Source organism: Ixodes scapularis, unplaced genomic scaffold (assembly GCF_016920785.2).
Source record: "Ixodes scapularis isolate PalLabHiFi unplaced genomic scaffold, ASM1692078v2 PGA_scaffold9__187_contigs__length_104089568, whole genome shotgun sequence".
Lineage (NCBI taxonomy): Eukaryota > Metazoa > Arthropoda > Arachnida > Ixodida > Ixodidae > Ixodes > Ixodes scapularis.
In genome coordinates this window covers 57,534,747-57,596,022 of record NW_024609884.1, presented here as the reverse complement: position 1 = coordinate 57,596,022, position 61,276 = coordinate 57,534,747, and the positions used below count along the sequence as shown (strand labels likewise).

General features: G+C 45.3%; 2 protein-coding genes and 1 non-coding gene across 9 annotated transcripts; 1 reads left to right on the top strand and 2 right to left on the bottom strand.

The window, feature by feature from the left end:
* Positions 1 to 13,347: 13,347 nt before the first annotated feature.
* Positions 13,348 to 19,869, bottom strand: LOC8053483 (polycomb group RING finger protein 3). 7 transcript variants are annotated; one of them, XM_029990333.4, is made up of 9 exons: positions 19,705 to 19,869; positions 19,413 to 19,555; positions 18,389 to 18,494; positions 18,195 to 18,291; positions 18,056 to 18,111; positions 17,676 to 17,744; positions 17,368 to 17,597; positions 17,201 to 17,281; positions 13,348 to 15,098 (listed from the first exon to the last, which is right to left on the bottom strand). In XM_029990333.4, exons 2-9 carry the CDS (start codon positions 19,446 to 19,448, stop codon positions 15,054 to 15,056), a joined length of 720 nt encoding a protein of 239 aa, XP_029846193.1. In that variant the 5' UTR covers positions 19,449 to 19,555; positions 19,705 to 19,869; the 3' UTR covers positions 13,348 to 15,053. The 7 variants fall into 7 exon arrangements, with proteins under 7 accessions (XP_029846193.1, XP_042143137.1, XP_040078879.1 ...); XM_042287203.1 differs by having other exon boundaries at positions 19,615 to 19,846; XM_040222945.2 differs by having other exon boundaries at positions 17,368 to 17,744; positions 19,705 to 19,846.
* LOC8053482 (nucleolar protein 56) lies at positions 19,842 to 57,008 on the top strand. Its single transcript, XM_002434650.5, has 10 exons — positions 19,842 to 20,209; positions 20,906 to 21,110; positions 24,039 to 24,206; positions 35,728 to 35,926; positions 38,524 to 38,711; positions 45,115 to 45,266; positions 47,231 to 47,331; positions 47,390 to 47,538; positions 51,419 to 51,540; positions 56,598 to 57,008. Exons 1-10 carry the CDS (start codon positions 20,207 to 20,209, stop codon positions 56,964 to 56,966), a joined length of 1,656 nt encoding a protein of 551 aa, XP_002434695.2. The 5' UTR covers positions 19,842 to 20,206; the 3' UTR covers positions 56,967 to 57,008.
* Positions 45,837 to 45,920, bottom strand: Trnaf-aaa. Its single transcript has one exon. It is a non-coding gene; the product is annotated as a tRNA-Phe (tRNA).
* Positions 57,009 to 61,276: the final 4,268 nt, after the last annotated feature.

The window sequence follows — 61,276 nt, the reverse complement described above, 5'->3', positions numbered from 1 at the left end:
AAATCTCCTGGCAAAAAATAATAAAACATTTTTTTTTGGGGGGGGGGTGGTGTCAGTGTCTTTCAAAAGCAGAAGCGATTTTGAATATGATTAAACACAGTCGAGGGTGATTTCAGATAAGATCGACCAAAGGATGGCTAGTCGACATTTTCAAATCAACTGATGTTTTTATATGTTATTGTCTAGTGTCTGGTATGAACGAATCCAAACTTAGTTTTGACTAGAAAAAATACTTGGGGACAGGAAAAATCGTAAGGCATGAGGTGGTGGACAGTTGCATTAACGCGCACTGATGGAGGGGGCCCGTTTGAGAGTGAATAACTAAAGCGATAACATTAGGAGAACTCTAATACGTTTTAGGCGCAAACTATGGGTATAGCTTGCTTGTAATATAAAGTAATCATATTTATTTAAAATTTATTTATTTTTCTAAAAATTGACAAACATGCCTGCTCGAACGACAAATGGCAAACTTTGGAGGTCTGTATCTCATGAAATAATTTAATCATTATGATATAATTTGCAGATATTATTCTACTAATATATAGCTAATATTTAAAAAATAACTAAGGTATCTGTGTGATACAATAGTTAGGATATATTTAGTCAAACATGGAAAAAAAATCAAACAGAAAAATTCCGATGCGAATAAAAAAAAAACACCACCCTCGATTTTTTTAAAATTTAGGTAACCTGTTATACTCTATTTCGGCATTCATTTCCATTAAAAACATGTTGCATCATTTTATTGAGAAAGAAGATATAACTCCCCAAAGTAGGGTCCTTTTTCAAAGCCTACACTTAGCAGTGTTTTAAACAAGAACTGACTCTGAGTTCCAGTTTCATGAAACCAACACACATCTTTTATATATTTTTATTCAGATGAGGCCAATGATAACTAAAGAAATCGTTCACACACTTAAATTAAGGAGAAACTACTGTGTACAAAGAGGTATCATATTACGGACTAGTGATCCGAGAAAAGATCATGCAGCCATCGGCCACTAGGAACTTTGTTTACTTTATTCTCCTGCGACACTATATGCTATTCCCTCTTCCGCTCTACCTTCATCTCTCTCTCTCTCTCTCTCTCATATATATCCCTGATATATATCCAGAACAAAAACATGTTTAAGCATTCCCTTTCTGCGTGGTAGTGTTCTGTGGCTAGCAAAAATCATTTCCTCGCTAAGCTCACGATTATGGCAAAATAGTTGCCGGAAACCGCAGACGACACTCGTCGCTAGTTCTGGCAAAACGGCCGATACAATCTTTTTTTCGCATTTCCCCGCTCGCTGTCAAGGACAAGGGGGTTCGCTTCAACCAGCAAAACATGGCCGCCGACGCCTGTTTACTGAGCAGTCATGCCTGTCGCCATCTCACTCGCTGGCGTCACGGGCGATAATATCAGGCACAAAGCGGCACACCAACCGGCAGCATTATCCCCAAATACTCGAGCCTCGCGTAAATACATAGAGTGTAAACGCTGTCGCCATGTTATCGTAGTAAGACCGCCCCCCCCCCCCCTCCCCCAACGGGGGACTGCAGTACGCGACGGCGTACTAACACAACGGCGACGATATCGACATCGCGGGCTCCGAATTTTCCCATAGTTCTACTCCACGGGCATTTCTCGAAACGCTTGATATTGTGTACGCCCGCCTGGAAGGATTTCAGGCGCGTAGTTAAGATAAGGCGGTTCTCCGCGGCAAAAGAAAGCAATTTCACAAAAGCTTAAAAGCGGCGGCAACGCGTGTGCGGTGAACGCTTGTAGTTTTGGTGTAGACAGGTTGTGTGTGTTCTCGTTGTTGACACCAGCCGGCGATAAGGCACTGCAGGCGGTAGCTCAGTACAGCAAGGGCTAATCCGAGTGACCATCAACGTAACCCCACCGCCAACCCCTCGCGAACCGGTCGCCGACATGGCTCAGGCTGTGTCATGAACCACGTGGTAGAAGCTCGGGTGCTTTCATATCAGCGCGTGGAGGGACGACAGTGCGATTCCGGAAAGTCTTTTTCGAAGGCCGCTGACCACAATTTTTTGTCTGGAGACTTTCCCTCTTTCTTCCTTTGACGTGGATCAAGCTTTGCCGACAGCCTCAGTTGTGACCTCTCTTTTCAAATGTACGTTTGCAGTGAGTGAGCTCCTCAGCCTCGGACTTGTCACTTGTGCACCCAGTAGTTCTTTCACTTGGCAATTATATGCCATCAGTTGGGGTTTAATTTCTATTATTTATGTATACATTATGAAGACGTCCTGGAGCTCCGAACGAGTGTTTTGTGCAGATTACTTTTGCAAACACAAAAAGACTATACAAAAGCAGCGGAATTTTCGAAGTGTTGGCGAGTTGGACCTAAACTCGTTGAAGCAAATTCTTCCGCCTGACTGTTCCACCAAAGTGAGTGCGACGGACTACCTGTGCTACCATTGCTTCATGCACATCACTAAGGAGATCTCGATGCGAAGCTCAGAGCAGTGCCCTGACATATTTGTGCCAGCTGAAGAAGCAATTGAAGATCTAAATCGCAGCATACTACCTACAGATGTGTCGCCGCTGAGACAACCAAGCGTCGTAAGAAGTCGGGACGGGCCTGCCTATGTCAAGAGAAAGCAGACAGAACTGGAGCAGGTTGCTGTCAAGAATATACGCTCAAGGCTACGTATTGCGTACGACAGGGACGCACCATCGGGGTCGTCCGAACCAACATGCTCCACATGCACTGAGTGGGTGGACAACTTTCGGCAGGCCTCTGAAACCGCCACCTCTCTCCGGGAACGTTGTCAACTGCTTACACTCCTGCCGTCAACACTGACGAAGAATGAGGTTCAAAAGATGATTCCACAGGCCTCAATGTACCTCATCAGTAAATCCCGAAAACTCAAGGAAAAGCATGGCGTGTGGTATGAGCCGGATCCTTACACGAGGTGCAAGGTGAGCCCTGAGAACCTGTCTGCTGCCCTAGAGTACTTCACGAAAGACGAGCTACAATGTTCGCGCCAAAGTCCCAACCAGAAGGACGTCATCTCTGTCATGCTCAACGGAGAGAAAACGTTCGTGCCAAAGCGCTTCATGACACGCTCAATACGAGAGGCCTTCCGTATATACAAAGACAAGCATCCCGATTCCGGCGTTGGGCTAACGAAATTTTATTCGTTGCGCCCTAGATGGGTCCAATGTATTCCACACCAGGAAGTGTGCGTTTGTGTGCGCTGCGCCAATTATTATCTTTGTATTGCCGCTCTAGAGAACGTTACAGGCTCAACATTCAACACTGGTGAAATGAACTCGGCATTTCTGTGCGACCCAGCAACAGAACTGTGCCTTCAAGGAGACTGTGATCACTGCCCCAAAGGCCAGTTTCTTACACTCCAGGAACTTATATCCCGGAAGATGAAGAGATTGTGCTTGCAACATGGGAGTCCGGCGACCTTGTGAAAAAAACTTTGGAACCTGAGACTTTCCTAAAAGTCATCCAAGTGACGGTTGGAAGTTGGGTACTTCACAACCATATCCGGCAAACGCAAGGTAAAGCGATCTACGATGAAAAACAGTGCATGCAACGCGGGAGCATTGTCTTTCATTTTGACTTTGCTGAAAACTGGACCATCGTGCTTCCTGACGAAGTGCAAGCATATCACTGGAAAAAAAAAAAAAACAAGTTTCGATATTTACATGTGTAGTGACGACAAGAAAATCTACAAACAGCTTTGCCATCATCAGTGAGGACCTGTGTCACGACGCCGCTCACGCTTGCTTGGCTCTAGAAAAAGTGAAGGAGTGGGTTGAAGACAACGTTGCGGTATACTCGTACGTGACGTACGTAAGTGACGGCGCCGCCAGTCATTTCAAGAATCGCTACCAGCTTCACCAATTTGCAAAGGACGATTGCCCACAAGCCCAGTGGTTATTTTCTGCATCTGGACATGGGAAAAATGCATGTGACGGAGTTGGCGGACTCGTGAAGCACCAGGCCACGCTGAACAACCTGAGAGAACGTTCAGTAAGCGCAATTCAGACGGCCAGGACAATGGTGAGCGTTCTATCAAAGAAACTGAAAGGCGTGCATCTTGTATATCTGGACGAAAATGAGGTTGTTCGGTATCGTGAACAAAAAAAAGAAGAGTGGCTGACGGTGCGCGCCTTCCCTGGCATTCAGTCTTGGCACGCGTGGCGGCTCAGCAAGTCATCAACAGAAGGGACCTGTGACGTATATGTAGCACGGACAGTCGGATCTGCTTGGAAGCAACTTTATTAAATGGGTACAGCGAGGAAAACCTTAGCGTAAAGTGCCGAATTTGATTTCCCAAGGACTGCTCATTTTGAATGCAGGGACATCTTATTTATCACATTTTTCTTCACGGGGTATTTAACCTACTGTTTTTGTTGGTGGTTACTAATAATTTTTATCTGATCACTATAAAAAAGATCCCAAAATGTTATCCTCGAGCAGGATAAAATATATCGGCTTGCCACGATTCATTCATACACCGAGAGCATCGAAGCTGCTCCAGTTAGGCACTATGGCATCCGTCACCTGAAATTGTTTGTAATCGTAAATACACAGCCAACCTAAATATCTTACTATTATATCTTTGTTTTTGTGTGTGGAAGTAAAGTTATTTATTTTACTCTGGATGTAAAATATACCGGAAGGTACAACTTCACACTGCATCATCTTTTCTCAAATCATTAGTCTCTAATATGATACCACTTTGTACGCTTATGTAAAATGCTGTATATAGTTTCTCCTTCCTTTTACTGTGTGACCGATCGCTCTTTTTATCAATGACCTCATCTGAATAAATGTATATAAAAGATTTGTGCAAGTTTCATGAAACTGGAACTCAGAGTCACTTCTTGTATAGGACACTGCTAAGTGTAGGCTTTGAAAAAGGACCCTACTTTGGGGAGTTGTTTCTTCTTTCACAGTGCAATGATGCAACATGTTTTTAATAGAAATGAATGCCGAAATATAGTATAACAGGGTACCCAAATTTTAAAAAAATCGAAGGTGGTGTTTTTTTTTATTCGCATTGGAATTTTTCTTTGTTTGATTTTTTTCCCATGTTTGCCTAAATATATTGTAACTATTGTGTCACTCAGATACCTTATTTATTTTTTCAATAATAGCCATATATTAGTAAAATAATGTCTGCAAGTTATGTAATAATGATTAAATTATTTCATGAGATACAGATTTCCAAAGTTTGCCATTTGTCGTTCGAGCAGGCATGTTTGGCAATTTTTAGAAAACTAAATAAATTTTTAATAAATATTATTACTTCATATTACAAGCAAGTTGTACCCATAGTTTGCTTGTAAAACGTTTTTAAATTCTCCTAATTTTATTGTTTTAATTATTCACTTTCAAACTTGCCCCCTCCATCAGTGCGCGTTATTGCAACTGTCCACCTCTCCCTGCCTTACGATTTTTCTTGTCTCAAAATTTTTTTTCTGGTCAAAACTAAGTGTGGATTCGTTTATACCAGACACTAGACAATGCCATATAAAAACATCAGTTGATTTAAAAATGTCGACCAGCCACCCTTTGGTCGATCTTATCTGAAATCACCCTCGATTTGTTTTAAGCCGACTCCAAGCATCATGAATGTCACAAAAGGTAGGCTATTTCATGCCTGCATCACCTAGAAAGACTCCTTTGAAGTTGCATTAGAACCACGCCACTCCGAGGCAGCGAAGAGGGCAGGAAAAGGAGGAGGGAAAACATGACGTCACGAAAGGTTCCGCGCGCGTGCTCCTCGACTCGCAGAGCCAGCGTCGTGAATCGTCGACACTAAGATAGTGATTCATATTTCTGAAAGATGCCAGCTGAACCTAGGAAGGTACACAAAGAGAGAGAGAGAGAGAGAAATAAAAGACGGACAAATACAAAGCTGGACTAGCAACCATTTACTGAAGATCTCCCACACCCATTAGTTTCATATCTCGGGACAAATGGGTGTGCAAGAAGAGCTTTATCCTCAGTAAATGGTTGCTAATCCATCAGCTCCGAACTTTTTTCCAGAAAACATGCAGGCACCTCAGCGAATCAGAGGAGCTTACGCGAAGCGGCGACGAAACGAGGTAAGGTTTCCCAATTGGTAGTTGAGCGACAGATGCAATTAGAATCGCGCCGCGCCTGCTCATTTCATGACATTACGGCTCGACCAACCAATGACGTTCGGCGGCAGAAAGCGGCTGCATATTTTATCTGATTTTTTTTTTTCACGTGATGAGTGGCTCATTTCTGCAATAAAAAACAAACAAACAAAAACAAATTTTTGGGGGGGATACGCTTTAGAAGTGGAGCGATATCTGTGGGGCAACTCCGCGCATGAAAGTCACGCCTTTTGAATTAGTGAGGGGCTATATAATATGCGGACTAAATAGGATAATTGAAGCGTTAATTAGTGAACTTTAGGGAATTGTTTTCCATAGCCAAGGCTATACAGTTCCGTGTCACGTTACTGCAGTCATCCGCTGACGTTCGCATTCGAATGCAGATACGTTCGAATGCAAAAGCCAAATGCCGCGCGTTCCGCGTTCGACGAGTGCAGTGGAGGCAAAGGCAGCTTTCGGTTTCCCTAGGGAGCCTTCATGTGCGCTTTGCTAGGGTGATGCCACCCTTTGTAATACCACTCGCCGACAAACCAGCAGCCATTTTGTTCCTCGGCAATAATCCGTAGGGCTTATAACCCTCCCGGAAACAAGCACCTTATCTCAGAAGTTCGGAGCAGCGTTGTGGAACCCACGGAGGGATGATTAGCATTTTCCCCCTCGGATGGGATTACCGATGGACACAAAGGCCACTTTCCGGCGCACGGGGAAACAACGAGAGGAACAAAATGGCGTTGGAAGAGAGTGTGGGAAAGGGAAACAGGCAGTTGGCATCACTCTATGCGAAGCGCACATGAAGGCACTCTAGGTTTCCCCACTAATCCTTCCAATCAGAGCTCGGTCTTCTGACGTCCCTCTGGTCTCCTCCTCTCCATCAGAGTAGCCTCCCACAAAGCCCTCCTCTTTCCACTTTAGCTGTGCGAACACTGGAGGAGGTCAACAAGATCGTTTTCGCCGTCTCCCAACGCCACTCCGTTTCAAGATCCGGAACTCTCGAGCGTACTAATCGGTACCAATTTCATGAGTTGCAATGTAGTGAGCTCCAGACGATCAAGTGTATCTTTTCGGCAACAGGGCACGGCAAAGAATGCATGTGACGGGGTAGAGGGGCTTGTAAAACACCGAGCCACCCTGCAAAATTTGCGGGCGCCTGCCACTGACGCCATACGAGGTGCGAGTGGGTTTGTACGGGCACTGGAAGGGGGGGGGGGGGGGGGGGGGGGGAATGAAAAACGTCTCCTTGCTCTAGATTCCGGATGGCGAGCTTGAGCTTAAAGCATTTCGAGACCGAAAAAAAAAAAAAAAACTGGAGTGGAAGGACGCTAAGAGGGTGCCTAAAATCCAGTCGCTTCACATGTGGAAACTATGAAAAATCAGATGAGGAGAACTCATTGTACGTGGCACGCAGCGCGGACTTTGCGTGGAAGAAGCCCTGAGTCCCCTGAGAAATGTGGTTGCTTGTTACACCAAATCCGGCTGCGCCCGGATATATTAGAGACTCTTCTCGTCGAATTACCCAGAGACCGACCCAGGCGTACATCACAGTTTTCCAAATTCCTATGCCCTTTAATATAAGCAAGACCCCGCGAGACAAACGGTTTGAAGGCCTTCCTGCACCTGGTTTGATATATCGCGCTCCCAACCACGCTCTTTTCGTCTCGCACGAATGATGCGACCTGTGAGAACACGAAGTCTACTCTGGACTTAGAGCCGTGAGATTCGAGCTCCGAAAAAGCGGATTGAGCACGGGAAAAGCGACAGTGGCAGGCCAGGTCTGTGGTGGGGAAGCCTTCGCAAGAAGTGTTTGTGTGTGTGAGTGTGTGGCTGGCCTTATCGAGCTGCCCACTAGACTACCATGGAATCCACCGGTACCACCCACTTCGGGCAATGCAACGGAAGAGGCCGTAACTCCCGGACAGTGACAATTAGACCTCACGTAGCACGAGAACGTTCTGAGAACATTCCGGGTATGTTCAAAAGAACATAGGCAACATTCTTGGAATGTTGCAGATTTACGTAAGAACATTCTATCAACATTGTCAGAATGTGGCTCAGGCACTTATCGCTACATTCGGGGATGTTTTCTATGAGACATTCTTAGAACGTTCCGAGAACGGCATAAACATTACCAGGACATTCAATCAACATTCAAATATCCTAACAAGGTTCCAAAAACGTTCTCTGAACATCCAAAGAACTTCTGCAAATTTACGCCAGGGGCATCCTTTCAATTTCCTCGGAACGTGGCGTGGGTACATCGCTACATTCAGGGAACATTGTCTGAGGACTATTTACAAAGATTTCACAATTACGGCTTCCTTAGGCTACAGCCCCAATGAGCCGAAATACATATATGGATAAAGCTCCTCACAGGGCGATCTTTTTGAATCGAAACAGATTTTTGTTAGGCACCAGCACAAGCGAGCCGTTTTCCCAGCGCACCAGCCTGAGCGTACTAACGACAGTTTACTTCGAAGTTCTACCTACACATACCCGATTACTCACTTCGAGCTTCAGAACAGACACGCATGGCATCCCACATTCAACTGGGAAATGCCTTTTTCAAAGTTTTAAACCCCAAATACTTAAAATCTGGTCCATTCAAAACTGCCACTCTACATACGCAGTGAGTGCCAAGTTCATTACCAAGTTTTGAAAGCCACTGCTTTTCTCCTACACCTTATATCACATTCTTCGGTAGACTCATATAAGATAAAACTGATCCATTATGCTAAGTTTCCAGAAACTACACTTAATTGGCATATTTTTTGCACAAAGTGGCATATAGTGGATGGGTTTCGAACCACAGGTTGCGTGAGAGCTCCGCAAAGTTGGCTTCCCCTGCGAACATTCTAGGAATGTTCGCAAGCGAATGTTCCAAGAATGTTAATTGCGCATACGAATGTTCGAAAGCGACCATTCCGAGAACATTGTACATACGAATGTTCGAAAGCGGCCATTCCGAGAACATTGTACATACGAATGTTCGCCAACGAACGTTCCTAGGATGTTGAGTAGCTTACCTTGTAGGGAATGTTCGCATATGAACGTTCCTAGAACGCTCCAAATGGTGTTTTAGCGTTCCTTCACCATTCAGAACTGCCAGGGAATGTTAGCACAACATTGGGTGCTACTTTGGGACACTCCCTCCACACGCTAGCCCCTCAGTATTGCAATCTGGTTGGTAGTAATTCAGGATTTTAGGAGTTCAGCTTTCAATTGTCTAGTAATTGTTTTTCTTCTGTGTATTCGCTAGGTATTTTTGCATTTTGCCGCCCGCGCACCGACTGGGTAAAGCCGACCTTTATTGCCACGTTTCGGTACTTCTGAACCCCATTATATTACTTATCTTTCTATTTAAATCATCGTTTTAATTAAACTCCCCTTGTTTAAAAACTTGTGTTACGTCCTTTATTGGCAAGACCTCACCGCGGTATAGGCCGGTCGTCTGGTGAGCAGATCTTTTCTGTTTATAGTAAACCACAAACCTGTGCGCGTGTGACGGCTTACGGCATTCGGTGGCGGCGCTGGCTGATTCTCACAAAGAGCGTTCTAATTGCAAATAAACATCTGCAGATTTTTGCACTCTATGGGACCCTCATAGAATTTCATAAAAATATTCCCTAGATCGATAACTCTCTTGCCACCCTCGACCCAGTCACACATCATGACTTTTCTGATCGCGGATGAGACGTCGAAAGAGATCCTGTTGGAGCAAATGGAGCAGTGCCCGAGCGCACACTTGGCTGCTGCCTCCGACACTAGCGAGCTTTAGTAGACCGTCTTTCCCCCTCCGCAACCCGGAACTGTACAGCCAAGGCCACCGGCGCGCAGGCGCAGTGGCAGTTTTTTCGTAGCGGAGGGGGAAACACGGTCTACTAAAACTTCCCATTGAACCGCTTACGCTACCTAGATCCCCTCTAACTCAACCTTGATTTTCACTCATTCGCCATTGTTTTTCCGAGATATAACCTGTCATCGTTCCGCCCTAGACACGCCCGCTATCGGTCGGGGCAGAAGCTTCCGCAATGTCGCTCGTTCCAAGCGATGCCTAGAGAAATGAATCAGACTATTTTGTCAGCAAGCTTCCGAGCAGTGCCCAGAAATACGAATCAGATTATTTTGTCAGCCAGGTACAAATATTAAAGTACTAACTTGAAATGATAGCACAATGAACATCTAACCAACCAAGTATAACACCCTAATAAGGATCGTACGCGCATCAGCGTTGTTTTCATTGGCAATATCAGCCACATCAGCGATGAAAACAAGTTCACGTGTTATTTTTAGAGTGATTGATGGTGCCTAGGCATTAATATGACCAAATACGGATACTGTGGCATGCGTCGCTCGTGTCAAGGCAGAAACGCCCCAGCGGTAATTGATGCGACACATTTCTTTTTTATTTTAAAACAAAATAATGCAACATGTCTTTGCAGATTTGTAATTACCGGTCATCAAGGGCCATCGGGTAAAATTTAAAGAAAATTCAGAATGGTTATTCTTTTCAATTGCCGCACAAAAATCGCAAAATTTCGACTTTTTCGATTTTGACGAAATTTCCGGGTGCAATGCAGAAAACATTTTCAACAGTATAGCGCTAATTAATTTGTTAAAAGTTCACAAAGTATGAAACATTCGACAAAAAAAAAGTTTCAGCTTTAGAATATAAATTTAAAGCAACTTTAAAATTCGCCGAAAAATGCCTCATTATGCAAGATTTGCTCCAGAAGCCAAGTTTGACATTTTATTTCGCTTGCAATATATGTTCATATAATATAAATTTAACTAATTTTGGCAGAAAGGTATGTGTGCATTAAACGTAAAAAATGTGACGATGGCGAAAGATGCATCCTTTATTCCTACGGCCTTCAAAATTGCGTCATCGCACAGTTGGGAAAATCGTCTTTTCCAACTCCTCTCGAATGCGATTTGTTTCACGAATACAATGAAGTACCTTGCAAAAGTAAGGTCTGTCCCGTTGTGTGGACAGGTTTTGCTACCTCATATAAAAATTTCATTGAAAACAAAAAATTGGCATAACACCACCATGACCGTTTTTACCTGAACACACCCTGGTACGGATGCTCGAGGTGGCGATCTGGATGACCCATCTTCCAAATGACATCACGTCGTCTTAAAAAAAACATTGGTGCATTTTGGCCTTAGCAGCCCTCGCGACATAAAACCCTAATCAGTCAATCAACCAATATTAAACACAGCGCAGGCATTTTGACATACAGAGATACTCACCAGATGAATTTCTTCATTACTGACAGTCTCTCAACACCAGGAAGTTTTCGTAGATGGTTTCCGGCGTCTCGGAACGCTCTCTGGAACCCGCTACGATACCCGGAACTCTACAGGCAAGGCCATCGGCGCGCAGGCGCAGTGGCGGCTTGTAGACCGAGTTTCCCCCTCCGCAACGAAGAAGTCGCTACTGCGCCTGCGCGCTGGTGGCCGTGGCTGTAGAGTTCCGGGTATCGTAGCGAGTTGCGGAGCGCATTGCGGGACGGCGAAAACAATAGGGAATTGTAGTAGACCGTTTCCGCAGCCCGCTAAGCATCCGGATAGCGCTCCGTAATCCGCCACAAGACCTTGAACTATGCAGACAAGGCTGGCAGCGCGCATGCGCAGCTGCGCCGTTTTCTTCGGGGATACCGTAGCGGAGGAGAAAAACGATCTACTACAATTCCCTAATCTTCTCCCTTTTGTTACGGAGGGCTTAGCGGAGGGGAAAACGCGGTCTACGCAAACTTCCTACAAGGGAGTTTGCGTAGCAGGTTACGCGTGAGCAAATCATTTTTTTCCGACGTGCCCAACTGACTGACTAACACAAGTTAATTAGCTAACTTCTTAATAGTATTTTTTGTGCGCAACAGCGTCTTTTTTTTTTTCAATTTGTTTTTGCACGAGTTAGCTGAAACACCCTGTATATTAGACACGTAAAATACATATTTACGAGATGTAGTCCCTCCTGTAGATAATTTGATCAAGATGTTCCCCTTGCCTTAATGCAGTGGATATAGTACCTTAGTCAACGCTCTGTCATTTCCTACCTACGACACGCCTTGGAAAGATTGTGAACGAGAAGCCACAGCGTTGCCGAAGGTAGGAAGCTCCTCCCTGCCCTTCTCACCTTGTCAGTGAATATATACAGGCAGCTCTATACGGGCCTAAACAAATTCGCAGTATTAAGTCAATAAACAGAGTGCCATGAACTTATACCACAAAGGTGTATTTGGGGATGCATAGATCATATCCCCCCTCAAAAAAAAAAAAAAAGAAAAAAAAAGAAGAAAAAATTGTTTTTCTATGTGCGGGAGGAGAACAGAGGCAATCCGTCGGGTTGACGCTGCTGCTACTCCCATATGGCACCCAATAGTAGTACAAACACTTGAAAGCTTCCTAGAGATTAACACCCTAACCGCTCATTCACAGTGGAAGCGGATCCGCGTTCGCAAAGCGGTTGTGAACGTGGTTGTATAAAGATCCAGTACAATGTCACGCGCACTTGATGACATCAAGTGCGCGTGCAATTGTACCGGATCTTTATACAACCGCGTTCGCAACCGCTTTGCGAACGCGGATCCGCTCCCAGTGTGAATGAGCGGTAAAGCAGGTTTCGAGCGCGTGTGGTGCGAGATGCCAGAAGAAGCGTTAACCCGGCGGTTTGCTTGTTTTTCTCGCATAGAAAAACAAACAAGATTTTCTTTTCTTGCCTTCCCTCCCCCCCCCCCCCCCCCCTCTCTCTCTCTCTCTCTCCCCCCCCCCCCCCCCCCCCCGTAACCTACGCTTACAAAATTTGAGTGCGACCAATGCACCACTAAAACACCTTGGTGAAAAGTTTACCAATGGCTAGCTTGTTTACAATAGGGCTTTAGAAGACCCTGTAGACGACTCAAAACAAAATGAAAATAGGTCGTCTTGTTGTATAAACCAACCTTCACAAAGGACTTGCCAGCCACTACCACAGTAGCATTTGGCACATGCTTCCCTTGCCAGCGAAATTAGTTCACCTGCATGCTGCTAAGCTGCAATTTTTGGACATTGTCACTGTCTACAGACAATTCCACTCTTTACATGAGGTCAAAGCTACAGCTACAGCTACAGCTACTAGAGTGACTGAATGTTAGATGCCAGCAGCCCTTTCGTGCAATGATGTTCTATGTGGGATTTCCTCGTTAACTTATTTCCTTGGCATCCAATTACCAGAAGTACAGTTCTGCTTCTGTGATGCAATTAAAAGAAATGTCCATGTTTATTGTACAAGTACAAAAACTCACACAATCTACATAAAAATTTCGGTAAATGAAACACAACTATAGTGCAACAACTCCAAGCAAAACCTTTGGTGAGCCGTTACCAGCACCAACGGTAATTGCGATTTGGGAAATGATTGGCGACTGTTTAGTGGTGACACTCCAGATTAAAATGATAAATGATGTGGTTCTCACTTTGATTCAACAAAGAATATTGAGCAAGTCCCAAGGGGCAAATAAAATGGGTCCATCAATCTGAGCCAATACAACTGCACTTAACAATCCAAATACTAACAAGGTTCTACTCTGTCCAAACTTGAAATTAAAATAAAGCGAGCTATCACTGTAGACAAAAATTTACAATCAATGACAGCTCATCAAATTTCTTTGCCAAAAAAGAGGCAACTGGCAACAGTATGCAAACCCAGAACTTGTCCTGTGACACAACACTTCACTGCTTCACAAAGTGCTCCTTAAATCAGCTTCCTGCAATGAAGTAGAATTCAGAGCTTGTACTTTTTGAGATGTTGGTCAACATGCTTGTGAGACTTTGGAAAGGCACAGTTGCTACATCATGACCATGCAATATTCACAGATGCAGAATGAAAACTGAATGGCATTCCCCAGGGTGTGGGAGATGCACATGCCTGCTGTGTGAATCAGAGCAGGAGAGCTACTTTAAGAAGTTGCCACACCCTCCATCACTACACTCGGCTCAGGAGAATTCTGCGAGTACAATAGTACTGCAGTAAAGTGGCCTTTCAATTTAAAAGCTTGTGGTATACACAACAAAAATTTGCCTGAAGAATTTAAGCTTACAGTATATGCTGTGGCAACCATTCAATTAATAAAAATCATGTGACAGGTGTTAATGTCTTCATGACCAGGGAAGAAACTGCACGTAAGACATTTACAGGTAATGCAATCATGGCAGAAAACATACGCTTTCATTAGGAAAGAGACCCAAATTGGCATTTATACCAACTGCACCTGAAATAACAATTGAAGAATTGAATATAAATAAAAGGACAACAGTTATGCCCCACATCACAAATTCTGTGGCACTGGCAAGGGTGCAAGAGTAAGAGCACAGCTTGCATGAACATTTATGAAACAAAAGTGGTTTTAAAAGCCATGTGCCTCCGCTTACTTCCTGCCAGAAGAATGACCAGCGTAAACCATGAGATGGAGTAGGGAATCCTTCAAATCTACCACTGGAATGGAAATGCTATTAACACTCCAAAACCAATCCACAGCATTGCCCCAGCACAACAATGACTCGCATAATTTTTCAGTTGCCCCTTCCATTTATGGCCAAATTAAAGATTTCTGGAAGCCTGAGGAAACTGATGCCCTCCATCAACAGAGTTACAATTAATCAGCGATCAATTCCCCCAGAGAAGCCAGCACCCGAGCAAATTTTGTGGCTCGACCCTGTGACAGCAGCTACCCTTGGCAGGACCCTTTATGCACAATCATGATCATGGTCTATGTACATTGGAGTCGCTTAAATAAGTCCCGCACACAAGAAGCCGGAATGGGGAACTTTGGATGGTAAAACAAAACAGCCTGGCGAGAAAACCGCTCATGAGGCAAGAACAATACCGTCGTCGAGTTCTGTTTTACATCTTTGCACAGGTGGACAACTCAGAGCGACGCTGCAGCTCTCGTTGTCACAATTCCATCTTCGGCCTATAGTACAGCTTCAAGGGGGGATCCTGAAAGAAGCGTGTGAAACAATTAAGAAAAAAGTGGTTTAAAGTTACGCCTGCAGCAAAGGGTGTAGGTAGTCTCTTCTACTGCAAGAGACACGTCCATACTACCGATTTAAGATTCCTCTCATATTTCAATGTTGAGACAAACTATCTTAGGAAAATTTCACAGATAATTGTTGAATAAAGAAATGTTAACAATAACTATAAAGTGCTACAATGGCATTTTGTTCTCTTTTTAGCAAAGAAAAAAGCATCTACAGAATTAGGCTGCCTGAAATCACTCATGGAAGACTACTCCATATTATCTATGTCAAAGAGAGCTCAAATTATTTTCCCAGCCAACCTTGCAAATCTGAAAACTTCTCTAACAATTCTCTGGCAACTCCAGGTGTTCTGTGTCATTAGGCATTCACTACAAGACTGTACCTGACCATAGGATACACTGAAAAATGCATACTACATTTAAAAGGCCACTGCTGTAAAAGCATACTACCGTAAAATACCGAGCAAGCGCCCACTAAAAATTGGAAGATAATCCCGAAAAAATATGGGATGGGCGCATGTGAGGTCATCAATTTTACATATATATGTACTGTGCATATTTTTTCAGATGTTTTAAATTTTGGGGGTGGGCGCTGAGTGTGGAATGGGCGTATGCACGGTGTTCTACGGCAAGTAGATGTTTGATTTATCCCAACCTGGTAAAACTCCCTCTTATCAAAACTGGATTAAGCCAGATGTCACCTTAAACTCGAAAATCACAATTCCTTGAGCTTTTTTGCTGAAATTATTTAGAGATATGAGAAACAAGGAGTAGTACAAATATAGCATACATAAACATATTGATCAATAAAATGAGCACCTGCACCTAGCAAACTGATATTGCAATTAAAGAACCACAAAAAGAAAAAAATGTTTTTTTTTAAACAGTCTGGTTGGGACACGCGTGTCAAGAAATAAATTTTATGTAAAAATTATTTCTTTTTTTAGAGCAATCTGACGCCACAAGACGTGATTTGGTCGGTAGTCACCTCCTTTCCATTTGTTTTCTCTAATTTTGGGCGCGTGGAGGAGAGGTGGATCGGCTTGGCCATCACGATGAGGTGGGGAGCGTGCATGGCCATCTTGATGAGGTGGAAAGGGTGTATGACCATTCTATAACATCATGGACTTTGCGCACAGAATTTGAAATAAATCTCGTGCTGTCAATATTGCTCTAAAACATTCTTTTTTGCGTAAAATTCATTTTTTGACATGCGTGTCCCAACCAGACAGTTTAAAAAACAAATTTTTTTCTTTTCAGTGGCTTTTTAAAGGTATTTTAGTGGTCACTTGTACCTTGTAAAATTTTTGGCATAGCTTTCTTTGTGTAAAAAGTATGAACAATCTCCCTAAAAATTTAAATGATAGGCCCAAATGCTGACACTCATCCCGAGTTTTCCAATCAAGAGATTGCATCACATGTCAATAAAAGCAGACATGCAGGCAGCACCTTGCTGCAAACTTTTATCTTTTTCTCCTTGTTCACCAAATTGGATAAATGAAGAAAAAGTAAAAATGCTTGTTATATTACTTCTTGTACACCCATTTAATTAAGCAGCCCTGTTGTATTCTACCAATAAATCCCTTCACTATTTCGTATGACTCCAAAACTCCAATAATAACGTAAAAATATTTTGTTTCAAAATGTTTCCTGCTTTTTTTTCTTTTTTTTTTCTTTTTATGGCTGGTACAATGCCAAGAGTCAAATGAGACCACATTATAGTACTGATGAGAGTAAAAAAACAGTACAAAAGCAAAGTTAGTAGTTTCTGCCTTTTTTTACGCCTGGAGATCAACTCAACAGATGCAGCAATCAATCGGGTACTGTCAAAGCTTGTTACTTGTTACACACTGCAAAACTAATTGGGTGGCACACATTGGACCCAAGCACATGAAAGAAGCCAGCCATTTTCTTAGAGCTAGGAAAATGTGCCAAGAATCCATATATTTTTGGGATTAGCGTACCTTACTAATCTCTGCCAGGAGCAGTCACAGTTAATAATGCCGCATCATCTACAAGTCACGAAGCCCATTCTTCCACTGGTGTGAAACAATATGCTTACCTTAAACCTCCACCTCGTGACGTAGACAAACTTGAGTGTGTGGTCCTTCCCAAGGATTTCTTGATTACAGAGGATCTCAACCTGCAACGAGCCGAGGCGTTGTCCTCCAACTGCTTCCAAGAATACACTGTGCGACCAGGTGAAAACTCAAGAGTGGGGCGGCTCACCTCCTTGTATTTTTCGAGGTTGTTGAAGAGCTTCTTTGCTATGAACTTCTTGAGGTGCGTGATTGTGGCCTGGGCGGAGCACCGGATGAACTTACGTCGCATCTGTTTCAGCTGCACGCTGTCTGATGATTCCAGCAGGATGTTGACTTGCTCGTCCGACCGGTGACAGTCTGCCTCGTCTTCTTTGGAGGATGACGCTTTAGACCCAGCATCTTTTTCACTGAGCATACCTGAGGGCAAGAAAGGAGACTGAATGCCTGAGCCAATGCCGACGCAATCATGGTAGGTGGGGACAGTGTTCGACATACCAGGAGTGTGGACTTTTGGACAAGGCAGGCCTTTCCGCCTGTAAAAATCTCGTTCCCGCTTGATCTCGTCTGCACACCATATACAGTTCGTCAGTGCCAGGTATAAAAAACTATATATTATGCCTCAAGGTTCAAAATGGAAAAGCGGACATGCCAAAGTCACATTGGACAGCGCCGGTGCACTTTCAACATTCTCTGCTGCAGGTCGACATTGTAAACAGAGTAACTCGTTCCAATCAAAGTTCAACTAACTGGGTTACAATTGAGCTAGAAAATGTGCACGGCAAAAGGCTTGAATGAAATGGCATTGCTAACGAAGTCAGCGGCACTGTCAGCTGTCTAGATCACAGAATACATGTAGGGTCCAATTCTTTACTCACTGTACTGCAAGTTTGGCACCAGCTTGTAAACTATATCTTGCATAGTCCTATCGTAGCTGCAAAATAAAAATGTGAAACCAATGAGATTTCAACATACAGAGCAAAGGCAAAAAGTGAATACGAGCAGCGGAACTTGTACCTGATATATTGCAACGGGTAACTTTGGTGGATCACAATTTCACAGGTAGGGCAGGTGTTATTGTCTTCCAAGTGCTTGACCAGACAGCTCTTGCAAACTGAAAAAAAAAAAAACAATGTCGCATACCCAGTTGCGAGCACTTCCTCCAGAGCACGGGACAACGCTGCACAGACAATTCCCGGCCCAGTACTCACATGTATGCAGGCACTCGGTCACTGTGGTGGCGTCAATTAAATACCCCTTGCATATCTTGCAGATGATATGGTTATTCAGAGTTTTCAATCGAATCCGCCTTTCCATCTGTACCAGACGAAGAACAAATATCGAATATATTACAATATGAAATCTCAATCGATCAGGCAACAAACCAATCGTAGGGTTCCGGGGGAGCGAAGGAAACGCAATATAAATCAATTACATCGGCAAGCATTCCGAAAATCCCAACTAGAAAACGAAAATCTGTGACGCCTCGTTCATTGGTGAACGCTGCATTTTCGTGACAACTTTTCAACTTTGTGCCTCTAGAGATCTTCGTACGCTAAATCTACCACCTAAGGACGCAAGAAGTGGTACGTCCCCCGAACGCCGCCCTCGCTCCCTTCACTGAACCGCAAAAACTGCATCAGCAAACCGAAGAGGGAGAGCTTGACGCCAGCTGGTCTTGCCAGTGTGTCGTCGGCAAAGTGCGACTAGACCTCATGCCTTCTGCAAAAAGGAATCCTTCCGAGCTTAACCGAGCTACCGTTCGAACTGTGTCACGGCGTCTCGCAGCAGGACAACGCGAAAACATCGAGCAGTGCACGTGCGCGCGTGACGCTGTCCGACATCCATAGGTAGGGGTGCAGACAACCAACCGTGCTCAGTGCGGTGCAGATAGCGCTGCACATTCCTAAACGTCGCATCGATTTCGACCGCACGGCTACAGGATCGCAGGGATTCTGAGATTAACATTAAAAGTTAGGCGGTCCAGTCCTTTCGCCTACCCGGTTGGCCGAACATCTCCAATCTGTCGCGCAACACTTTCTCCGATGTTCGGCGTTGCTAGTAGGGGACGATGTCAAGTTACACCGTGCATAGCAGTAGAGCGAACGTCCAACATGAGTTGGACTATACGTAGCAGAGAACAGTCAGGACGGAATTTTATTTCGGTAGCGCTCCCCGACCAGTCAGCATCCACACCGCCGACATAATCAATGGATCAATGAGGTTTTCCTTTACCTGTCTTTGTAAAAACTCCTGGGGAATGAAAACCATCAAGTACCACTTTCTTCTCAGCTTCCAACAGGTCACATATCAGAAGCCGCGTGCGTTGAAGAGATCCCGCTGTGCCGGAGGATCCGCTTTGTACGCAGTATCGGCGACTGCGGGAGTGAAGGAAAAGCATGTCACAGGGAATCCGAATTGCACCGAGCACGCGTACCAGCTCCACAATAACAACAGCGACGTGCGCACATTTTCAGTCCCTCGTCAAATTGCACTCGTTTAGTCACAATTACAATAAATGCCGTACCTGTACGGCAAAATAGCGAAGCCGGGATCTCAGGAGCCTCCGTGGGTCCAAATACTTTCGGTGAGTCCGTGCTCTGCTGCTCCCTCTCTTTTTCCGTATCTTTCGTACCACCGCACCGCCGCCTCCACCGCTCCGCCGTTGCCTCGCGCTGCTAGCGCTGCCGCTGCGTAGTCAGTCATATTTTTTGTTGTTGTTCATGATAAAATATTTTTTTAATATTTTGATTACAAAAAATAATCATTCAACTCAGTATTTATTTATAAATAGTAAACTGCAAAATCCTGCGCCTAGTAGTTCAATTAAGATCTTGAATAATCCGTTTGTGCGGCGAGTTTACATCGCACCGCCATTTGTAATAATCCGGAACCACATGAAGCAAATGTATGTTGGCTGGCGGCGTGTTTCTGGCTTGTCTCCGGAATTTTGCTAGGCCTTGCTGCACGCGTGGTGACAACTTGGGCGGCATGATTTTTCTCCGTTGAGGACAACCGTCAACAAAACCATGGTGAATATCGATTTTGACTTATAGACTTGAAAGAAAGCTGTTTGTTGCGAGTGAACAATGTGTTCAAGCGCCACGGGCTCTTTTGTGGTGCCATCCAAGCCGAGAATATGAGCGCTAGAGCTAGCCGCTGAGTATGAATCTACGGATTGAAGTACCTGTGTGCGGACTTGAAATGTCTTACAACGATCTTTACGATGATTTATATACTCTCTCTGTACCTTGTGGAATTAAATCTAAGGCAGCAAAGTTCATAAAGAAAACTTGAGGCATCTCTTTTTCGCGCCGGTGTCAGCCTCTGGCGCACGTTCGCGCAGTGCACTTATCGTCAAGCGGTAAACCGGGTCCATGATATCTATCGTACGAGCGAAATAGAGTAAATTGGGAAGATCTAGAAGGTAGACCGCGCCATTGCTGCGTTGTATCTCCTTCTCTTTGTCGTCTCAGTGAATGGTCCAACTAGCCGAAGTTTGCGATAACTGCATTGTACCCGTAGCGCATGAGGTTCGAAGCTCCTCCAACATGCGATTTTCGATTCTCGATGGAGCCTCGAGTTACCTCGAGAACAGGTTATGTTGGCAGATCACGCTTGAAGATCTGCGTTGCGGATGGCCCGGCGAAACGGCGCATCTGGAGGCTTGACGATTCCGAGCACGTGTGACGGAGCCAACGTCCTTGGTTCTCCTTTCGTTTTTGCAGTCGCAGCTGTACGTGCTCTTCGAGCACGCGGCGGGCTACGCGCTCTTCCGCGTCAAGGAGTTCGAAGAGGTCAGCATGGCGCTGCCCCAGGTGGAGAAGAGCGTCTTGGATTTGAACAAGTTCAAGTCCCTGGTGCACCTGATCGCCTTCTTCCCCTTCAGGACCGCCGTAAATGCGCTGGAGAACATGAACTGTATCACCGAGGGTAGGGTCTCTGTACTGCACTTCATTGACACATCCCTTCCAATCCGGTTTAACTCGTGACCTGAAGTACAGTAAAATCACATGATGTGATTTCATTGTATTTGTTAGTCTGGCTGCAAAGTGGTGGCTAGGACTCTGACATGATTGTTAATGGGGATGCACTCACTTGATCGAATGACGTTTTAGCAAACGCCCATGTTTCACTGAATGGCACTCTAGCGAATAGTCGGCTGCCACAAAGTGGCGTTTATGGGTGGGCCAAGTGGGTTCACATTTTTTAATGAGCTGCTGCAGACTGTCGCCACGAAGCGGCGTAAGCGCACTGTAGGGGGGTAAGGGGTGGGTTAAAACGCGCCCCCGTTATTCGCTAAGACGTCGATTCACTTAAATGTCGCTGTTCACTAGAACGTCATTCGCTCATGTGATATGGACCCTTGTTAATGTCCAGGATTTAAACATAGATCCCAATACTGAGGGGGGGACAGACTGAAACAGCAAACAGGGACAAGCGTTATTGCTTATACATACCTTGTTCGCGACGTCATATGGCACCGTACCAGCCGCCATTGCTCCGTACCACGCTCCTTTGCCCGTACATTCTGCAGCATACATTTCGTATCATCAAATTTGTTCTTGCCAATCCTTGCCGAGAACAAAAAATTCGATGGTGCGAAATTATGCTGCAGAAGGTGCGGGCACAGGAGCATGGTATGGAGCAAGGGCGGCTGATGTGACTTTAATGCAAGCTATGTATTGCCAGTTGGTAGCAAGAGCCTGCTATGGTTTCAATAGTGATAAAGTCAGTAAGGTACCATGGCTGATTAATTTATGTTGGGGTAAACTGCTCAAATAATCGCATCACATTGTGTTGGATGTGTTGCTCGGCAAGCTGCCGTAGCTCTGCATGTAGAAATGGACTTGTAGCGCCGTTAGTAAACTGGTGATACGTCACTCTTTGCATGTGTGACCTTTTTGCAACCCACATTAACTTTGTGGATACTTTAGTTACACATGATGGCACGCTAGGAAAGGTACAGGTTTTGCATCATGCTGCTGATGGAATGGCAAAGGCACATATGCACTCTCGTGGTGTAGCTGCCATTTGTGGGATTGATATGCAACCTTTTCATTATGTATGGGCTTGGCTACAGACAAAAGAGAACAACACTGCAAACCTGAAACTTGCACGGGGAACAGAAAAGCATTCAAACAAAACTGCGTGGGCCTTTTTTCATGAGCTTCAGCAGCGTTGCCATCTCTACATCAATATGTGCCTGACGAGAGAAAGGGTGACTAACCGCATAGGGACACATGCCACCCCGTGTCAGTCTGGCACGCACTGTGCAGTGTCGACTAGTTGCCTAAAACATCTGAAAACTAACAACCACCACCAGGAAACGGTTCAGTGTACTAGTGCTGAGCAAACAAAGGTGGACTGTCAGTCTCAACAATTGTATGGAGTGTCGCTGATGAGGTGCATGAAAAACGGCCCTTCGGGTTGCGCCCTTACAAACTGCAGTGGTATGTTCTTCCAATAAAGGGTTGAAACGTGCTGCCACTGACTGCCAACAAAATACGTCCTGGAAGCATTATGATATACAAGTAGTCATGTCATTGATGTCAGCTCTGTTGGATGAACTTTTTTGACATCTGCAGTGTTGCATAGCAGTGCTGGCATGTATTGTAAACTGCCAGTGCAGTAGCTGCTGTTGCTTTTTTTTTTTTTTGTCTCAAATGATTATTTTGAAGGGATGAGGTGCAGTGCACCATGTTCTCATTGGCGAACATTGTTGCAACTCATGTAGACCGGTATGCGCTAATAAGGGCTGTGCAGTGAAATTTGGTTGGACAGGTAGCACACTCCCATTGCAGTATTTTTCCAACCCTGGTATATATTTTTGCATTAATTTAAGCATCCGGGTGGCCTGCCGAGCCATGACATGGTGCTACATGTCATTCACTGCCAAGATGACAGGGCGGTGGAAGATATAAGCTCCTTGGACCAGTCTTATGTCAATCTTTTGCCCATACCTGTAGGCAGGGAATGGGGTAGGTGATGGAAGGCGGGCGGTTGACTGGTCTGGCGAGTGCGTTGCTTGCACCGCCTTGTCAGCTCATACTGGTGAAGGGAGTAGTGTGTGCAATTTTTCTGTTGGTGGAAGCAGACCATGATGCCTCCTGTTCACAGCCTGGGGCCCTTACACCAGATCATGTTTCTGCTTTTAGAAAGACTGGCTTCTGTGCATGTGCCCACAGCAGTCTGGTTTGTTTAGGAAGAACGAGTTTCTGTTTGATGCGTGATTGAGTACTCTTCACATGGCACCAGAGAGAGATGTTTTAATACTGAAATGTTGTGAGGTTCATTGCTTTAGTTTTGTTTTACATGTATTGCTGATGCATGCATAGTTCTTGTTTAAGTGGCCGGTATTGACTGCTTCAATATAGGCTGCAGGAACCACTGGCTGTGCAGTGCTACATTTCTTGTTTGTGAAACATGCCTTGGGGTTCAGCTTTCTTGACAATGCCTGTCTTACAGAAAGGCTCTCGAGCTATGGAGCTACTAGGAAGTTTTGACAGAGATTTTACAATTTGATAACGATACACAGTACTACATCGTCATGCCTGGCATTATCAGGTGGTCCAAACCAAGGGGAGTATTGTTTTGTGCTATCGAGCAGCTACGGAATGTACCGATTGCACCTAGCCTTGCAGTTGAACAATCCTGAATTTCTTCCCAAACGAGCTCCCGCTTTTGCCAGTCATAGTCTCTTTCACGGCCGGCACCATGGTAATAAATTTATCCTGTGCTCATTTCTGGCATTCTGCTACTTTTGAAGTTTGACCTCCTCGTCAAATGTGTTTAAATGCTGCAGAGTTCTGGTGTTATTCATACTTGTCCTGATTTTCTTATATTTTTTTTTTCATCTAGGTGTTGTGCACAATGACCTGCAAGTGTTCCTTGAAACAAACATGCCCAAGGCAACTAAGAAATGTCGCATCATCCTGGGGCTTGCAGACTCCAAGTTGGCAATGACGGTTCAGGAATGTCTGGGCCTCTCTTGCCAGCACACCGGAGTGGTGCCCGAGATCATACGAGGTGAATGTCTGCTCTTTCACTTAAAAACCCCTGGTCCCGGTTCGGACACGCGTGTCAAAAAATAAATTTTATGCGAAAAAAAAATATAAATTAGAGTTAGAGTAATATTGATGGCGCAAGACGTGATTTAGTCGGCAGTCACCTTTCCACTTGTTTTCTCTCGGCATTTCGAGCGCATGGAGGAAAGGTGGAGCGGCTTCGCCTTCACGACCGAGATGGTAATTTTGGAATGACCAGTGACGTCATGGACTTACGCGCAGAATTTCAAATATATCTCCCGCCATGAATATTGCTCTAAATTTTTTTTTTTTTTTTTCGAGTAATATTATTTTGTTGACAGTCCCAACCAGACTATTTAAAAAAAAATCTTTTTTTTTCTCTTGGCGGGCCCTTTAAAGGGCCCATGAAACGATTTTTGGGTTGGGATAAATCATTTTAGATTGGGATTTTACTAATAGCACATCGTTCAGTGGACCAAAAGAAAAAAGGTAGAAAGTCAAAAGCCTGACTTTCAGTGCGAAAATTTGAAAACAGCGCGGACTATTTCGTACCTCCTCCCCTTCGCAACCTCTCTGCCTTTTCACTGTGATACATCCGCGGTCCCAAAAGCGCGTTATCGGGTCCAAACTGACGTCACACGCAACCGGACCTCACTTATTCCCTTCATCCCTAAGCTGACATTGTGGTGGAAGCTACGCGCTTGCCGGACCAATCAGCCGCCTCCCTTTCATCACCTGACTTCATTCTCTGCAGCCACATTTGCCACGCTCACGTGGCAAGTGTGGCTGGCCCAACGAGCACGTAGCTTCAACAGCACTGTCAGCTTCGGAATGAACGGAGTGGGAAAAGCAACTTTTGTCTGAATTTTGAGCGACGGGCTAATCTTCTAGGGGGAGAATGGATGTGTCCGGATTACACAAACGAGAGTGCGAGCAAGAGGGGACTCCCCCTTTTCATCTTCTTTAACTGTTTGGTGGAATGCGCGATTTATGAGTTGAGGAGGAAAGCGAAACAGGAAAAAGTTGGAAAAGCGTTTCATGACCCCTTTAAAGGGTAATTTCGCTCAAAAGTCTAACCATGAGAAATGCTCGAGTTCGCTTCAGTCAGGAAAGGTAGGACAAGAGCTAAAAATATGACGTCAAAGGAATGCCGCAATTCCTACTAAAACCTTTGTCAAAAATGCAATCACCAGCTTTGCACCGGGCCGCCAGGGGGTTAGCTGTCGCTGAAGCAGCACTGAAAATGTGACGTCGTGTTCATATTGCTATATCTGTTCTTTTCCTGTGCTTTTCGCTGCTTTTTTCTCTGACGATTGTTGTGCCTTTTTGAGTTTCCTGCTTTTCTGTTATGTTCTAGCATTCATTGTGAACCCCTAGCATAGTTTTAATATATTTTTGTAAGTCATCTTGTGCAATTTACAGTGATAGAAGTGCTGCACCATTTGCACCAAATTGTGCTGTGAAGAAAAGTTTATTACATCTTGCGCCAAAGTGCCATTTTACAGTGAAGCTGTGTATGGCTAGGTTCTGACAGATCTTCTCTGGGGTCAGACTGAGCATAGACCAATAGTTTTGTACAGTTAATGCTGCAGACGCCGGTGCCGCACGCGCGCGCCTTCCCCGTATAAAAGGTGCGAATTAAATAACCCAAATAAAGCGTTGACGAATGCTAGTGCAAGACGCCATCTGTTTTAGACTTTTGCTTTAGAACGGTTACTGCTGCAGACGCCGGTGCCGCCCGCGTGCACCTTCCCCACGTGCGGCGTGTCTTTCCCCCCTGACTTCACGTGGGTCACACCTGTGTTGTACGTTCCGAAGAGAAGAGGAGCAGCGGGAGTATGAGGAGCATCGGTGCGCCCAGAAGCGAGAATGGGCACACCGCCAATGTGAAACCGCAGTTGCCGCTGCTCTTAGCCCAACATAGCAAATCTCACTAGAGCGCCAGCTTCGCTGGACTTTCCTCTTCACGGAATGGAAGGGCTCTTGGTTTTTTTTTTTGCTAAGAATCGCGCCACACGTGTGCCAAAATGGGCAAAGCAAAAAAAAAAAAAAAAAAAATCATTTACTGGTTGACTTTTGTATATAGAGAAGTAGGAGAGGAAGATGGTACAAATGTGTTTTTCAGAGCATCTCTACTCGCCATTAGTTTGTTTTATCTTGGGTCAAAGTACAGTCGAAGGCTCTTATACATACAAGCCAAACACATGCTAAAAGCGCAACTCACGGTACACTCGCTGCACTTGATTTGTTTAGTTGTCGAAAGAGCACGCACAGGAAGATGGACCAATGCCATGATGCGCTTTGGCGCTGGTTGGTCCCATTACCTCTTAGCAGCAGCTGCGCTTTATATTAAGGGACATATGCCTAAATTTTAAAGTTTTGTAAAAAAAATTTTTTTCTTCAAATTTTAGGTTTTTAGTTTTAGGAACTACTAATTACAACCCTTATGCTACATTTGGTAACTATACACCAAATAAAAATATTTTCAACACATTGTGAGGCAGTAACATGAGTTCAATCTTTGAATTCATTTTTCTGAGTTCCGCTTTTTGCTGCAAATTTCGTACGAAGGAATCTTTCGTTCGAAGGTAAAAGTATTCTAATACCACAGTCAAGATGTTTCTTAACTGAAGTTTACTGGGGAATGGGCCATCTACTTTATTTGTTTTAATTGGAAGTCCTTTTAAGAAGAAACTGTTTTCTAAAATGACATAGGACAGATATGCATCTCATATTTTGAACTAATGACTCTCCTCAAATATTACATTTGAGTTGTAAAAACTAGATAGCCTGAGGTCCCACATCCCCCACTTTATATTCAAGTAGTCAAAATGGTGCTTAATAGCTTCATTTGCATATCATAGATTTCTTAACGAAGAGTGACCCATCTTATACAGGTATGTTAAATTGTCCTAGAGAGCTGAAAGTTTGCACAGTACACTTACATCTGATGTTAAATCTCCCCTGCAAATTTCATTCCGATCACTTGTGTAGTTCAGAAGTTAAATATCTAGCCAGTGTCCCCCCTTTAGGTGAAACAAAGTTTCACCTTAATTTTGACTTAGGTTCGTTGATGCAGAGGCGGATTGATTGCTGACATCATCTAATTGTCCAGACTATGCCGGCGACGTGAGGAGCTAAAATTTGCGAGAAAACATTGAGAAGTTGTAGGGTAGGATGGCGGCTACTGTGATAAGACAGAATGAGGGTCTTGTACTCCTGATAAAATCACTTGATTATGATGCCAGTCGCATGCCTCCGTGGAGCGCCTGGGTTAGTGCGCTAGGCTCGGTGATTATGCTGAGTACTATTCCAAGTCTACTTTTTTTGTCTTGGTGGTAGGTTGATCAGGGTATCTAGCGACCAGGAATAGACCCTTTCCAGAATTCAGTGCCATCTGGTGACTCAAATGGCAGTTTAACTTTTACCATACTAATGGCGGCAATGAGCTTGTGGTCTGCAGTATTCTGTCGGGCACCGTCACTTTTGCAAGTCAACGATAAACGAGAATGTGCGCTTCACTGTCGAGTTCTTTTTAAATCTCTTTCAGTGTCGCTGGCGAAAAAGATGCAACCTGTCAGAATGAAGCACCAACTCACATAGGCGCCTTGATAAAGTTCTATACTTCAAGAGGCTTTTAAGCTGAGTGTGTGCTTTAACAGATCGACTGGGCCGAAGTTAGAAATGAATGCTTACGCAGCTCTTGCATCTAACTCCTGATTTACGTCGCACTAACGTCTAGAATGTATAGGCCTCGAGTCATCTGCTTCAGGGTGGCCAGATGCGGCCGAGCGAATAAGCAAATAGTTGTCTCCAACCAAGCCCAAAAAATGCGGCGTGACCTTCGTGAAGAAGCCCAAAACAAGCGGAAGTTCAATAAATGTACACATTCTTGAAAATAGTTTATTAATAATAAAATGAGAAAGAGAACTGGCTCAAATACGAAGGCGAACTCGCTCAAATACGAAGTCAGCGTGCTATGCCACTATCCACCGGATAGTGGCATGGTACGCTGAGTAACATTGCCAGCTTGAGCTCCAGTTCTGGTATCGTTCTTGGAGGTGACGACTTGGTGAAGCCCATGGTAGACAAACGTGCGCTGGAAAGTGGCAGAGAGTTCCTGACGTGTTTTTTGTTGCCATGTGCTGAACGAGGTCGGCATGATGAGCGCGGATCTCGCACTTGCACGCTGCTTTTTTATCGTCTCTGGTGACTAGTCGCAGCCAGTCCTTAAGCGGTGTTTCCTTTTCCCACTCTTTACAATATATTTTGCTATACTTCGACCACTTCGAAGTCATTTTGCGCAAAATACAATGGCAACTAGACACGATGACCGGCAAGGCGCCAAAACATTTGTGAATGGATAGTAATTGTTTTGTACTTTGTGACGGACGATAGCTTGCGTCACCTAACCGCGGCGCCAAACTGCTGTTTTTCGTGTTTTTGATGACAAACGTTGTCAATGAGCATGACGAGCAATAAAATAACAGTATTTGTGGGAAAAATGTGAATAAGCCCAAAAAACGAGACAAGCGACTGGAAAAATCTACCAGCGACTCGGTGAAAAAAGAAGCCCAAATCCGCTTATAATAAGCGGAACTGGCCACCCTGATCTGTTTAGGAGCACCTTTAACTTCTTCCTTCATCAGTAAACAAAAGGCCACCATTAGTATAGCACATATGCCATTTTCCAGATGATGATAGTAATAGAAGTGGCCAGACTGAATTCCGGAAAGGGTCTATTGTCGGGGAAATTTTGATTACTGGGAAAAATCGGATATTGTCAAAAAGCGAGCCCAGTCAGAGAAAATGAGCCGGAAAAACTTTAGAGTGCCCTGAGCAAAGACTTGAAAACTTTGGGGCAGAAAAATGGGCAGTAAATTCTGCTTAGAGCGAAACGCGAGCTCCGCTCACTCAATGTAGAGTGTGCTATCCGATGCAAAGGGAACAGCCAACACATCCACTCCAAGCCATGCGTCTGATAGGATTGGATGAAGGGCGCGACACTAGGCTAGATCCAGTTAGAGCCACTAGATTTAGTAACAAATGGGAAAGCCGCAGATCCCATACCAATCCAAGCCAAAAGTATTTGAAAGTGTGCATCTGGCGGCCATGCTGCCATTTGGTTATTGATGTGTGGGGTTGAGCGTCGTGTTTTCATTGCGTTTCCGGAAGTGGCCTCTTCAATGATGATGTCGGCGGCATAAAAGTGCTAATTTAATACGAACTGGACGAACCCGAATATTTCGGAATAGGCAAGTTGGATGAAGCCCGTCAAAAATGATCCTCACAGTGTGCTCAATGTGCCACAAAACATTTCCTTTGAGCAACATGGGAAATTGGCTATTTCCGATCACGTGTCAAGCAAAAAGCGCCTTGCTGCTTTGAAGCCATTCCCAATCTGGACTTCTGTCATTTTTGGTGGCAGCAACGAACGTTTCGGTCGGATGTAGCGGAGACCGCACATGTACCCTTGAGGAGCCTGCAGCCACCACAACAAGTGTGAAGACGTTGATGAGCGGTTTTCTGTTGAAGAGCGCTGTGACAAAGGCGAAGATAATTGGGTGCTTAAACTCTGCAGCGATTCACGGATCCCTTCGTTCTACAGCAGCATTGGCCTCACACTTCTCTCTCATGTTTCCCGCTTGTGAAGTCACTGCAAAACTTCAGTTAGGGAAGGACAAGGTAGGATACACCATCTGCCATGGTATTGCGCCCTACTTTCGGAATAAGCTGCTATCAAGCCTCGCCAGTGTGCATTTCGCAGTTGCTTCGTTTGATGAGTCGCTCAGCAAAGTGACTCAGAAAACACAGATGGATGTGCTTGTCCGATATTGGGACGACACTACCAATGACACTGTGAAGACGCAGAACCTCACTTCATGACTCCTGGGCCGCACCTGTGCGGAGGACCTGGCATCAGCATTCAGGGAGGCCACAGAACAGATCAAGCAAGCGAAGACAAGTTTCTTTGGATGGTCCAAACGTAAACTTGGAAGTTTTTAAGGTCGCTTAAAGGCCGACTTACAACCTCAATGTTTTGCAAGGAAGATTATCCTCTTAGCGCTCCCCTCCCCTAAGCTGCGAGAGGAGCCAAAGTGTGGCAGGGTAAAAAGTGGAGAGGATATAGGGAAGTGGGCAAAAGTGGAAAGTGCGAAGTGTACGTCGGCCTTAAGGAAGAACTGAAGGAATCAGACGAGAGCCACAATATGCTGGACATTGGAAGTTGTGGGCTGCACGTAATGAATGGTGCATTCAAGGCAGGCCATCTTACAACTCGTTGGGATGTAGTAGCATTTATTAGCAGCTACAACCTCTTCAAATATTTGCCTGCTCGTCGTGCCGATTATGCCAACTTCACTGGGAGCACACTATTTCCTCAAGTTCTGTGCAGTAAGTGGGCTCGAAAACGACAAGGTCATCACCAGGGCATTACCAGTTCTTCCGAACTTGGCAAAGTTTGTAGAGTGCTCAGCAAAGGCAAACAAGCGGCCAACATGCTTCAGCTACAGTGCCGTTGTGAACACGGTCGGTGACCAGCTGTTGCCGGAAAAACTAGCCTTCATGCTGTCGATTGCTGAAGAACTGGAGCCATTTTTGGCAGAATTTCAGACCGACAAGCCACTGCCAACCTTTCTTTCATTGGCGCTGTATAACGTCCTACGGTCACTGCTTGCAAGAATTCTCAAGGAAATCCTGAATGCTGCAGGCATGCCCGCTAAACTGAAGGTTGACCTGGAAAAACCTGAGAACTGTATAGCTGTAGCCACCTTGGACATTGGGTTTGTGGCAAAGAATGAGCTCTGCAAGGCGCTCAGGCTACCACAGCTTACCTTGCTCAAATTCAAGAAAGACTGCGTTTCCTTCGGTAAGGTGTGCTTCCAAAATGTGATGGAGAGGTCACCATTGAAACATAGACTTGGGGTGCTAGCTGCTGGGATCCAGCATTTGCATTGTCTCCGGAGGCTGGCTGCAAACGACTGACCCTGGCACTTGGAAGTGCTTTCAGAAGACCAGTGGCTGAACGCTGTACAAGCAGAACGGGCCCATTTCTCCTGTGTACAGATCTGTTCATGGGCCTTGCACAGGAAAAACTGAACGATTTTGACAGGAAAGAACATAGGCTGGACATTCTGTGGCTAGATTTCTGCTTGCATGATCAGAAAGAGCTGTTGTCTTTCATCAAGATCATCCTATGCCTTTCTCATGGCAATGCCGCCATAGAAAGAGGCTTTTCAGCCAACATTGTTGAAAACTTGAAAGAAGAATCGCTCATAGCGCAGTGAGTGGTGCACAACGCTGTGTTGGCAGCACGCGGCATGGACAAGGTTGAAATTACTGACAACACGGTTCGCAATTCCGACAGTGTCTTTCGAGAGAAATTGCAGAAAAAGGAGGAAGAAAGTCGGGGGAGCCAGATGTTCAGTAAACCAAAAAAAGTGGCCAATCTTATGAAAGAACTAGAAGCAGCGAAGGCTGCTCAGTGAATCACTAATGGAGGCCAGTCTCTTACAAGAAAAAATGACTCCCTGAAGAAGTAAGATGTCTGTGCTTGGACAACCCTTGTGCAGTGGCCTACACTCTTAAGCAGCAAGAGCAGATTGTGTTTGCATAAACTTTGTGGAATATTAGACCCTCTAGTTAGATACCCTAATTTGTGCTGATTAAAATTGTGCTCTAGAAATAAAAAATGCCTTGTGTTGTAATAGTCTTGTATATTTAACAGTCTCTACAGTGGTCAGAAAATTTCGCCTTAAATTTTCAGTGAAAACCTGGAAAAGTAGGGGAATTCCAAAATAATAATTTTCTAGACACCCTCTACATCTTGTTTTTAAAACTCTGCGTCCAGAAAAAAAAAAGTGGGTCTATATTTGAATAAATGGTAGTCAAGGGTTGTTTCTCGTGCAGCTGTCGATTGCAAGAAAAGCAAACTTTGACTTCACTCTGGTTCCAACACCTCTTTAGGTCTCCTAAGGTCTCGTAGTAATTAAGACATGTTTTTTCTGTCAGCGTTTTGCTTTGACCTTCAGTTAATATCCCCAAAAGTTTTCCTCATTGTGCTTTTTTGTAGATTGCCCCATTGCTCCTTCTTTGTGGGCCCTAGTTGGGCAGTTTGAAGTGTCTTTCATATTGTTTGGGTCGAAGTGTGTTTTGAAGCTGCATTCACCAGAGTGGCCAGTACTCTCTAAAGCCTTTGGAGATTTTGGGACATCTCGTGCCTATACTTCGTTTCACCTTAGGTCCGAGCGCCGCCGATGTTATGAACCAAAAGGCCAATGAAACAGTGCAAAAAGCGCAACGTCATAGCGTGCTTGCTGTGCTTGATAGGGCAAGCCGGCGGAGGAGAACGCACTAAGAGACGGCGAAGACCCGCTGGTCCTATCAACTGCAGAGAGTAACCATGACGTTGCGCTCCTTTCGCTATTTGATTCGCCCTTCGGCTCATATCATCGGCCGCACGGATCTAAGCTGAAACAAAGTATGGCTATGGCCTCGAGATCGACCTAGAGGTGGCGCTACGGTCGCGCTATCATCATCATCAAAGCGGGGATAGGAGAACGGCCGCCCCATAGGCTCTCCACGTTCGCGCGCGAGACGGCGTAGATTCTTGCGTTTATTTTGTCGCATACTATCGGTGGGAAAACCGATAGTATGCGGAAAAGGATGCGGTACTGTTCGGTGCTTCAGTGAAGATCGAATCGCGTTGCCAGCGTGCGGCCTAAATTTATATAATCGCTTCTGTGGGTGCGTCGTCTGCTCTAGGCAGACATTGGAAAGCATGGATCTCCACGACTGATGCCTGTCTCTGGCTGAACTAGAATATTTATGTTGAATAGTTGCTTCTTTTAAAATGGGCGTATCGGTTCATCAACGTGGGAATTAAAAAAAAAAATAAATTCCAACCCAGATAACATAATACTGGTACTGTGGGCTGTGAAATCGCAGCTTCTAAGCTGTTTTTTAACTTCTAGCTTTTCCAGTAATATAATTATTTAGAATGAAGATAAGTTAGCGCTGTATTGGAAATTACCATGCTATTGAGTTCCTCTGCCCTTTTACTGTGCCATAGTGTGGGTAAGTTTTTTGGAGTCTGTACAAATCTACTGCGTTGCGATGAGGAGGGTGTGTCTCTTCCAGTTAAGATCTGGGGGGCTATGTTCGACAAATGTTTCGTTTCTCCTAAAAAGAAACGGAAGTGACAGAAGTGACGATTTTGCATCTGATTGGTTAGGGGCTCAAATGATGAAAGTTCCCTCTTTCGTCATTTGAGCTTTTAACCAATCGGACGTGATATCGTCACTTCTGTCACTTCCGTTTCTTTTTAGGAGAAACGAAATATTTGTTAGACATAGCCCCCCCCCCCCCCCCCCCCCCCCCCCCCTCTGCAAACTGCACGGTTGGCAGGACAACTGAAACAAGTGAAACAAACTGTTCTAATATATCTGCCGTGACTGTAAAAAACGAGTGTAACCGAGCAACGTAGCAATGTTCCTGTTAAATGTTTTTCTCAGTAGTGTGGGTTCACCTGCTTCAATTTTCTTGTGAGGGCCGCGGATGTCAAGAGGCTAATAGTATAGATTTGTGGCTAAATAATCTTGCACTCAAACACAGTACACTCTGCAACCCCAACAAACGACACGCACCACGACACAGACAGCATCGGCAGCAGTGATACTCACTACTGATGAAGGCTAGCGACCTTCACGAGATTTTCCGATCACCCCCTGCCCTCACCTAACGTATATTGGTACTGGGCAGTTCATCGATTAACTTTCAGATTATTCAAGTAATGCTTTAATTGCAATTTTTCTTTTGTCGGTTAATTGGAATCTTGTGCTGGAGAAAGTCAACAGGGAGTAAAAAAATGCTTGCTTTAATATTTTTGACGTCTTCATTTCTTTTGTGACACTGGCTTGCACGGTAAACCACTTCAGCGTGCTTGTCATTTCACCGAGGGTGATTATACCGTTTAAATAATAACTTAAAACGACTTCACTTTAAAAGGCTTCCCGTGTTCATATTTCTGTAAGAATCACAACGTGAAGTTTAGAATGGGAATGCAATATGCCATTTATGACATAGTAAAACCAGTAAAAAAACGTGGTTTTAACACCTTTCACGCAATATTACAGGCGAAAAATCAACATACGGATTTATTGATTGGTTCGTCTATCAAAAGATAGCGATCAGTCGGTTTAATTTTCTAGTCAAACCACAGAACCACTCAACATTTAATGTTTCATGGAAGCCACGGTTTGTGCGAGATAACAAAAATTCGTGGGACCAGCGATTGTATACAAACCAACGCACTAAGATTATGGAAGCTTCCGACTTAATAATAAATCGCTTTGCTGAATTTCTACGCATGGCAAACGATACAACACAACCTTTAGTAAGAAGAAACGGCAACAAAAACATAAAACATTTAATAAGGAATGTCAAGCTCAGCCTGAAACGGGCTTGCGTCGTCGAGATCCATGCTCTAAGCGTGCGCCCGTAGCAGACGACGCACGGCGGTATCCCCGCTTTCGCGCGTTTCCAATTACGGCCTCACGGTGGCGACACGGTTCGATCTCGAGGCGAATAGCGGAAATGTAGAGTGCACATTCTCAAAGTTGTGAGTCGTCAACGGAAAGGAGTGAGCCTTGGAATGTATGCATGCATATATTACAATAATAAAGTGCAAAGAACATTGTGTAAGTTGAACCATTTCTTGTTTTGCTTATTCGTTTCTATTCGCAATTTTTTTCATCTATAAAAGCCATTTTTAGCGTCCGCACGAGACAATTCGCCAAAATGCACAGGTATCTTGGAAATGAACACCGAAAAACATCCGCAGGTTTTTTACATAAATAAACACAGGAAAGTATGCGGCCTACGAACGAAGGAACAAACGACAGTATGCGGCCTACAAAGGAAAGTAGCTTCTTAGGCATACATTTGCTTTTTAATATTGAGATCAGGAGAGTGAAATCTGCCCAATTGGGCTCCTCTTTTCATTTATGTGATCACTTTCCTCATAGCTGCTCCAGTTGAATATCCATGCTGCATGACATGCATTAAAAACGCCCGTCTTGTGCACACAATTTTTTCTACTTATTAAGATACGGCAGCCTGACTAGCCAGGGTAATTCCTCATGAACTACAGTGTGAATATCTAGTCAAATCAAAATCACCTACCGTAAAATGTTGGGGAGCGTCCACCCCACTTATTGAAAACTGGGTTAATCATAGACACAGGCGCTTGTTCGGTCAAATCAGGCGCTTAACATATAATTAGCAGAATTCCCAAATTTTTTTCCTAAAAATAAAATATGTTAGTATCATTAAAATTCACCTTTTGCTTCATAAAAAGAAAAAGTATTTATCTTGTAAGAAACAAGATTTACATGCACTATGCACCCTCAGAAACCTTTCTGTAAAACTGCAAGGGAGGAAAACTGTGTTCACCAACTCTCGGAACTTGCCTGTGTGCTCACCCTTTCACTGGCATCTAATTTGCTTTCTTTTTTTCTTTGCAGGCTTGCGGTTGCATTTCTACAAGCTGGTAGGCGGTCTGACAGACCAGTCGTCATCCAAGGCTCAGCTGGGCCTGGGTCACAGCTACTCCCGCTCCAAGGTGAAGTTCAATGTGAACCGGATCGACAACATGATCATTCAGAGCATTGCCCTGCTCGACCAGCTTGACAAGGACATCAACACGTTCGCCATGAGAATCAGGTGGGCATGCAACCAGAGTTCCCGCTAGTCATTTAGGACCTCCAAAATCCTCAAACCCCCCCCCCCCCCCTTTTTTTTTTCTTCTTTATTTGCAGAAACTTGATTTACAAAAGCCCATCTTTCGGGAGCAAATATTTTTAACTTATAATTTGAGTCTCTCGCGTGAAAGCCAGTAGGCGACAATTGGTTGGTCATACGAGGCTTCTTCCACTCTTTTTCTTGGAAATGTGTTGTGACGACGGGACGGCAAAAAAATTCAGTATATGCGGTAATTCGATAAAAGCGATAAAGCCAAACAAACGGCGCCAGCAGCCTTGAGGGTGGATGGGAACACTGCGGAACACTCTGACCATATATATAATTTAACAAACCTCGGTTATGAACAAGTGGCAGCGTTACCGAGTAAACAAAGAATTAAGTGGAGTTTGCCGATAATTTCATCCGGGCATCAGTTCTCCTCGAACTGCTCCAGGCATCGCAAGAACACTGTCACCACCACTGCAATAAAGCAGCAATGGGATATTTCGTGTGTCTGCAGTCGTCGGTGTTTCCCAAGGTGCCTTTCTGAAGTCGTTTCGTGTTTACCCTGGCAGCACGCAAGGTCCATGATCGCAGCATCTGTGGCAGGAGCAGCAACGGGATTGTTACTGCTCCTCCCACAGAATCAAAGTTCTCCTCGGTGCCTCGCCAACTTGTTTTCACACACTCCTGTAGACCTTGTTGCAGCCCTGGGAATCGTGCACCAGCTCGGCAAGCATGCTCGCAAAAGAAAATCCAACGTGCGCAAAGCAGTTGGCTATCTTTCATCTTCGAGACGTGGGCACGCTTTCTCTTGCATGAGAAACGTCTCGAACCCGTCCAGTATGCCTTGCTTGTTGTGCAAAATGGTGGACAGTGTCGAACAGCCAATGCCGAAATGTAGAATTCTTTGGTGATTTTGGACTTAGGCTGGCCACTTTTCTAAACCTCGCAGATCTTGGCGACTTTCGGTAAACACTCAATTAGTAATCCGTACCACGTTCAAGAATTCCCTCTCTTCAGTTCAAAAATTCCCTATTTGAGGTACTTTTTCTCTGCAAAATTTTCAAATATCCCTGCACATTTTCCTACATATTTTTACCTACATTTTTGCAGCAGCTGATTTGTGTGGTCATGCAGGCCACTTTGCGCACATTCTACCAGAAAAACCGCGTGAAATTGCATGTTAAAGAAAACGTTACTGTTCCGTTTTTATTTTTGTTAGCTAAATGGTATACGGCCAGCAAGTGTTCTGAAACGCGTCTTTGGCACATCGAAACTCAAGGGGGGTGTGCCAATCAAAGGACAACATAGATAACTCGTAGGGAGCGCACAATGACGAGTCATTTGTTGTGGTCAGGGGGAAACAAAGGTATGTAAATGCGTTTGGCGGGTTAACAAACGTAGGACGTGTCAAGGAGCAGACAAACCTGCAAGCCGTATAACCCTTAGACGCGGCCATTTTGCTTTGCTTGGAGTCATTCAGATACCTGTCGTTCCTACACTGCTCTTTCTCACTTTATCTTAAAACTTTTGGACCACAAGACTTTTTTTTCTTTTTCTATCTAGTTCTTTGCAGTTGTTCCCGAATTCCCTCGTTAATTCTTGAAATTCCCTGCAATACTGTTAAAATTCCCATTTTCCTTTTCATCAAAATTTTGACCGAAAATTTCCTGCATGGAACATTACTGCTCCCAATCTCCCATGCGACGCACTTGTGCGCGTAATGCGCCGCAGGCATCGGGGGCTCCCTAAGGGATGACCTCCGGGCTCCCTGGACTCAATTTCGACAGGAGTCTGGCAGCGTCGGGCGCAGGTGCCGTGAGTAGCGTCGGAATGTTGATGCTCTGTCCGCTGCTCCCTGCCCGCGGCGCTCTGCCAGCTCTGTACACTTTGCCCTCTGTCACCCGTTTACTTCGTTTTCCCAGATTGCCATTTGCCTCGGTGGAGAAGAGGGAGGGAACGGAAGGGTCTCTGTGTGCCTCCGTGTAGGCTTGCGTGCTTACAACACTGCTGCCTTTGTAACGAGCGTGATCGGCCGCCAGTACACTTGAAATAATTTGGTTAAAAATGCGTGCATTTCGGTCGGGACCACGTTGAACTTCAATAAAAGAAATAAAAAAAAAAACTAAAAAAAACGCTTTATATTGAGGGATTACTGTAATTGCTGACCGCATCCTTGTATGCATCAGACTGTACAGTTGCTAAAGATAATTAAGTGTATTAGTGTGATTTATTTTTTCTTAATGCAGGAAGCTTTTGATTATCAGATTCATTTTTTAACACTGGCAAGGTTACTGAAACCAAAACACTTAGCAATCACGCGGAACATATTTCAGCCCTGCCTCTGCTTGTGGCGTGGTGGATAGGTTGGCAATGTAGAAAGTATAAGATTGGAGATAACAACCCATTATTTCCTCTGGTGATATAATGGTGTGTCTTTAAACTTCAACCTAATCCTTCCCCCTCATACACTCTGAATGACTCCCTGGAATGGTTTTGTTTGAAGCTCTTGCATTATCTTAGTCTGGCCACCTTTGGCACTTAGCTTAGAGTTGATAGGGTTTGCTCTTTTCCAGGGAGTGGTACTCTTACCACTTTCCAGAACTGGTGAAGATTGTGCCAGACAACTACACTTACTCAAAGGCGGCGATGCAGATCAAGAACAGAAAGGAGCTCTCCGAGGACAGCCTAGAGGCGCTGGAAGAAGTGGTAATGGACAGTGCCAAAGCGCAGGCCATCATTGACGCTGCCAGATCGTCCATGGGTATGTGGCGGCTGTTTAGTACTGGTGGTTTGGGGGGCCGAGGCGGGATAAAATGCTCGCTTAGGGAAGTACTCGTGCCATTCTGATGGACTGAACTTATCCGCAAGAAACGTCTGCTGGTTTCTTCAAGATAACTTGCTAGTATGTGTCAGTGCAACAACTATGGCAGTGGGGAACGGGGGGTTAGAGGCTGTTGAGCTCTACAGGTAACTGAACATCATATACTCCATCTCAAGTTGAGTGCAGCATTATTTGAGGCACAGGTGTGATAGTGGAGCTCTTCAAAATACTTGTTGTCTGAGCACTTGTCCAGGAGTGCAGTATTATTTAAGGTACAAGTGTGATAATGTAGCTCTTTAGCATACTTTTTGTCTGAACATTTGTGCCAGGATAGCATTTTCTAAAGTCACACGCTCGTGTCTGCCTTCTACACTGGTGCGCAGAAAATTTGAGATGTAGCACTTGGTTCCCTTCGACTTTGTGTCCCACAGTGATGTTTGATTTTTGGTATGTGCATTCTTGATGGCAGACTTTCTATATAGCATGACTGAAATGGCCTAGAATGTTATGTACTAGTACCGTATTTACTCGCATAATTCGCACAGTTTTTTTTTTTTTTTTAAATTTCAGGAATCAACTGGGGTTTGCAAATTACACAGCGATTTTGCAAACGTTCCCCGAATCTTCTATTTGTAAAGTTTGTAGGGTGTAATACGGTGAAACCCTAGTTACAAGGCCCCTGTTTATGCGATGTCTCCCATTTCGTGACAGTTTTGTCTGGGCCCAGCAAGCTCCCCAAGAAACAATGTAGCAAAACTTTTCGTTTCACAGCGTGCGATAATAAGCATCCTGCATCATACGATGAGCCTGCTGCATCGCATTGCCGGGAAAAACAGACGAAACACAAAACTGGACTGCGTCGGCGATAGTTTTAGTTGTTTTCGCCCGTTCGCCTCCTTTCAATCGCACATTTCCACACGTCCCACTTTGCTGTTGCGCTTTATTCTCTTTGACAACATGCTGCAAGGTGGTGTTGGCTGTAATTGGAACATGCTTTTAAAAGCTGAAAAAGGCAGCATATTCTCCGCTTATGATTTCCATGTGCTCTGCAGTTCACGTGCTCTCGAATAACGGACGTGCCGTGCCCACATGGACACACGTGAAGAGGAGTCTGTCCGTATTACGTGCTGAGAAACACCACAAATAACAGCAGTGATGCAGAGAGGGAAGAGACACCATCACGATTGCCGCAGTGCCGGAAGTGTTTAGAACTCGTAGCGACTTTTTGGGGGCGAAGCTCCTTAGGGTCTAGCCTTGTCTGTTCTTCTGTCTGGCGTCCGTGCTCACATAAAAAGAAAAAATGTTTGCGCAATCGACAGGATTCAAACCTGTGCGGGGAGACCCCAATGGATTTCTAGTCCATCGCCTTAACCACTCGGCCACGACTGCGGGACGAGTAGGGGGCTCTGAGATGTGGTAGTAACCCAAGAGCTGGGGTTTCTGTCATGGATGAAACGTTGCATGTAGCCGCTCAACGTCTATACAGGAGAGGGCGCTGCGGTCAAATGCGTATATAATCGCGTTAAATTTTGCATACATTGGCTCAACGTTTATAGACGAGAGGGCGCTGCGGTCAAATGCTCAAATGCGTATAGTATAACCACGATCCATACCATATTCTCTTTCTGACATGGGCCGTTGACTTAAGGACTAGGGTACTTAAATATGTTTTTTAATTTATTGAGATACCTTGCTGAAAGTTGGCATGTATATATATCATTGGATGGTGATTTCAAATCTGCAGTTGAATTGCAGGTATCTCTTTTAGAACAAAAGATATGGCAACATATAAAATTCCAATAAGGTAATTTCTTACGGGTCATTATGGTAATTTCTTGGCCATCCTCTTCTTGACCTTTTCACTTTCAGAGTGAGCCTTGTTGGCCTTGCGAAGCCTTTGCCTGTCCCTCTCAAGACTCCTGCGAATCAGGCTGCTACCTGTGCTGTAGCCAAGCAGTGCTGCTACAGCCTTGCTCGTCTTTGCCATTCCCTGGTTGAAGCGTGACACGGCTTCAGCGACAGCCCTCTCCACTGACAGCAGAGAGTTATGTGTGTTCTTAGGGTTCTGGCCCCAGATCACAGAGTGTAGGAACTCTATGGCATTCGGCGTCATGCCATCACTGCAGCGCTTCAGGAGTGCCCGGTCGCCCAGCCTCTCAAAGACTGGCTTCAGAGCAGTGCGAATGAAGCCTGGCAGTGGGTTCTTGTGTGGTGGTGGCTCCTCGTGGTTGGCCAGTGCCCGGTTGTAGGAGCACCAGGAACTGTCCCCCTTGGGGCAGTGGCTGTGGTCCGGGGCTTCATCTGTCGAGGTCATGTGCAAAAAAATTGCTTGCACTGCCTTTTCAATCTCTGGCACATCATGCTTGTGGCTTCTCAAGGCGTACCCATTGCAGTTATTTTTTTTTATCTTGTCCTGGGTCAGCTATTCCTTTCCTCCGAGCGACTCTCCCTGTGCCTTCTTCACCAGGGTACGAGGAGCTGCTCCCATTCGCTTGAGTACGTGGTTCAGGCAGTCTTTTTTCTCAATGTCGAGGTATCGATAGACGCTGTCTTGTGTCAGGGCATGGAAGGTGCGGCTGTCACCATCGGAAAGGATGGTAGTGTAGCGCAGTCCATTCCTTGCCAGGGACCGCCTGAACAGAATGAGGGCTGCCTCGGCTTCCATTCGTCCTGCGTTGCAGTCAATGTTTTTCATACACTTGTGGTTGATCACCCAGTCCCCATAGCGGTCGTCGTATGGGTCAGGTGCAACCTGGCAGCCACGGCAGTACCTTGAGAGGACAACGTGGTCAAGCACCAGGCCAGTGTAAAGCTCGAGGATGCACCCCACTGCGATGTTGGAGTTGTGTCCGCATGTCTTCCATGTGCCGTCAAAAATTATATCCACGTTTCCGGGAGGATTGAGGAAACTCTCTTAGACGTCCTTCACCACCTCAACACTCGCTGCTTCTGTGGCTGTTGCTGCTGCCTGGCAAGCCTGCACCATGGTGTCCATGTGTCCCCTGAACGTCTGATGATGAAGCCCTCGGTGGGAGAGGTTTAAGGTTGCACAGAAGTCTGCAAGCGCAGTCGCCCCCTTTCCTATGCTCTGTATTCCCTTCATTGCCCTCAAGTTGATCTCGAAGGGCATAATCTTGGCTTCCACGGCGGCTCGTGGAGAAGAAAATTGACTCTCGGTGAAATCGCAGCTCGAACACGTGAGGACCAACTTCACTGCCAGGCCGTCTGCCTCTCTTCGCACTTCGAAAGTCCTATGGTAGCCATTCCGCACTTGCCGCATGCCGTGGATGCGAAGAGTTCTTGTAGCACTTTCATGTCCACGATGACATACTCTGTGCCGCGGTCGGTGTCGTCGCTCTCCATGCAGACATCGAGGAGCTCAAACTTCCGTGAAGTCGCCGACTGATCTGCCAACGAAGCCTTTCTGTCGTCCGCACGTTGTTCGCGCTCCACGCACTCTTCCTCCGTGTAGAACACAGTGTCGATTCAATCTCTAGACGAACTTGGTCCCGCCACGTCCACGAGCGGAAAAGCAGCTTGAGGCATCTGCGAAGTTGTCGAACACAAACTTGATCCAGTCGAGTCCACGAGTGGCAAAGTGGCTTGAGGCATCGGCGAAGTTGTCGAACACAAACTTGATCCAGTCGCGTCCACCAGCTGTAGAGCGGCATCGGCGAAGTCGACGGTGTCATTTTCTTCGATGCGGAGGTCTTCTTGTTCCAGGCACGCCTCGTTTTTGTGTTTAGTCTCTGCGTGCTGGCCTTCAAATGGGCGTCCCCAGCCATTGGAACTCGAAACGCGCAGGACGAAACAAAGAATGACGACGACACAGGAGGGCAAATATATACGAAAAGGGAAAGCTAAACAAAGTGGAGGTATCAAAATATTTACATGAACAATGCGAAGAAGACAGGGAACATACAAAAACACTAGGAAGCGCAAGAAAAACACTGAAAATATTGATATAGAAAGTGGAGAAATGCGAATGGCAGCGTGTGTCTCGAATGGCGAAGCGAGCAAAAGCAGACGACGCGGGAGCCCACGGAGCGACCGGGACGACGCGCTGGGGAAGCCAGGAGAAGAGGTGCGCATTTCGGCCAATGAGAGAGCTGCGCCTCTGAGAAGTGCGCGCTTTGCCCAATCAGCGTCTTTCCTAGTGCTGGTGATGGCCTTTTGTACGGCATCGATCACGTCGCGGCCTTGAGGGGTACACCGCTTTGGAGCGCGGGAAAAATAAGCGCGGGAAACCAGCTTTCGAACAAGACCAAGATGGCTGCGATCGGTTGAGCCGTTGCGGTGCTCCGACGGCTTAAAGTTTGTTCGAATTTTCAGAGTTTAGGCTTGAAGTCAGGTCTGTCAACGCTTACAAATTGTCATTAGTTTCATATTTAGAGACTGAATTGAGCATTTATATTTCGTGAGGACATACTCTGGACTATATAGACCTCAAAATCGTGAACTTTGAAAAAAGGCATTTTTCGTGATTTTGTTTTAATATTTTAACCTCCTCGTCCCTTCTTAAGCGGTGGAGATGCGTTGTTACGGCTTCTAGCGGATCCAAGCTGATCCACTAGAAGAATCACTGGCTCTGCATTTCACCGACCATAAAGCAGTAATAATGAAGTCGAAATGTTACCCGGAACTCGGCACTACCTATGAGCAATAAAAAAAAAAAATCGGCACCATCAGCACTAGTTATGAACAATAAAATCAGTATCATCAGCACCACCAGAGCTTCGCCCCAATCAACATCATTCACCACGTGGAGATGTGGTCAATTTTTGGACCACAGCAGCCTTTGATGTAGTGCTGCCCGATGAAGCCGTCAGAAAGGCTTGTGGACGGGAGCAAGAAGGGGTGTGCAAAATATGCTAGGAACTTTTTTTTTTTCTTACGAAATGTGTAAGAAAAGGGTAACTTTTCAGTTACCCTTTTTTCAAAAACAAATTTTCCGCGAAAAAAAAAGAAAAAAAGATAGCAGTATTTCCGCCACAGGACGTAATTTCGTCGGAGTCACAACACCTCCACATTTGAAACTCCCACTGTTTCGCCCCGGAGGAGGAAAAGTATGCCCTGCCCCTTGCTCTTGGAGTTGCTCTTGGATTGACTTGGCTGCAGACTTGAATGACGCAGAGTCTTGACTTTCGATGCGTCTTGTGTACCTACCACAGCCTTTTGTAGCTTCTGTGTTCTGTGCGAACTGTGCACAAGGTGGACCCTGAATTGAAGCGTCAGCTTCTTGGCTGCTGCGAGCAACTGGGTCTTCGGCCATACAAAGATACGCCACGGAGGGCGGCTGCCAGCAATGAAGACGGCGCACTGCTTGAGTTTTCCAAGCCTCTGGCATGCTTGGACGACACCCGCTGGAGAGCGCTCTCGCGATCACTAATCTGGCAGCACTTTACTGAGCATTGGTGCCGCTTTACAGGAGCTGACATCTCCAAAAAGTCAACATTTGCACAAAAAAAAAAAAAAATTAAAAGCACGTTAAGAAAGCAAAGAAAACGCGCTACGAAAGCAGAGAACACCCCAGGAAAACTAAAGTAACAAACTGCGCTATGAAAGCCGAAACTCCACGTCGCTTCCTATCTTTAACACCTTCGACATCTGCTAAAAGGTCTCACTCAAGCACCTGAGTCAGCAGGAAACACTGATCACTTAGGTGAAAAGACTAGTCGAGGTAGGCGAGACAGGCGGGAGCAGAGACAGCGTTGGCCATGGAAAGAATGTCGAAGCTTTTGTTTGTTATGGTATGAATTCAAATGGTCAGTGCCCGTCTTGTAAACCTATTGTAAGGATTAATTATAACTCTCATTACATAAGTTATTCTTTAAACATAAAAATATGCCGCTCAAAAGGAAATTGCAGCATATCGCAAAAATTTAACAACCAGGATCTAAGCTGTCAATCAATCCCTTGGCCAATGAGAAGAGTTGCTATTGCACGTCACTCCGTGACGCATAATAGCCACTCCGTGACGTATAATACCAACTTTGTGGCGTGCGATCTAAAGCAGACGGAATAGCCGCAAACTGAAATCAATCTCGCGCATAAATGTTGCTCTAAAAAAATTTTTTTTTCTCTCTGGAAAGTTTGTTTTCTGGCATGCGTTGCCCAATTAGGCTGTTTAAAAAAACACTTCTTGTTCCTTTGCACACCCTTAAAGAGTATTTAACAGTGTGCAAATTATGCGAGTAAATATGGTATTTGGCTGTGGTGACAGTACGCCAAGCAGACTTGCTGTCTTGCAAAGATATTGGATTGCAGTGTAAGCATAGCTTAACCTGACTGAAGAAAACCTATTTTCCTAAGCCACTTTGTTTTCTCCCTTTGTGATGGCTAGGGATGGACATTTCACCGATTGACCTGATTAACATTGAAATGTTTGCCTCACGAGTGATTTCTCTGGCCGACTACCGCAAGGAGCTCATGGAGTACCTCAAGACCAAGATGCACGATATTGCGCCCAACTTGGCAACCCTCATTGGCGAGACGGTAAGCAGCAACATCCGAGCGGCCTTATGGCGTCAAGTCCATGGGCAGTACCTTGACCTTTTTCTTAAATCCCGAAAGGTTGCACGACTGCTGCATTGTCTTGGGTGTTCCCGAGTAGTGCTTCCCTCTCACCCTGTCGGAGCTGACAACATGCTTGCTGGGTTTTCTTGCTTGTTTTCGACCACCTTCCTGCGGTGCAATCGCAGTAGTTCTTTTTTTTTTTTTTTTCCCAAGGAACTGCTTGCACCCTATTACCAGCACTTGCATTCAACAACTGTGCTATTGTTCGTGCAGGATGAACCAGCAGTAATACTGCAGTTGAATGATGATATCAGGAACACCAGTATGCATTCTTTTTAGAGTGAAGCTCGGTCTCTCATGTTAGAGAGTGCTCTTCAGTATTCTGTTTGTCAGTAAAACCCAGTCTTTTCATGCTTGAAGCTCTGGTGGGGTGGCTGTCTCCTTGCAATTTAATTGCACTTTTTTTAGGGGCGAGGCTCCTTGGGTCTAGCCTCGTCTGTCCGTCCGTCCGGCCGGCGTCTGTGCTCACATAGAAAGAAAAAATGTTTGCGCAGTCGACAGGATTCAAACCTGTGCGGGGAGACCCCAATGGATTTTTAGTCCATCGCCTTAACCACTCGGCCACTCGGCCACGACTGCGGGACTAGTAGGGGGCTCTGAGATGTGGTAGTAACCCAAGAGCTGGGGTTTCTGTCATGGATGAAACATTGCATGTAGCCGCTCAATGTCTATACAGGAGAGGGCGCTGCGGTTAAGTGCTTATATAATCGCATGCATTGGCTCAACGTTTATAGACAAGAGGGCGCTGCGGTCAAATGCTCAAATGCGTATATAACCACGTTCCATACCACACATTCTCTTTCTGACATGGACCGTTGACTTAAGCAGTGGAGATGCGTTCCCACGGCTTCTAGCGGATCTAAGCTGATTCGCTAGATCAGAGGTCTCAAACTCGCGGGCCGCATGCAGCCCGCAGGCAACCAGCTACGAGTCCCAGTTCATATGTCTCGAACGCTCGAAGTGGCTCCATAGTGATCACATCTCGCAGATTCATTTTCGCGCGAAAGGTATAACTATGCTCCTTTAACATATTCACGAAATTTATACTTGTCGGTGTTCATTTGCCCTTTGTTTCGCTTTATCTTTTTCTTCCCAACTTTTTTTTTTTTTAATTTACAACAATTTCGCTGCTAGGCTGCAAGCACATACTTTTTGTTGAAGGATGCATCTTGGCTGCGCAAACTCTCGATCAGCAGGAGCACTTATCGAAGATGAAGCTACGAGCAAGGGATTCTCGCCTTTTAAAGTAAATGTAGCTGTTAAAAGACAAGTATGGGTGTTGTATCGTGAGGAAAATAGAAGCTGCCAAATTAACTGGTTGTGTTTAGAGACATGTTGAGCTTGGTTAATTCCTTGGTTAATTTGAAGAACTGGAACGACAGTGTACCTGCTCTCTTGTTCTATTCAAATGCGAGCACGTTGGCGGGGAGGTGTTATTTTAATTATCGTTATCGCATCAAGTCAAGGCCCAGAGCAGTCATATAAACAAATCAGATCTAAAAATGTCCCCGTGAAAACTGAGTTTACAAAAAACATAGAGCACAAAGTCTCTTCTCCTTCAAATCGTTAGACTCTCCCCCCCCCCCTCCCTTTCCGACTAACGTTGGCCCTCGGTCTTCCCGGTGTGGGATATCTGGCCCCCACGCTGTAATGAGTTTGAGACCACTGCGCTAGATGAACCACTGGCTCTGCATTTCACCGACCATAAAGCAGTAATAATGAAGTCTAAACGCAACCCGGAACTCTGCAATACCTATGAGCAATAAAAAAAAATATCAGCACTACCTATGAACAATAAAATCAGTATCATCAGCACCACCAGAGCTTTGCCCCAATCAACATCATTCACCTCGTGGAAATGCAATCATTTTTTTGCGGTGCAGGTGGGTGCCAGGCTTATTTCACACGCAGGGAGCCTGACTAACCTTGCCAAGTACCCGGCATCAACTGTCCAGATCCTGGGGGCTGAGAAGGCACTCTTTCGGTAACCGCTTCTCATCTTTGTTGAAAAGTGTCTGGTACAATGGATATTTTTTCGGCAGTGCTCTGAAGACAAGAGGGAACACTCCCAAGTATGGCCTGATCTTCCACTCAACATATATCGGCCGGGCAGGGACCAAGAACAAAGGCCGAATTTCCCGTTATTTGGCTAACAAGTGCTCCTTAGCTTCCAGGATCGACTGTTTTAGCGGTATGTGTCACTAAAAGTGTCCAAAAATTCCTTTTTTTTTTCTTCAATTTCTTGCGCTGTGTGTTGCATGCTAACCTTCTGTTTTAGTCTCGCCATTTATCGTCATTTATGGGTTTCTGTTTGATGGGTCGTAATCTCGGCTGAGGTGCCGTCAGTATGACAAAGACTGGTTGAGGAATGGATGCCATACAACTGGTATTTGAGCCCATGGGTGGCATAAATTATTTTCCTGGCACTCTTTGCTGATAAGGTTATCTCCCTAATTTATTTGGTTTTGGAAGTAGATTTGAGAGAATATTAATTTCATGGCAAGTCTTGGCTGCTCCAAATGCCAGTTTTGCTGCTCCAAAACATTGTTTTGGTTGCTCCAAGGCCACATTTGCTTTTGGTTGCTCCAAGGCCACATTTGCTTTTGGTTGCTCCAAGGCCACATTTGCTGCTCCAAAACAGTTTTGGCTGCTCCGAAAGGTGCTCCAAAATGGCTTTGGCCAATCACATCTCGGATGTCTGTATAACATTCATCTGTCGTAGCTTGCATGTTCTCATCATCAGATTTAGCATTCTCACTAGTCTTCTGCCCTGTGTTAATATAGGATGCACTTTTATTTATGCCTGCCGAGTTCTCTGGGTCACAATTATTTTGTAATGTCATAATTAGCAACATATGGCATTTAAAAATAAGGTATATGTTCTCAACCACTTTACATTTGTTTTCTAGTTTTGTTTTATCTTTTATTTTTGTATTTAAATGCATAATTAGGCTTATTTATTTAAAATTTTCTCATTTATGTAATCTTGTCTATTTTCCGGCACCTTCGAGACCGGGACAGATCCCTAATCCGGCCCCTTAGCCAAAGTGTTTGGAGATGCCTAATCTAGAGTTTAATTGGTACACTACATCGACCCTTCAATGGTTATAGTTTGCACGCTTACATCAATCCTGCTAACCTTTGTCTACTAGCACCAATGGAAACAGAACACTCATTTGACTAAGTTTATGGCACAGCTGCACAGCAGTCGAAGGGAAATTTGACTATAGTCTGTGACTGGTTAAGGGTAAAAAGGAAGCTCCTCCCACCTCTATCCACTTTAGCAGAGCGAACGCGGAAGAGGAGGTGGTCTCCTCTCCAGCATTCCCTGTGTTAAAGTGGAAAGAGGTGGGAGGAACTTTAATTTTCTCTTAAAGGTCAAGTCTGCTGAATTCCGAAGATTTCGGGATAATGACTTCGCATTAAAAAGCCCTAGTAAAAGACACTACGTGATTTGCTTCGCGAAAAATAGGATATATTTTTAAACCTAATTTTAAACTCGAGCAGAAACCGAAACTTCAGCTCCGTCCGGCAACATTGGCCTCGGGCTGCCAGAAACATGGCTATCACGTGGTGCCAGATGTCATGTGACCCTCCACGCAGTGACGGGCACGATTGGGATGGGCATGTTCCAGGCACAAGTGTCGTGTGCACCGCACTCTTTACCACGTTTTGGTGTCTACGACATTCGAGCACATCTGCACAACTGCGGCAAAAGTCTGCGCACATAGTGTCCGTAGTGTGGACGAAGTTCTGAGAAACAGCAATCACAAACGGTGAGACGAAGACAGCAGTTGTGATGTGGGAGACGGCGGGGCGGCTGGATGACTCCCAAGAAGCGCGCTGCGCAGGCATATTACGCCATCATGTGGACACCGCTGAGCGCCAACAGGAAATGTTGCTTACATCACCCGTTACGCTTGCCTGAAGAAGTAAAAACAAGCTAAAGTGGGCAATGGTGTTGACGTTCAGCTCAATGTTGGCTATACCCACTCCGTAGCCTTGACTGTGCTGTTGGTTGTGCCTCAATTCGCCTGCTCGAGTCAGCCGATTTCGGCAACTTGGCGAGTTGCAAAGTTTGCTGGACCGTTTAAGAAACATTTAGACAGAACTATGTTATAATATTTGACGTGTGGTCTTCCTCGGTGATACGTAAGGAGACTGCATTGTTCTTTCAAAAGCAAAAATAAAGCGGAGTTGCCCTTTAACCTGTCACCAACTATATAGTACAGTATAATGGGCATCACGCAACTGATTGCATGAATGCATGCTGGCATCACAAATAGGGAAGTGCACCTAATTCCTCTAAAATTACGTATGTCCTGCTTCAAAAAGTGATTTTTTCTGATACAAAGGTGCTTAACAACGAGATTTTTTTCTGCTCCAAAAATGGCTCCAACTCTTAAAGGGACAATGAAGGCAATTTCGGATATCTTTTTGGCGATTGAACTGGGTTCCAGGGTTGTCTCTGGCAACGTTGCCCAAATTTCAACCGAAACCGGCGCTTGTGTACCACGCATATCAATGAAACAGTCGCGGTAATAATCGTACCGGGATCGACTGGGGCGACGCCCCGAGAGTTGTGGGAAAAGCCAGGAGAAGCGGAGCTCACGTGACCGATGCGCGGCCAAGAAGCGCGACGTCACAAGAGACGCGTCAGCGATTGGTCGAAACGAGAGACGTGCCCTCGGTCACATTTTGGTACGCAATTTTAGGAATACTGTTCCAATTTCTGCTTGAATAACCATGAAAAGTATAAATCAGACCACAAATGATTACTAAACCGTAAATAAAACAGCATAATTGTTTTTCTCTTTGCTGCACTGGATGCGAACCTGGCAACTGCTCGTTGCCAGTTTCGCATCCAGCGCAGCAAAGAGAAAAACAATTATGCTGTTTTATTTACGGTTTAGTAATCATTTGTGGTCCGATTTATACTATGGGCAAACAAAATAAAATTAAAAAAAAAAAACACTCGGGAGACGTTTGGTTTTGGTGTCAGGTGTCGGTGTCGTGTTTACTTTGGGAACACTGTACTCGAAGGATTCTGCAAAATGGTAGTCATGCCAAATTTGTGCGAGGTAGATGGCTGTTTTAACGGTCGACTGAAGACCAGTGACGATGAAAAGAGGGCGTCCGACTTTGGTGAAAACCAAAAATGGTGCTGTTTATTTTCTCCTTCCTAAGGAGCGTCCCCCGCGGGAGAACCGGTTCCAGAACGGCTTTGTCGCCGACGATTTCCCCTCGGCATCTCCCTCGCTGCGTCAGTGTTACTTCTTTGTCTGGTCCTCGTCTTTTCGCGCTGTTTTTAATTCCGAAGTATGTACCAACTCGCCGAAGCCTCAACTTTAGCGCGTCCTTGTCCTTCGGCAACGCGCCGCTCTCGTCTCGCCCGCGCGAATTTTGCTAACTGCTTCGGAGCCTGTGGCCGCTCGTTACCGGCTGGGCGGTCTCCGTCGGGTGGTGGCGTAGGCCACCACACACATATTCCCGTTCCGTTGGTGTTCGGTCACTGAACGGAAGCCCCGAACTTGCTCGCTAGAGCGGCATTGTTGTCCATGTTGACAGATTCGACGAAACGACCGCGCTGCTATAAGCCACCGCGGTAACCAGAGTCTCGATCTCCTAAATACTACCGATACCGACTATTCACACCGGACGTCACTCCCTATGTCACCTCCGTTTTCGGAGGCCCAGAAATGAGAATGGAGATTGTTCAGTTTCAATCTCTTTACTTTTGTAGGCACAGAAATACGCGTCAGAAATGTCTGCAAAAAAATTGGGCAGCATCCTAGGTTCCCAAGAAGCCTATAAACACCATTTAAAAATATTAAATAAAATTGTCTTCATTGTCCCTTTAACTGGCTGAACCACCACTGCTTGCAATAACTGCATGTCTGCGACATTGCTTGCCGTATCATGCGAGTTAGTTGCAGATGCCGGCATGTTAAAGATAATCCCCCCCTCCCAAATCAATATCTTCTCCCATTTATCTCTGCACTCTGTGTGGACGTTTCTTCGAGATTTTAGGTACGGGGCAATAGATTGATGAATATTGGTTAATGTTGCAGACCTGCCGACTACCATTTTTGGCCAGAGACTGAAGGAACAAGTTGAAGATCGACTGAAGTTCTACGAGACTGGGGACATTCCACGCAAGAATGTGGATGTCATGACGGACGCTCTAGCTGAGGTAAGGACGGCTGGGAATATTCAGGTTACAGTTGACTCGCAATAATTTTAAACCCACGGAGACAACGAAAAAGCTTCAAACTTTTGGTCCGCAAGCAGATCATAGACCACGGCATGTTTGTAGACCAATATATTCGATGGACAAAACATCTCATAATAAGGCCTGGGTGATGCCCCAAACTAAACTTCGTTGGCTGTAGGCACTGCGCTGTCACGCTCGCCTCCATAATTCGCATTGGGGCGGTGCCACGACGCACGCGCCCTCAACCATGCTCGCTTGGCTTGGTCACCTGGCAGTTTAGTCGCATACTGCGCTCATTCCCCCTTCTCAACCGTGCACACAGATAAAATGATAATGGGTGCATGGGTGGTTCTCATTTGAATCCGTTTGCATTTCTACGTTCTCGTTTTCACCTTCTCATTTCAACCCAGCGCAAAACAACTTTCGCTTTTTTCCCTTTCTCACTTAAACCATTCTCAAAACACACTCTCGGGTTTTGACCATTCTCAAAACTACTTTTCTCACTTTAACCTGTCCTTTTTCGAACTTTCTCAAAACATACTTTCTGGTTTCAACCATTCTCAAAGATACTTTTTCTCATTTTAACCTTTCTCCATTTCAAACTTACAACAAACATATTTTCTGGTTTTGACCATTCTCAAAACGACTTTTCTCATTTTAACCATGTACATGATCAGGCTAGGGGAAAACAATAATTTCAGCATACACTCACGGGAAACCCAAATAAAGGAACCAATGACATGATGAAGTCCAGGTGGGTGGTGCACGAAAGCACCCAATGTCAAAAGCCCCGTGTCAAATACCTCGCGGCAAACACCCTGTCCTTTTTGTCCGGCTTTCAGAAGCCCCAGTTTCAGAAGCTCATGACGCGAATCCCCCGTGTCAGTTAGCGGGCCCTCAACGTGGTGGCGGAGCATTCTGCTTTTAACCAAGAGACAGTGTGCACGCCAGCCTGTGTAACGAAATCATTAGGTACCCGGTACTCAAGTAATGAGTAACTGATTAAAGCTTCAGTTCTTCAGGCGTGCACTAAACACATTCACGTCTTGCGGCGCTAGAAGAGAAAATATGTAGAAAATATCATTCACTCGCAAAACATTTAAAGTTACAGCTATTATCAATATGTATTGAACCGAAGCTTTCGTCAACTCTGAAGCATGCGCGGATTGACAGTTCCGACAAAGTGGGTTCTGTCAAAACTGTTAAACTGCAGCTCATGGCACCATATTTATCGCAGCTCCAAACACCAGTTCCATTCTTATGTCGTTCAAAAAAAATATATATTTGTACCCATCTAGGTAGATAAATTTTATAAACCTGCATCTGAGTTTGTTTGTCGCAGGTGATGCAGATTTATGATTTTGACCACTTGGACGTCATTCTAAATTTTTCGGCAATTGAAGTTAACCGTATTTAATTTTTTTATTTCAATTACAAGACCCTTAGTAGGCACTCAACAGATTACTAAGACAGGGAACAATGCTGGTTGAAGCGTGAATAGGGGGGGCTACGGGGCAGTGAGGACGGAGTTTTTGGCACGCGGGAAATACGGGACGGGGTAATTGAATGCGGGGTTTTCGAAACGTGGGGCTAATGAAGCGGGGCTTTTGCGACGGATTCTGCACGCGGGCCAATCGTGCTACACCCGTCCAGGCATCTGAAGCTTTATTGCCCCTTGAAATGCAATTTGGAGAATGACATCTAGAGTTCATGCCAATCCACGGCATGACGGACGGGTTCCGGAAAAAAAGGCCCCAGGTGGAAAGTAGGAAAAAATGTCCCCAAAGTGTTCTCTGTCACTGGGTTTTCACTGCCCGAAGGCCATTCTCATGGCCTTCGGGCGGTCCTGCCATTGTTCGGTCACAAATGACCTGACCCACCTAGAGGTAGAAAGGGAGACTGGAAGTCGCACAAAGCAACCGATATAATCCATTGTGGAGTATTTTGGAAACCAAATTGATGAATTTGCCAAAACCCAATTTTTTTTTTAATTGTGAAATAAACATTTATAATACTTCTAGCCAAAACCAAACAAAATGATCGAGTTTTTTTTCTCATAGAAACGAAAGTTTGTCATCAATGTTATCATAGGTATTGAAAGTGCTCATTTGGGGATATAATGCAGATGGTAAAATTTCGTTCCCACTAATACTCTTTCTAAGTAAAATGTGAAAATGCGGCAATGTCGTGTTCGCGCTAACAGTGTCGCGATGTGTACCTTGGGTAATCTTATATTTCCTTATTTGTTGGGGCCGTTTTTTTTTTCCCATGAACATATGACCGAACCGCCCGAAGGCCATGAGGATCAGGGACACCCAGAGATAGAGAATCCTTTGGGGACATTTTTTCCTACTTCCCGCCTGGGGCCTTTTTTTCCGGGGACATTTTTTCCTACACCCATGACGGACGACACATAGGCAAATACACAATGATCATAGATCTGTAGGACCACTCCAGCATCGGTTGTAAATAATTCGGTATCCGCACAGGGCATGCCAGATGAGCATAATTTGCATCCGATGATTCACGACTGAAATAAAGAAAAAAAGCTGTGCCTGGTAAGAAAGCCCTCAAGCCAAGCAACATCTGCACCTGTACATTTCGAGAAAACCAACGCGTTATGGAGTGCACACCCCCAGCATTGGAGCAATGAACAGCCCTCGGCGTAGACGTGCTCATCTCAAAGACTATGTATATAAAATTCGCATTCTCCACGTAACCACCGAACTTGAATTAATCCAACATCATCAGTGATGTGATTGGCCCAAGCCGTTTTGGAGCAGCCAATACGGTGTTTTGGAGCAGCAAAAATCGCCTTTGGAGCAGGTAAAACAGTGTTTTGGAGCAGCCAAAACAGTGTTTCGGAGCAGCAAAAGTGGCTTTTGGAGCAGATATTCTTGGAAAAATAAACACATTTGTTTTAAGTGCTGGACGAACGAAGGACACTTCGCTCGCCGCAATAGACAAATATGGTCAAGTTCGGCCACCTGGGAGTCTTTCAACATGTAACTGAAATGCCAATGACATGACACATTTCGCAATGCTTCAGTTAAATTATACATATATATGTGCCTTTATAGATAAATTAGAACGAAACTGCACATATTAAAATTTATTTGAAAATGACCAGCTTATTAGTAGATATCACAGCATTAGGTTCACTACAGTAGCTATATAATATAATAAATGGAAGCTGTCTCCGACTGATGAAACACGTAACTACTGCACTGCAATGCAAAATTGTATACAAGACAAAGGTGCATTAAGACTACCGGGCGCTTTTCTTTTTGCTTTTTGCTTTTCAAAACTTTCTACAAGGCTGCTGCAAGCCTCGCTTTGCCTTTGGCTAGTAATGAATTACCACTTTCAATGTCTTCAAAGAAACATCCCACAAGTGAACAGTGCTGTGGCCGTTGCCGAGCAATTCCGAAAAACCGCTTGCCACCGTTTTACTGGTTCCCGACGTGCCAGATTTTCGTCAAAAGTAAGCAAACGTAAAAAAATGGGTTGCAAGCGTCCCGACTGGTGCCTCTGTCGTGCAGTCATGTTCGCATGCACATGAGGGCAACTTCGGCAGCTTGCATTTGCACATACTTCGTCGCGCGAGCGTAGATGGCTGTTCGATCGAAACATACACCATGCCACTCCGCCCCGTCGCCAACTGGTTCCCAAAATTGTATGCAAAATGTAATTGTCCAGCATACGACAAAAAAACAGTCCAGCGGCAAGTGCTTGACCGGCCAGCAGGCGAGGTACAAGCTAAACACACAGAAAAAAAAACAAAAAAAACCTGATCGAGTCAGGTCAAAACAAGACATTGCGAGTCAGGGTCAAATATGTGCTTGGAGCGCCTTGTACGACGACTGAAGCACTGAAGCGTCAACACACGCCCACGTCTATCGTTGAAATAGTTTTTAAAAAGACGCGAGACGAGACAAAGGAACGACGAGAGCGTGAAACGAGAGGTGGCGAGAAAAACTATGCAAGACCGGATGGACGATTGATACAGGGTACTTTCTGCTGGGCGGCCGCTTGCGCTACCTAGCTCATGCATGCTCAGTTACGGTACTCAGTTTAGTTTCGGTTTTGAAAGACGACCAAAATTGGTCTTTTGGCGCAGGCTTGGCGCAGATTACCCATATTTTGGCAAAATGTAGCAGGATGTAACAGGGTTCGCCTCTTGACGCAGTTTGGCGCAACAATCACATCACTGCATCATGTTTCGGAACTTACAAGCAATAACACACGACGAGCACAATGATCCATCCGCTCCACAAGACGGACATCAACAGTGCCAGAGGAGAAATTCAGTAGCGAAACACCTCTAGCACTTTTGAAACCACGTCACCATGTGCCCAGGTAGCTACGTCAACAGGCTCGGGGCGGCATGCAAGCATAAGGAAAATTGTTTCATGGGCTATGCACGATATGTGGCCACTTTGCAGCATCCTGTGTACCACCTTCGCTTCATCTTCACCCTTCATCCTCAACTGTTCCTCCTTTCTGTACCTCATTGCCCTTTGTTCTGAGCGCGTTGTTCAAATACGGTGTTCAAATGAGAACAGGTTCCAACGAGAAAGGCTCGAAACGCGAAGGGTGTTTTGCGAATGGGTTCTAACGAGAAGGGTTCAGATCAGAATGGGTTCAAATGAGAGGGGTATAAATGAGAAAGGGTTGAAATGTGAAAGGTGAAAACGCGAAGGGCGTTTCGCAAATGGGTTCAAACGAGAAGGGTTCAAATCGGAATGGGTTGTTTCGAGATACACCCGTGTGCATGGTGTGCTTGCCCGACTCTTCTAGCATGCAAAAAATATCCTTTGAATTAACCAGTCTTTGAGGTTATACTTAGAATGATTGTGCACTTTTTTCCCATAGACCTGTATGTGCGATTGCTGGGGCCACATCCCTGCTTAAAACTAACCAAAAGTTTGAATAAAAGAACCTTGAATTACCGAGTCGACTATATTCCTCTTTTATCAGGGCTGTTCCCCCACTTGGTTAGAGGTGAAACTCACTGGCATTTATCTTCTGTCCAGGTTACTGCAGAGGCAGCCACTCTGAAGAAGAAGAAAAAGAAAGATAAGAAGCTGAAGCTGAAGAAGGAGCTGGAGGACAGCGCCACTGTAGACACTCCCGCGAAAGAGAAGAAAGGGAAGGTCAAGCGGGAGTTAGAGCAAAGTCTCGATGCGGACGCTACCCTGGACGATGAGGATGCCAATGCCCCTCCCAAGAAGAAGAAGAAAAAGAAGAAACATGCCGAGGAAGACAATTTGCCCGCGTTGAAAAAGCTGAATGGTGGTGCTGCAGTGTTGGAAAAGCTGAATGGTGATGCTGCAGAGGGCGAGGTTGATGAGGTTGCAGACGCGCCCAAGAAGAAGAAGAAAAAGAAGTCGAAGGGGGAGTGAGTGCCGCGGTGGTTGCTCAAAAAGTAAACAGGTTTTATCAGCTTTTGTTTCTTTATTTTGCAGTACTACGACTTTGGAAAGTCGCATGCCCATATTTGTAGACCCAAACATACTGTGCAATATAGAACAGCAGACCCCATAAACATGCAGCTTTTAAACTATACATCGTTATGACAAAATGGATTTTGTACCCTGCTTAAAGGGACACTGACAGGGTATTTGCGCTTGCCAAGGTTTTTATTTGTACATGACATATGAGAGCCGAACCACCCGGAATACAATTTGACTTGAAATTCGTTTTCTTTCCTCCCGAAAACTGCCGATCGAGAACTGGCCAGTTTGAGTTGTGCTCACCCTCTTCCCTGGGGTTACGTGCTGTTTTCTATGGTTTAGAGACTATACACCAACTCATGTTTACAAACAAACCGGAGCGCCCCTAGCGGACGCCACCGGCGCCGCGCATGCGCGATGGGGGTGTGGGCAAAAAGCTCGCCGTCGCCCATAAACAAACCATTGAAATGCGATGTCGTCGGCGTCGGTGCGAGTCCCCCTGCCCTTTTTCGCGTTCGAATTGTTGGTTGTACGTCTTCCTGGCGATGTCGGACTATCTTGAGCGGCGTCAGCGAAATTACCGAGGCTCGTTACACCGCAAAACTTCGCGTGAATAATGTGACATGTGGCGATTCATTCCGCGTGGACGCCGCAGATTGTACGCTAAAGCGTGATTCGCATGATGATATTTCGCTCGGAATTTTCAGTCGCGACGCCGCTCGGGCTGCAAAAGCGTGAACCGCAGCTGAGATGGTCGACGACGATACTGAAAATCACAAGCAGAATCGGACCAACTGAATTAGGCATAACAAGTCGGTGTTGGTCACTGGTAACAATGACCAACATCTCCTTGTATCTACTGTTTACATCGAGCCTGCTTACCAACCTTCAAATTTAAGTCTTTTGAGGCCTTCACTCACTTCTTATCACAAGTACCGGGCCAGCATTTGGTCTACGGACCGGCGTCGTCTAAGAGAGCAGACTACAAGCAGAAACGTTTGAAAGAGCAGACGACAATTCGAACAATCAGGCGGCCGTTTGAACTTGAAGACGCACTGAACGTAGTCCACAGGGGGTCCGCACAACTTGACGGTTTTCTGGCGTTCATGTTGGAACAAAACAAATAAAACTGATGAACACAAGTATCCGTGAATTCAACCCAAAGTGCTTCCCGCCCAAGCAATCGTTGTCCGACGGCGTCTGCTTTTCCCTTTTCACGGCACACATCCAGATTCTCGGACAAACCGAGCACGTGAAAACTGACCTTCAAACCTTTCTCGACACTTTTGGTACGGCCCCAGTCGCGGCGTTTTGACGAGAAGGCAGGTTTTTGTCTGGTTCCTTTCAAAACAACGCAGGAATACACGTCTGGCGTGGGGACTTCTGCCCACAGCCCCAGACCGGAAGTGCGACCGACGCGCCACCACCGCGCCGTGACGTCACAGAGTTGAGTTGGTGTATACTCCATTTCACCTAATGTTGTACCGCAGCGAAGGCTAGAAGTGCGAGCTCATAGTGTTGGCAGCTGCCCTTGGTGCACGAGAGCTTGTGCCGCCAAGGTTTGCCATAGAGCAAGGAGCTCGCGCTTGTAGCCTTTCCTGCGGTACAACACAAGGTGAAAGAGAGTATACCACCAAAGATAGCCAAAGTTGTGGGTCCCCCATCGAAAGCACACACTCAATACTTACTAAAAATAAACAGAAAATATGATACCCATGTTTTGTGGCTTCTAAAAAATTGCAAATATGTTGATTAAAAAAAAAAAAAGACAAATTGCACAGTCACGATAACTTTCTCCTTGTCTATATTTCTTCTTCCTCCCCAGTCCAGTTCCAGTTTCGAGCAGTTGCGTTTTTTTACTTTATTAAAAAGATGCGCGATGCTGTAGAAAAATATTGGTTGGGTAGTCTTCCGACACCATAATAAATCGCCTGGCAAAAAAAAAAATTAAAAAATATTTTGGGGGGTGTCTGTCCCTTTAAGGGGGGGGGGGGGTGCAATAATTTTAAGATTAAAAGAATTTGCATCTTATCATTTTTACGTTGTTTATCGTGTCCCGGAGGATAGAGAAAACATCTCCTTCATTAATAAAAATGTTGAGATTCCGCTGCATAATTGCAAAGCAAAAATCGAGCTTTTTTTCCCCCACTTGCAGCCACGAGTGGCAGCCGAAGGAACTAAGGCGAGAAGCTTGCGTGACCTCAGTTAACTCTAAGCTGCTGCATAACCCCTGCTAATGTCAGCAGGGAGAGGGAGAGGAAGCACCCCCGAGAGAGCACTTTGGAAGCTGCTTGGCACCCCGAATTACGTCGCTAGGAGTGCGACCAGGTATGACCCTGAAGGCTGGGAGTGTGAGTTGAGGGGTGCCAGAAATGACAATATTTTGTTTTTACACAATAACTAGGACATGTAGGCGAAATCAGTTTTACTTCAGAAGTGTCAGAATAGACCTGTTGCAAAACGCACAGCGCCAGGACGGCAGATGGTTTCGGGAACCCTCGGTACAGATCACGCGCTTTCTCGTTGCGCTTGCGCGTGCGTCGCAGCTGCTACCACTAGCGGCCATCCCGCCGGAACGTTGTATGTCGTTGCTGGCGTACCATATCTGGCAGCATAAATGCATCGCGAAAGGTGATTTGAATATGTTACCTTCACGTCTTTCCACCGCCACTGTGGCAGGGTTCGACTAGGTTCGACAATGCGTTGGCACAGCAGCAGACAGGCGGTGCAGTACAAAAAAGTGATGAAAAAAGGGGCAGACCCCCTCCTCCGTGTGCTCGTCGACGATTCGACTCTGCTTTCTGGGGCTCGAACGTTGTTGCTATGGTAACCTGCACCTGCTCGCGTTAAAGAGTTTGCCCAGAAAAAAGAAGAACCGCAACCAAGATGGGGCTTTAAGATATACTAAGATGCAAGTGTTCTGCCACAAAGTACAAACGCGTGCAAAAACAGAATTTTTTTTATCACATCTACACGTGGCTATATTCGGGTCGCGACTCGCGAGGAAGAATGTGTTCACAAGTTTGTTCAAGGGCAACTTGACACTCGCAATGTCAAAACAGGCAATTTGGAAAGTGCAAGAAATAGCTAGATTGTACTCGTTCAATGATATATTATTCATAAAAAAACTGGAAAGTAACGACAAAAGTAACGCCGTTACTTTCATCATTACCTCAGAAAAAAGTAATACAGCCTAAGCTCGTTATAACAGACCTTGATTTTGATCAAGATTTCGGTCTGTTGTAAAAGGAGTATGTTGTATGCAGATATGAAGTTGAGTCAATGGTCCATAGAGGAAAACCAACCGAACTTCACAAAATTAGTATGTTATATCCACATGGTCTGTTGTAACCAGAACTGTTATAATGAGCTTAGACTGAAGTTACATTTTTAAAAAGTAACTCGTTAGTTACAAGTTACCAAAAAAAGTAACGAAGTTACAGTAACGCGTTGCTACCCAAGACTGCCCGGAGCACGACACCAGGTAAAGACTGCATCGCATACAAAATGCTTCACAATTTCGTCGGCGCCCTCGCGGCTTATTACAACGAGGCCTGGAACACTGGTACACTGCCACAAGAATGGCGCGACATGCAGACATAACCCTCATACCCAAACCGGGCAAGCCTCTCCCCCTCAAGAATCTTCACCCTGTATCTCTCACCTCATGCATCGGAAAACTCTTGGAGCAGGTAGTCCTCAGACGACCTCAACCACACCTGGAAGCCATCCACTTCTTTGCAGAGACCATGTTCGGCTTCAGGCAAATCCTGTTCACCCAAGATATACTTCTCCAACTTAAAGAATACATCCTTGACTACCCAGGACTGGCACAGACAAGGGCTGTTTTGGCTCTTAACCTCAAAGGAGCCTTTAACAATGTGTCCCATAATGCCATCTTGGAAGGCCTCGCCCAATCCCACTGCGGAAAGAAGACCTACGAATACATACGGGCTTTCCTATCCGACCAAACCGCCAAGGTCTACATGCTCGGCTTGGGCTCATGTACCTTTCTGCTCAGAAATATCTCGCCAGAGCACTTCATAAATAAGTTTTTTTGTTTTTTTTTTTAAATCGCACTTTGTTTTAATTTTGTAAACTCCAGTTTTTAGAAATTTGTTTCCTTTAGCATGCATGATTAAAGAGGTTTTACAGCTTGAAAGGTTAATGTAGTATTGAGAACTTGACCAATTTGCTCAAAAGTATGAGATCAGTTGGCTCCTAGATGGCTAATCCACTCACTTTTAGGTTAAATTGAA

Coding starts and splice junctions, on each gene's coding strand:
- LOC8053482 (XM_002434650.5), top strand. Junction 38,712..45,114: donor CGCTGCCAGATCGTCCATGG/GTATGTGGCGGC, acceptor TGTGATGGCTAG/GGATGGACATTTCACCGATT. Junction 45,267..47,230: donor CAACCCTCATTGGCGAGACG/GTAAGCAGCAAC, acceptor TTTGCGGTGCAG/GTGGGTGCCAGGCTTATTTC.
- LOC8053483 (XM_040222944.3), bottom strand. CDS start 18,894: ATGAGGTCTAGTCGCACTTTGCCGACGACACACTGGCAAGACCAGCTG. Junction 18,112..18,194: donor TACCCGTTGCAATATATCAG/GTACAAGTTCCG, acceptor TTTATTTTGCAG/CTACGATAGGACTATGCAAG. Junction 15,099..17,200: donor TCACGAGGTGGAGGTTTAAG/GTAAGCATATTG, acceptor CGCTTCTTTCAG/GATCCCCCCTTGAAGCTGTA.